Source organism: Lampetra fluviatilis, chromosome 18 (genome assembly GCF_964198595.1).
Source record: "Lampetra fluviatilis chromosome 18, kcLamFluv1.1, whole genome shotgun sequence".
NCBI lineage: Eukaryota > Metazoa > Chordata > Hyperoartia > Petromyzontiformes > Petromyzontidae > Lampetra > Lampetra fluviatilis.
The window spans coordinates 8,519,340-8,591,428 of record NC_136292.1 but is presented as its reverse complement, the minus strand read 5'-3'; the positions used below and the strand labels follow the sequence as shown (position 1 = coordinate 8,591,428).

The following is a 72,089-nucleotide window of genomic DNA, read 5'->3' as shown; positions in this document are numbered from 1 at the left end:
TACAAGAACAAAGCGAGGAAATTACTATGGCTCAAACGTAGCTATCCGATGTGTTTTTAGTTCGTACCACGTGCTCTTCACCACGATGTCTGACGTTCCACTCCACATGCTGGGAGCTTTTTTCAGAAACTTAATTAAGTCGCTGAACAACATTTTGCTCCGCGGGGGTTGGGAGCGAATCGTCGGACATCGTTAGGAAACACCGGCCCCAATGCGACTCCGCCAACGACGTTCCTTTTCCGCACCCTCCTCGCCCGCTTGCGCGCAGGAGCTGAGCAGCGGCCGCTCCGCCCTGCACCTGGCGGTGGAGGCGGGCGACGCGATGATGGCAGCCGCGCTGCTGCGGAGGGGCGCCGACCCCAACGTAAGGACACGCGCCGACTGCACCCCGCTGCACGTGGCGGCCGGTCGCGGGGACACCCGCCTCGCCGCCGTGTTGGTGCGGCACGGCGCCGACGTCGAACAGGAGAACTGGGAGCACGAGACGCCCGCCGAGCTCGCCCTCAACTGGCCCGAGGTGAGCACCGGGGTGGCGGCGGGGGGTGGGGGGGGGGAGACCCTGTAGCAGCAGGCAGGCGACTCGGGAGGACCCCGCGTGGTGCAAACATGGGGAATGTCTTGAAAGGGGAAAACGTCGTGGGACGTCTCGAGGACGCATTGTCCGCCGACGAACGTTCCTCGGAGAAGTTTTGAGATTCACCCCGTGACTTCCAAAGCTGTTGACCGGTTATCAAAACTTAACGTCGCGCTGGGAACCGTTGCTGTTCCTCCACACGACATCACCGATTGTTGCCTTGTGCAACAAATGGCACTTCTGGGGCTCCCTATGTCGGTTGGGACCGCTGTAGGGTTGTTATTTTTTTTATTCGACCATTAATGCATCATTACCGAGTATCGTCGCGTGATGTTAACAGTTCATACGTTACTCAATTGCCAGCTCCGTTCATGCCATAGTATCACACTGTACGCACCCACTGGCCATTCAAGTTGGGACCACGCGAGATATAAGAACAAGAGCCCATTTGTGTGGACACGAAGCGACGTCCGTGCCGACGTCACTCAAAACGGCCATGCAGCTGAGCACTTCTTTCCCTTCTCTTTCGCAGATGAAGTCCGTCTTGTGCTACGACCGGAGGTGAGAAGAGCCAACGCCTCACTGAAGTCGTGCGGACGTTTTGAAAACATGACGAATCGAGGCACCCTTGGTGCTCGGAGACCTGGGAAATCTCCGGGGTTTCCCGTCCCGGTTCTACGAGGCGAGGCGGCTACCCGAGGTGGAGCAGGGTGCATGAAAAACATTCGGCTAGAGTCACGTGTCAGCCCCGAGGCTTCCATGCGCGACAAGACCTCGTGTTTCTGTCTCAACCAAAGTCTGAAGGAGGGATTCTCGCGCTCGCGCACACGCCCGCGCAGTTCTGGTCCTGTGTAAGAAGAGCCGGTGGAATTCAGCCTCCTGTTTAACTCTTGTGGAGACGGGAGATGCTCACCACGATGGTGTTGCTGGTATCTCTCGGAGCCCATAGCACAGCTCACAGTCGCCACCATCAGAGCTCTGCGATTCGTTACATGGAGTAAATATGAGTAAAACATATTGCTGATATGATTGTAAGTTGTATTTTTGTTGTATACCAAAACATACTGAACAAGTGGGGTAGTCACAATGCCATGCATGCACAGTGAGCCATTGGCCACTCACCTTTGTCGATGTTGCATTAAACTAGGGCTGAACGATGTGGGGAAAATGTCGAATTGCGATTTTTCTGACAGATATTGGGATTTGATTTGCGATTACATTTCTTTAAGTCAAGCTTCAGTTCAATATTCACTGTGTAATAGATTTAAAACATGTGATGGAGCATTACCACATAATACCATAAAAATATGAACTGCTCTATATATTCTAATGCATGGATGAGAACTTAAAAGATATGAATTGCTTCCAACATGTATTTATTAAAATGTTTTAATTGAAATAGAACAATCAAACATAAAACAATTGTTAAGTTATATAAATAATATTATAATAAAACATAAAACAATTCCAATAACAAAGTAATACGACTTTTTAAATCGCAGCCTTTGCGATTTGCTAATCGCATTGTTTCAAATTGCGATTTGATTTGATTTGAAATCGATTAATAGTTCAGCCCTTCATTAAACCCGGGGAATGTACTCTGAACATTCTTGCAAAAAATGGTGAAAAAGGTAACAAAAAAATTCGTGGGATTCTTAAGGGAACCTAATTCCTCACTACTTAGAAATAACATTAAATCCTTAAATTGTGTATTATAGTTTGTATATATTACGTGTAAAAAGTTGCGTACAGTTTTAAGGCGTGTTGCACATTGTAAAGTTCAAAACAGAGTTACGCGAGTTAAACTGCATTGTGCAGTATTTTTACGGATTTCACATTTTTTTTAAATTCCGTACCATTTTATAACTGCGATGTAAGATATTGTAAATGTACTTTTCCCATTCAACCTAGAGGTTTTTTTTGTCTCATGTGCAAATAAATTTAGGACCTGTTAATTTACTTTTGTGAAAATGTTTTCTCATGGTCGCTTGTCCGTGTGAAAGTCACGGTGGTGTGTTAGTGCCCGAAGCTTGACAGCGCATCCCCATTGGCTGGCTTCTGCACTGCATGCTGGATGATGCCCTCAACTCGATTGGCTTTTGTGCAATCGGCGAATTAAAATTCTGCGTGATCTAACGTGGGAAAATACATCGTCCTCATTGAGAAAATCTGATGTAAGGGCCAAACATTTTTGTAAATGCGTGGGATTTTACCTGATGATGTCACTAGCACAAAAACGGGAAGAGAGTGGCCTGTATACGTAACTCCACGCAACTCTTAGAGAAATGCTCGGGGATTTTTCCCCCCCCCCAATGGTGGGCTATTTTTTTTTGTCAATGGAACATTTATGAATGGAAAAATTAACTCGGAGAACTTGTTCACACTTTATAGGGCCATGCATCACCGTTTCATGTCAACGGGAAGTAACATTTTAACACAAATTCTTATGGAAAAAATAATATTGCTGTAAAAAGTTCTGCAGTGCAACGATATAGTAGTGTTCGTCCGACGCATGGCAGTGGGGTCTCCAGTTCAATCCCACTTCCTGGCACTCCAGTTGAAACAATGAGATGGGTATCTTACATTCCCTCCACAGCCTCTATCCACCCTGCAGTGTACACGGGTATTATCGTCAATGTGGCGGGGTAAAGTGTGGTGACTGCCACCTCTTCCAAGATGTGTGTGGCCAGCGTGCAAGAGTAGGCCAAATACCCGGTAGATTGGCTCTAATGCTAGTCAATGTCCTGCGAGCACGAGCATGCAAATGCAGGGCTGCCACTTAACCCATGCCAGGAGTGTACTGAACATTCATACAGAATTGTCCCATGGGATGTTGGCTATCAACAACAAGGCAACACCTATGACTAATTGGGAATGGGACGCAAGCGTAGGATTGATCACCCTGTCGCTGGCCGCCTTTGGGGAGGGTGTATCGTGTGAAAGGCCGAAACACCCCAGGAACTAAAGGTACACTACTGGCGATGCGCTCCCCAAATTTCACCAGGCTCACTGTTCATGAACTCTTGGAAGTGCTTGCACAAAGGATAGTAACATCTCATCCTGTGTTCTTGGAATCAGGTGACAATGCCATCTCTCGTGGGCAGGAGTCGGCAACCTGCTGCTCCGGAGCCGCATGCTGCTCTTCAAAGACTGCCTCGTGACGTTTTTCATTATGTACCCACCGCCTCGTAGTCACGTGTATTGCGGCTCTGAAATTTTTTTTTTGCCGAATTCGAAAATAATGGCTCTTCTTGTTATTTTAACTGACGACCCCTGCACGTGATCCTACGAAGTAAGAATCCACCGCGTACCTGCACACAAACTGAATTTATCCATAAATCCATAGGTTAGATTGCGTAAATATAAATGTGTCGTTAAACCACCAATGACACAGCCAATAGTAAGGTTTGTCACGTGAACGAAACCTGCCACTTCGTTACTAGCTCAGCACACCAGTGTGTGGGAGAGTAAACCCACAACATTTACAATTCGAGTACGACGTTTTGCTGGTAATAAATGAAGCCTACTTATTAAACTGAACTGATTTGATCTCAATGCCACCCCGCGGTTTTCGCCAATTCAGGCACTTTCCTCTGTCCCTGGGCTGCTGCCATCTCCTCAGTGGGTCTCCTCTTGGATGCGCTCCGTTCCTCAGCTGCCACTTGGTCCTCAGTCTCGCCCACTGGTCACCATCACTTCCCTCCTGACCAGTGTCCACTGTTGTGGAGTCAGCAATGTCTGAAACAAAGTCCGTAGTATACTCTTTGGTTATTTCGGTAAAGTCACGTAGGTGAAAAAAAATAAGAATAAAAATAAAGAATAAAATAGAAATAACTCAATTAAATCACGACGCTTCGGAAGCAACACAAGCTTCCGTCATCAGGTGGGACAACCACAGCAAAAAACACTACAGTAATTTAGTTTTTTTGATGTGGTTGACCCACCTGATGACGGGAGCTTGCGTTGCTCCCGAAACGTCGTGATTTAATTGAGCTATTTCTATTGTATTCTTTATTTTTATTCTTATTTTTATATATATATTTTTTTTACCTATGTGACTTTACCGAAAGAACCAAAGAGTATGGATCCTTGCAGTCACGACAACTTCAAATCTAGAAAGTCTGTAGTAACCTGAGTGTTTTCTCTAATCCACGTGTTAATCTATCCCTCAATGGAAAGCCAAGAATGCACCTCTCCATGCGTATTGTGCAGATGCCCTGCTATGAACAGCGAAACAACGACAATGAAGATACAAATAAAAGTAATCTGAAAGATGCGAGTAGATGTTCTCTCGATTACGACTGAGCCTAATCATGATGAATTCATCCCAGTCACAGGCAGCCAATGTGGATTTTACATTTTTACTCGTAACCTGCACCCTATGGAATTGTTGGTAACCTTGGCCAATCCCGCGGTCCAAGTGCCACATTCCACCACGGTAACGTGGCATGTTTGCACTCATCATCAGGCGCCAGTCTGGCGATTTAACTACTCGATTGTCGCCCGCTGAGATTAGGGGCCGTCCATAAATGACGTCACGCGATTTTGGACGATTTTTGACCCCTCCCCCCCTCGTCACACGGCGTCACAAAAAGTCAGAACCCCCCCCCTCAAATATGACGTCACAACACTCTTGCCTCTCCCACCCCAAAAATAAGACATGCTTCAAATCGGTTTAAACTATTGTCATTGTAGTGCGTATTTAATGTGCCGCTGCACTCTTATGTTGTAGAAGAAAACATTTATTAAAACGTCTATTTAATTAAGTAGAACGTGTTGTCTATATTTAATTAGAGTTGCGCATTTTGATGTGACGTCACATTTCTCAAACTCCCCCCCCCCTCGTCACACATCGTCACATGTCTGACCGCCCCCCCCTAGGTGCGTGACGTCATTTATGGACGGCCCCTACGTACGTTTACGTTTAAACCGGCCGGGTGGCTCAACGGAGGAAGTTAAAAATCCTGGTTGGGGGTTGACTCGACCCATCATTCCTCAGGGGTCTAAAAAATTGGCTAACACCTTGTGAGGAAGTCAACAGCGCTTTGTCCTGCGGGAGATATGAGCACCGCCCCAATGCTCATTTAATGAGAACATCATGGACGTTTGTTTGAGTGGGCTGATGCTCTGAGCATACAGTGAAACTTTCGTCAAAGCAATGGGTCGCTTCCTTCTTTAACTCAAAAAAACGGGCCCTTACGGAGAGGGACGATGACCGCAGTTAATCATCAACTGTGACCAACGCCGGGTAAAGCGAGGGGTTGGAGACAGACGGACAAAAATACAAACACGGCATTAAACGGTAACATAGCAACGCAAAGATTACGCGAGCCCTAAAATAGCAATGGCTTTTTTGAAGACGCACTTTGGAACAGGGTGCAAGGATGTAAGACGTAAATCAATTGCGTTAGCCGTGTGGCTCAGCGGTCAGGGCGGTTGTCTGGCACGACAGAGGTAGTGGGTTTGTATCCAGTCAACTGTCTGTGATCAAACCAGGTTCTCCAGTGTAGTAATTTGACAGTCTTAGCCCAGTCACCTTCATATTACAGGTCGTATCTCTCCATGTACGAACGCTCGGTTCATGAAATTTCGCGTTAACGCAAGTGACAAATTATGGACACTTTTCGATGAATGAAATCGAATTTCCGCGTGAACGAAATGTCGCGCTGTATGCACCACGAGGTCATTAAACAAAAAATAAATCACACGGGAGGCTGTGTCGCCATCCATCCACGACAGTATCCCTGCAATGCAACAGTAACACCTTCACATCGCCTTTACAGCTCCCTGAAAAGGTTACTTTAGTTTTACATTAATTATTCAAACGTGTTCATGCTTATGTTCTTCATTATTATTATTATTGTATTGTCAAAGGTGATATCGGTGTATATGTTTAGGTTAGTGGAGTTGCAATACTGTCTGAAACACAGGCCTACAATTTTCGTCTTAAATTAATGGGAGAAGCCTTTCCGATTTACGAAGTTTCGTTTCACACGAGTTTGATTAAGGGACTTCATCCCTTTCGTATATCGAGGGATACCTGTACATTGTGTTCTCCACTTAATTTCAATTCTGAGAATTAAAAACATTAGTTTTACCTTTCATGGAATGAACATTGCTATTCATATGGTAGGGCAGGTGCGGAATATGCTTCCCCTGATTTGTGGACCAGAGATCACTGAACGGAAAGCTCAGAGGTACTTCTCTGATATCCTCTTCTGTGAGCTGTTCTGTAACATGTCCAGTTCCACTGCTCTGCAGGAATTCCGAGCGGATGATTCGTCTCAAGAGACAAAACCCAAAGCCAAATTTGAGACAGAGCCCAGGGGACAATAACAAAAGAGCATCTAAAGCTAACACAAACCTCAGCGTCTACAGCAGGATTTGCCGTGCAACGCGCACGAATATGCCACTCGATATTCAAAGCGTCCAGAAATATTTGATCTATATCAGAATGAGCAAAAAAGGTAAAAATGCGGTGCAACGCCTTAATCAGACATGACGAATTTTGACCCAAGCCCACGCAGTAAACGCACACACAAACACACGGTCTGTTGATGTTACACACACACCCAGCTCGTGAAACATTCCCACTCGCGCCCAAGTGGGCACGCGTCAAAGCGTGCACCGAGCCTGACGCACCGCGGCCACTACCATTTCAACATATTTACGCTGCTGTGGACGTAGGTGAATGTTTTTGGGTGCATCTTGCAAGTTTGTTAACGTGACACAACGCACTGATTCGTTAAATTCTGTCCATCTGGAGTCAGTCTCATAGCCGAGGGTCGATGCCCATGACATACTCATTTCACCTTTAGCGACCTATACTGCCCCTCATGGAGAACCCCGTGACACCGCTTCACATCGTCTCAACAATGATGACAAATAAAAATAGGTTTGACCCTTTCTGTAAATAAAACAGGTGGCATGTGTGGGACATATCCTAAGAGGGTCACAGCTGTGGATATGATGAAGATGACTTTGCAAGGAAAAAGGAAGGGAAGGGGGGGAAATATAATTTTGTGGGACAGTAGATGTCGTTGACAGTTGTTGAGACAAAATCAATATTATAATGATAATTGTTTTTTTACCTTTTTATCTGGCAACAAAACTGACACCTTTTTTTACAAGGAGTCATGTTTGCATAGACCACAATACCTGCAGTCGTAATGCAAACAAAAAACATAACTCTGATAATGTATGCACTGTCCTTAAAGTTGATTGGTCCACACAGATAAAAGGGAAAAAAAACAATCATCATATTTTTCTACTGGCAAATGGTGTAAAATCAATATTGTCAGAGCATGTTTGTTTGTTTGCATGCTCACCACAAGTGCGTGTGGTTAATGCAGACTTGATTCCTTGCAAACTGTTTCTATTCCGTGTTTGAACATCTAAACACCACCTGTTTTATTGCCAGAAAGGATAACACCTATTTTTATTTTCTCTACGGTAAAGTATATTTATTTATTTATTCGCGACGCAAAGTAGTTTGTGTACAGGGTAGGCAGTAGAGGGGAAGGATACGAGAAAGAACGGACGGTGCTGTCAGCGATGTAAGCGTGGGTTGAGGAGGCGACGCTAATCGGGTAGTGGTCACAGTATTACTAAAGTGACGTGTTTGTGAAACGACGTAGAAATTACTGTACCGCATGTAAAAACATAGACGGGAGTGTAAGCATCTTGGAACTTAAAGGTAACGCTTACAAATGTACGATGATCGTCTATAATCATGCTAGAAAAAACGTCAAAAGTGCTTAAATGTACTTTACAGGGTATGTGCGTAAGGCAACGTTTGTGCAAAATGAATCAGTTGCTGTATGCTCGGTTTAGCAAGGATCAGAATCAGGAGTGTATTTCCCACTGGGTGAAGTCCACGGAGCGAAGAAGTTTGTTTTTTATGGGCCAACATCAAAGCATTCCACAGTCACAGATTACCAGCCCCTCCCAGTCAGGCCCCCTATTAGCTCCTCATCATGGTCTCAATGTGGTCTGTCGGGTGCCACTGCAACTTTCCTCGTTGCAATCACGAGTAGATCCCTGGACCTTCTCTCACAGCGCCATCCTCAGTGTCACTAAAGGCCACAGCAGAGACTAACGCCCTTTCTCTCAGCTCTGGCGCGTGTTTAACTCGGGCGTAGTGACATCCAGATGACACCGTGGTCAAAGATATCGAGGCCACCCGGTGTTTGCTGGTCGGTGGCTGCAGCAATGACACCGCCACTCTGTAAGCCACTTGACTCCGAGAGGCTCCTCTTCCTGAAGGTGTAGTTACTCGAGTGCCGGGATGCTGCGAGGCCGGTTTGGAGATTATACACTTTGTAACAAAAAAATACAATTGTTCCTGGGTAGTAAGTCTTCATTCCTAATTGCTTACGCATCAAAAGTACAAAACATGGCTATTATTCCCCACAAACTTTGCTTTTGTGACCAGGACAGTGATATTTTGAAATGTACCTATTTTCAATGAGAAAACTTGTGCATTTGTGTCTTTCGTTCACATTAAATCCTGGTCACAAAAGCAAAGTTTGTGGGGATAGCCATTTTCTATATTTTTAGGCATAAGCAATCAAAAATATATAACACTTAGTACCCAGGAACAAATATTGTGTTAAATAGTGTCATCTGGCGTAAGGCACTGCCACAATAGCTCAAGGTACGCCTGTCCATATTAATCCCATGAACAGGTTGAGGACAAAATAAGGCGAGATGGATACGGCTTGTCAAGATGATTCCGGCATCAGTGTTCCGGACTGTCCTGGCTAAAATTCAGCACTGGTTCGCAAGCCATCAAGGAATCCCGGACCTGTAAAGCAGAGCTCAATTTGGCCCCTCCAGCCGTCACTTTCAGAAAGACCGACTACTCATGAAATCTCCCACCTCCCACTAACAGAACATGGGTTAGATCTTGGACGTCACTGTTTAGCACGGGTTGCCATGTACGGTGCAAATGAAGTTCCACATACATACGAACAATGGCTCGTGTACATAGTATAAGGAAACAGATGCTGAATGTTTATTTTGTTGCGTATACTTGTTTTGTATTTTTCCACAGTAATCGGTTGTTGTTGTTGTTGTTGTTTATAGACCTGCTGGTATTCGGTTAACATGTTGCACCATTTTAATGCGCTACTAAATATGAATGTGCATCGTGCATGAACAAATATTCAACGTAACACAGTGCTTAACATTAACCCTTTAGCTCATGATACAGGACATGCATTGAATGAGCGGCATACGAATCTATGTTGTTCTGGTGCGTACATACTGCACGTATTTCACCCCGGCAGCCACTGCACCAGTTTGTAGAATTTCTAACTTACTACTGTCGAGTCGAATTGAATCTCGACCCTGATTCGTGACAATTCACCGGATCACCCGAGTGGTGGTGGCGAGTCGTCCCACGATTCCCCGGTGTTGTCGAGTCCTGCACAGACACGTGGGTACGGTGACCTCGTGCGAATGGTGGCCTCCGTGTGTCACCCGCCCATGCTGCCGCGCCTGGCCCCGAACACGCGGCGTGTGTGGGTGGTAGCTAGCCCGCTTCTCGTTGCGGCCGCCGCGTAACGGAACTGCCTACGCTGCCCCACTGCCCAGCCTCGCTCTGCACGGAGTCCTCTGGGCGTTTGGCTCTGAACCGCGGGAGGATTCGAATTGTGGCAGGAATCGTATGATGGGAGGAGATAATATAAAAATGGAAACTATGTAATGCAAGAGTCTGGAAACGGGTCAGCTGTGATGTGTATGTACGAATGGTGAACTTCTTTCGCACCGTACGTAGCCAACCGTGCTGATTGGAGGTGTCACCGTCTCGAGCCAAGCCACGTTGTTTCGCATTGTGTATTATTGCATTGTCTTCACAACATGCAGCTGAGGTTCTAAATGTCTTCGAGAAGGCCCCATGCCACAGCTTGTGCCTCTCATGAAAGTCTGTTGAGGGGATGGGGGGGGAGATTCAAGGGTTGAAAGTAGGGCTAAACAATTTGTGGAAAATATTTTTTTTCTGACAGGTATTGCGATTTGATTTGCGATTACATTTTTTAAAGTCAAGCTTCAGTTCAATATTAATAGATTTAAAACATGTGATGGAGCATTACCACATGATACCATCAAAATATGAACTGCTCTATATATTATAATGCAATGATGAGAACTTAAAGTATATGAATTGCTTCCAACATGTATCTATTATTTTTTTGTATTTAAATCAAACAATCAAACATAGAATAATTGTTAAGTTAAATAAATAAAGTTATAATACTAAAAAACAATTACAATGAGAAATAGGACTTTTCAAATCGCTAAAAAATCGCATCCTTTGCGATTTCCTAATCGCATTGTTCCAAATTGCGGCATCGATTTGAAATCGATTAATCGTTCAGCCCCCCCCCCCCCCCCCCAGTTGAAAGGCCGCCGGCGTTCGCCGAGCGCCGCCACCGGTCGGAGCGAACATTTGTCAGCGAAGGGGGCATCCTCGTGACTCGTCGCGGGGCGGTTTCGCAGGGGCGATGGTGGACGCGATAGCACGCGCGCGCGCCCACAGCCACCCCCGGCTGTGGGCACGCGAATGAGAGGCGTCTCGTCACGCGGCCTCCTCATCGGAGAGCGCGGGGGGCAGCCGCTGGAGTTCGGGGGTCTGCGTGGGAGTAAATGTGTGGAAAGAAGTTTTTTTTAAATTATTATTATTACTAGGAATGTAGTAGCCGCAAAGTGCAAATGTCACGCAGAATTCATTATTTGGCTGGGGTTTTTTGTTGTTGTTTAAAGTGGCTTCCCACATGGCAGGGCTGGGTAAGATTAGATGTTTTCCATTATTTTTTAAAACGCAGACTTTAAAAAGCTACAAATGGAAAGGCTGCATAGCTGCACCCGCTTCAAGTAGGTAATAGGGCATTTTCCCGGATGATCTAAGCGTCTGGATTATTTCAGCGTCGGAAAGGCAACGGGTGGGTGGGAGTGCCCGAACTACAAGGCACTATGAGCTTTCCCCATTCGCCTGCAACCTGTCGGAATCCACTCACCACGAGACTGTCTCTACTTGCAAGCTGTATTTGTTTTCATTGTTGGTTTTACACTTCACCTAAACAAATGACGATGTTAATAAACTGAGAAGCCTTGCTGCTATTAACGCTCCGTATTTTCCCCGCACACGCTTCCTCAGTGATTGCACCCTTGTGTTTGTTGACTTTGTGCCCGTAACTCTGGCCAAGCCCTCAAAGGAGGAAAATACCCGCGGTGCGTATAAAGTTATGAGCAGCCGATACGATTCGATCTGCATGCAAACATTCGCGCGGGGCAAATCGAAGTCACGCGCGCGCCATAATAAACTCTTTCGGAGTTTTCTCGCATAACCCGAAATCGAACGCCGCCGGGCGTGGCACGCGGAAGGTCACTGTGGGTGTCGCACAGCCGTGCAAACACCGCGACCCCGAGGCCCACGCACGGCAGGGCAGGGCCGTTGCATCGGCCGACACTCGTGAGCTCGAGGACATTCTGGCTCCCGGCACGCGCCACTCCCACGCGCCATGTACGTGGGGATTGCGACGTGTAACGCGCGTGATCTGCACGCGAAGCTGTGCGATGTCACGAGCAAGGGGAGGTTATCGATGAACGGACAAAGTGGCCGGGGCTTGCAAGAAGTTGCCATAGGTGGCAAATGCCACAGCCCGAATGCCAAGCATGATTATTGTCTCCAGCCACTACAATTATATTCAAATACGAATACAGTACAAGCAACCCTGCGATGTGCTCTTCTGCTATATAAGCCGGCCAAGTTGCTCAATAGGGTACGGGTTCACATCTTGTTTGGGCGCTGACTTAGCCTATCATCCCTCATGGGGTCCATACCAGGATAACCTCTTTGTGGGGAATAAGGGATCGTCCTGTGGAGAGATTCGCCCCCATCATCATAGAGGAATGTTGCATTTTCACCACTCTCAGAGCTGTGAACGGACGAGCCCCGATGCTCGTTCGAACAGCGAGCACCGGCCCCGTGGTGCAGCCACCAACTCACCGAGTCTGCCTTGCATGGGACGAGGGCCACCCACAGGTCCCTGCAGGGCAGAATTCCATGTGCCTCCCCCCACACACACCAATTAATTCACACCAAAAAAAACCTCGGGTCTTGTGGGGCCCTCTTTTGTGAGGCCCGTGGCAAATCGTCCCACCCTTGGGGCTGCCAATTGTAGACAATCGGTTTATACAATGCATGAACAGTGCATATTCAGGATGGGTCTCTTCAACACGAGAGTGTTTGGACTCTTTTAAAAGATGAAGCTGTAAGATGCTCTCATTACGGACACCTCGTATTTGCCAGGAAGTCCAACACTCTCCTGCGTGATCCTTGTCCCTATTCTGTTAAATTCAAAGGTGGCAGCCCTGCCCATGGGACACTGAATGTCGAAACGAGTCCAGAGTTTGCTCGTGTTGAACCAATGCTGCTGACATTATCTACTCCCATCAGCCACACGGGTGGCTGATGGATTGTGTAAAACATACTTGAAATTTGTTTTGGTGGAAGGACAGATATGTGAAGGATGCGTATTGGCTGCTGATTTACTTCGCTACTAATACGCGCTAATGTTATCTCATTGACTTCTCACTTCACTGCAAGGAAAGGAACATTGCAGTGACCGGCAGATAACATTTGTACAGACGGGGGAGGGGGGCAGTGATATTTTTCCAAGGCTCAGGGGCTGCACTCATGGAGAGGAGCGAGTGAAGCTGCACAGCTCCAGGGGTTGCTGTGCTGTAGTTAAACGGCGAGCGCCATAATCGAAGCAGAGAGACAATCGCAAAAGTATTTTATCATGTTTTATTTTTATCATTGTATTATTTTCCTTCTACGTGACTTTACCGAAAGAACCAAGAAGATGAATCCCTGCAGTCACGAAAGCTTTAAATCGAAATTTAATTTCTCAAAGTCAGTCTCCCTGCTCAAGCGGGCTATCTGCAGTGCTCATCTCCATTGATGACCTTCAGTCGGTTATGGCAATTCTCCATTCCTATGACAGGGACCAGTAAACTAATGAAAACTGTTTTTACTTTTTAAAGCATTATTCATGCAATTTGCGGTGCAAAGTGCTGGAGATGTGTAAGGCGTAGTTTAGATTGTGTAAGGCGTAGTTTAGATTGTGTATGGAGTAGTTTAGATTGTGTATGGAGTAGTTTAGATTGTGTAAGGCATAGTTTAGATTGTGTAAGGCGTAGTTTAGATTGTGTAAGGCATATGTAGTGACTGTGAATGTCACTGTGTGGTGCCGGCCTTGCGAGGCCACGGCGGATAATGTGTTGGCATTATGTGCAGCCCCGCTTACTGGGCGTAGTACCAGCCCTAGCGGAGCTTGGGTGAGCGCTGGTCAGCGCATAGGCACCACGTACAGTGTGCGGTGCGGGCTCCAGGTGAGGGAGCGAGAGAGAGTGTCAGCCAGCCAGGGTTACGTTGGGGCATGATACGCTGGTTGACCTGCCGACACGTGACCGGATGAAATTGGAGGGGGGCCACCGGTGGACGGTGGCCGCTGGGTGGTCAAGTGGTATAGAGAAGCTCTCGGGAGCCTTCGGGAAAGAGCTCGAGAGATCTAGAAAATGGGCAGGGCGAGAGGCGGAGCCAGCCCCAGCCCAAGCCGATAACACATTCCTGCGGAGGGAGATGGTAGGAACGTTGGGTTGCTCAGTCAATGGCCAGGGTCAACGGCGGCGTGGTGTATTCTGCAAATATGCCCGACTGTGAGGGCGGGCACAAGCCGGCGTGAGTAGGTTAAACGTTGAGTTTTATAAGGGCACCACGGGGTGACCAGCCCCTCCCCACCCAGCCCCACCCCTCCCACCCCCCAACCAGCCCCACCCCCCAACCAGCCCCACCCTCCCCACCCAGCCCCTCCCCACCCAGCCCCTCCCCACCCTCCCTACCCAGCCCCTCCCCACCCTCCCCTCCCCACCCAGCCTCTCCCTGCACGACGGACACAATAATCCCCTGTGGGCTGGTGTAACCAGGAGGTTCCTCTACCAGTATAACGGGGCCCTGTGTGGGGCTCGGGGTTCTTGACTGTTGGTGAGTGAAGATCCACGTCGGGTTGAAGAAGCCTCTAGCCACGCGGTCCGGAACCCAGCTCGTGGTCTGGACTGGGATAGCGGGATCGTGTCTAGTTCTGCCGTAGTAGCGTGGTGAGATGGGCGTTCAACACCCGAGTGTAGGTTACGTTATGTTGTTTTGAGTTGATGTAATAAATAGTGTTGCTCCCAAGACAACGTCTGCGACTCGGTTTGACTCACTACACATAGTATAGATTGTGTAAGGCGTAGTTATGATTGTGGAAGGCGTAGTTTCCGCTCCCAGGTGCAGGAAGCCACAGACAAATGGAAGGCAACCAGGACGAGCACCAGGACAATGATTACTCCAACTCTGTGGTCCCATAATCGGATGTTTAGCAGTCTCCATTTATGAGTGTTTACATATAAATCAGCGTTGGCTTTCCACAAATTGGTCCCTATTTTTTACACGCTTTCTTTTAACTCACTCTGTTGTTGTTGTCGTTGTTGTATCCTCAAATCTTGTAACTCAATTTTAACCCACTTCCCAATGTGGTATCGACTGCAAACTTGGTATACTTATGTCATACTGATGACAATACTATATTCTATCTTAAAAAAAACAATCTATATTTTAAACATTCTCTTTTATATGTTATGTTTCGGCTTGGGTCTAATTGTACACGCTCAACTGACGTTGGCTGTAATTGGCCACGGTCCCTTACGTTATGGCAAGCTTCGGGGCCACTTCCTGGAGTCGTGGAGTTCTGCCATTACTAGTACATTTCATAAAAGCGTGTTTTTTTAAAGTTTTTTTTTAAATATTACTTATTATTTATGGACCACGTAGGGATGATGGGCCGAGTCAATCCCCAATCATGATTAGAACTCGCAACATTCCCACTGCGAGCTGTTCACTCTAGCGCTGAACCACCTGGTCGGTTTAAACGTAAACGCACTTTATCTCAACGAACGATAATAATCAGGCAGTTAAACCGACGGACGGCGCCTAAGATAAAGCCGCCGCAGTGGCGAGATGTTAACTACCTCGTCTGGTGTACAGGATGTTGTGGGTTCGATCTCGACCCTGACGATGCATGTATATTTGGAGTTTGCACGTTCTCCCCGTGGTCGCGTGGAGTTTTGTCCTGCTTCTCCGGCTTTTCCCTCCACGTTTAGAAACATGCGTTTCGAGTGTATGGCTGCTATACATTTCCACGCGATAATCCACCGCGTTGAGCAATCATTTGCAGTCAGGTCGCTTCTGAAAAAAGAGCTTCATATCTCCGTGGGCCTTACCTGGTAAAATAAAATATATAGGGATCTGGAATGTGACCGAGTGAGTGCCGGGAGGGAGCGGGGTAATTGGGTCCTTGCTCCGTGTGCCAGTCCCGAGAGAGACGAGGAAGCGTCGCGGGGTGCTGCCGCAGCGGCGGCGAGCACGGAATGGCAGCCGTGGCCAAAGCCGCCACCAGTCACCGCAGAGGCCACAATGAGCGCATGAGCGCGCGCGCAAGAGTAGGGAACCGTAAACTCACGTGATTACGATTTGCGAGTAATGATGAGAAACGCACGAGTCGTGGTGGCCATGTTGGCAGGGGGTATGCAAATCAACCCTCTTTAGGAGCGGGATTCACAGCGAAGATAATAAGACATACGTAGGAGCGCTGGATTGCATTGGGCGGCGAGAATTTGGGTACATTTGAATATTCTTGGTTCAGTCGGTAATGTCACGTAGATGGAAATACTAAATAAAATAAAAATAATGAAATAAACATCTTCTTGGTTCTTTCGGTAAAGTTACGTAGAAGGGAAGAACATACTAATTATACATTGAAAATAATAAAAGCAAAAAACTGCTTGTGTTGCGATCGAAACGTCGTGGGTTTTTTGCTTTTATTATTTTCAACGTATTCTTTTTATTTTAAAGTTTATTTTATTATTTGAATTGTAAAATTTATTTTATTATTTCTATTTTCTATCTACGTGACTTTACCGAAAGAACCAAGAATATGAATTCCTGCAGTCACGAAAGTTTTAAATCAACATTTACATTTTAATACTCTTCGTGATGTGTCTTGCGCAGGCACGCTTGCTTTTCTTAAGAGTCACAAAGCACATGAATCATAAACGGGTCCTGTGTATATTGTCTAACTTCTCCGATTCATGTGGTTCTATTTCTGTCTCAGCGTAATTCCAAGCTTGCTCCTTTTCATGCTTCTATGCACACTTCATCTTTTGTTAAAATGTCTTTGTCACTGTCCCATGCTCTGTAACACACGCTGATTAAACCCTTCTTTTTAAGACGCACTGGTATTTCGATTTAAAGCTTTCGTGACTGCAGGAATTCATCTTCTTGGTTCTTTCGGTAAAGTCGCGTAGAATGTTATACATTTTATTATATTTTATTTTTATTATTTTATTAAAACATGATAAAATACATTTTATTATGTTTTAATAATGAAATACATTTTATTATGTTTTCTTTTTTTTCTTTTATTATTTCCATTCTACGTGACTTTACCGAAATAATAAAAATAAAACATAATAAAATACATTTTATTATGTTTTATTTTTATTATTTTATTATTTCCATTCTACGTGACTTTACCGAAAGAACCAAGAATACGCACTGGTATGTTGTTTTGTATGATTACATCCAGCGTCCAAAAGCACTTCAACTGCTCTCGCTCTCCACTGTCTCGTCGTTTTGATCTCGGTCTTCTCTCAAGAACTGTCCCGAGCGTTAACGCCGATGCTATTCTGCAGTTGTGCCGCTGCGTCTCTCCACTAAACCTCGTCAGGTGTTGAGATAACTTTTAATTCATGAGTTTTGTTTCGCTCACATTTTTCAACTTTGCACCTTTATTAAGTTTATTCACTCATTCCCTGTAGATAATCGACATGATTTGTTATTATCATTCGTCATCAGCAAAACTGACGTAATATTTGCGTAGCTGTTCTACTTTTTCAAGATGGTTTTTATCTCCAATTTCAATAATCGAATGACTGAGACATCATTCCATGCGTGAGGTCTTCACGTTGTACTGACAGCCTTTGCTTTTTGTTCATGCTGTTAAGGGCAGTGTTTACTTCTCCAAATGTGACATCTGGGACTTCCTCCTCTTCATCTGAAAAAGAGTTTAATTCTTGAGATAGATTAAATTGTTTTATTCACTTATTGTATGACTCTTTCTCTACCGTCACTTAATAGTTACACTGCTTTCCCATGCAGTACATCTTGAAGCTGCATGTGGCAGCGGACCCCCAGTAGCAGCTGCCCCTGTGTTGTTCAAGGTGAACGCATGAGGATTGGCCTGCAAGCGGGCATTAGTCTCACTGAAGGGGTGGGGGGAGGCGATTTTGCATTCCAAGAAATTTGATCAACTTCTGCAAGTTTGGACCATGAGGCCAGCACACGTGGCCAAGTCCTTTTTAGACATTTTCGAAGAAACTCACGGGATGCTGCCCCGTCCATTGTGTTAGACGTCGCGTAGTATGTTACCGTTCATGCACACTCAGTATTAACCAGGGCAGCCGTTGATCTTGAACCGCAAACCTCTAGAACAAGCGGCGGTCACGTGTAATAGTTCCATCTTTCCCTCGGGTCTATACTTTGCGAAGATGGGGTGGTCACAATTGGCATAAAAATAAATATGAAAACGAATAACGCGCACTGGAAATCTGGCAGGGGAGATTTTAAAATATTCCGTACGATTTGATGTTTGAAAAGAATGTTTCCATTTCAGTGACCGAAGAAAACATTATTCACCTGAAGATCTTAAGAGGAGATATCCTGCCCAGCAATGTACAAAAGTACCTCTCGCCCCAGGGTCTAAGGGAATTCCCACAGAAGAATGAGAAACGTTTTTTTTTTAGCCTCCGTGTTTGCGCTCTGCCTATTTGTGCACGCACGCGCGCCAACATGTGTGCGAGTGCGTGTGTGCGTCCTTTGAGTATATCCCCTTGAGAACAATGCAGGGTAAAGTCAACGCGCGTTGTCGTCACAGCACTCTGCACACGCAAAGACTTGAACGCGTTGAGCTACAAAGAAAATGGAATGCTGAGTTGAAATATTAACCGAGAACCGGATGTGGTAGTGGTGGCTGTACTGTAATGCTGTAACTAAAAAAACAGTAGCATAGGTTTCAAGCAAGCCCGATCGCTAATGCCAACGAAAGTTGAAACGAGTACAGAGTTTGTGTTGCGTTAAACAAAAGCTGCTGAGATTATGCACTCCCAGAAGGTCGTGTGGCAAGATAGGATGTCTACAAAATAATTTTATGTTTTAATGTTCAGGGACAGATTTGTGTGAAGGATGCGGATTCTCTGCCGAGTTATTTTTCAACTCCTCACGCATGCCGTTGCTGGTGGACAGAACTCCACCAGAAGGAGCTCTAGAGACCATTGTGGAGGGTGTCTTTGGCCTACTCTTCCATACTGACTGGACGTTTAGGAATAGATGGTGGACAGAGGAGGGTAAATTTGAGAAATGTGCACCTTTGTGTCAACGGCTTGGGGCCGTCCATAAATGACGTTACGCGATTTTGGACGATTTTTGAACCCCACCCCCCCTCGTAACACGGCGTCACAAAGCTTTGCCCCCCCCCAAAAGAAATATGCTTCAAATCGCTTTAAACTATTGTCATTGTAGTGCATATGTAACGTGGCGCTGCACTCTGATGTTGTAGGAGACAACATTTATTAAAAAGTATATTTAATTAAATATTTATTTAAAGTTGCGCATTTTGATGTGACGTCACATTTCTCAAACCCCCCCCCCCTCGTCACACATCGTCACAAATATCTGACCCCCCCCCCCCTCCTAGGTGCGTGACGTCATTTATGGACGGCCCCCTACGCCGGGAGATAGAGTCGAAGCGACGACTCTGGATTGCAAGTCCAGAGTGACGTCGCCATCCCTCATGGTTCTGCGAAGCCAGAGTCCGTCTCACTCCTGCTCATACACCGCCGACCTCATCGCTCCATTTCCACAATGATTGTCCTCCGAGGCACAATCCCTCCTTTGGCTGCGATTCCATCCCGATTTTCGTCCATCAAAGAAAACATATCATGGATTAATGCTGGCGCACCTTCGGGGTAGTTCAGTAGCGCAACAGTAATGCTATACTTGGAACTCGGGACCTGGTCTGAAATGTTGGCACGTTCTGTTATAGGGCAGCGTCAGTGACGCACATCGGGAGTTTTGTTTTGATTGAAGATTTGATATTGAGCCACCGAATAAACAAATGATCTAAATCGGCACAACCATTGACGACCACGCTGAGCAACACCATTTTGGTACTTTTCTGAACATTTCTGTGGGAGGAAAACACCTTCTTACAGAATTTCTTGGCGGTGGTCACCGTTGAGCTAAGACGAGGCACTCGTGAACCCGGAAAGTACCTCGCACGTCAAAGGCAGTCAACAGTCTCCGCTGCACACAGAAAGCCCTTAAATGCCCCGTGCTCACTTCCTGGCGTGACTAAATAGGCCACAGAGTTTATGCAAACGTGACTCTGCATATTGCCAGATGCCGGCAAATCCTCGAATTGTCAAAACCGCTGTATTGATTGGGGCCACATTTGCGAGTCTATAAATGCACTGTGTGTGGGTAGGGAATGAGGGCGCTGAAGGAAGATGGATCGGGGTCAATGGATTGGACTCAAACCAGGCTCATCAAGGGCTGTTGCTGATGTCTTCGCCACTGAAGCTTGCAATGAAAGTCATCACGATATGACGTCATGATACAATGCATTTGTTTTTACTATATGACGAATAAGACAAAATCAGTTTCTGATAACTTTATACGGTTATTGCGTTTCAGAATGTCATTGTATTGTTTTGTGCTCAGCTGCACTTGCAGTACAAATTAATATTGTAAAGTTGTATCGCTGCAGTTCACGCAACACGTGCCTGCCACGAGTGCAGTCCAAATATTCTAATAATTATTGCATCTTTGCAACTATTAGAATACAACGCGTATGTATACTCTGCATGGAGAACTATGGTGAGAGGAATATTTGTAATATGCAGATATACTTTGCTTGAAACTATAGTACTGTATGAGATTTTTTATAAATATTATTATTGTGAACCAAATCTCCATTTTTACTCCGATTGCACTTTTAGCGCCGTGTGACGAAGTTACCACTGGGATCTCTTGCTCAGCAGTGCTTCAAGCCTTCACGTTCGGGAACGACCCACGGAAGGGAATGCCATAGAACTATTTCTGGGATCCCTTCAAGTGACTTTTGTTCCACTCGCCCACCTGCTCTGCACACAAGAGTAATGTTTGTTGAAAAACAGTCAAACTAATATTTTTTATTTCTCAGAGCTGTAACTAGTGCCACATTAAGTGCAGAACCAAATTTAACGTGATGTTTTTTTGTACAGTCACTGGTGACCAGGCTGAGACCTTCAACTTATTACATTTGATAACCCAGATTAATGACAGGCAGTGGCTTGGATTCACACCCAGGATCTCTGCGATGCCAGCTCAGCGCTCATTAACCTCAATATTGATACACTCCCTGTGGAAATGCAGGATAATGTCATCTGACAAGATGCTGTCATGACCGCTTTGAGACGCCCCATGGATTAGCAGCGTTGGTCGATGCAGAGGAAAATATCGAACTTGCATCGTGACTCACTGTGAACCCCTCTTTGGAAACAGGAACCATTACTGCCTCTTCCAGAGTCCATGAGATTATACGTCACTTTCAATAACTTTACACGACATGAATTTTCAGGTACGGTCAGAGACACGGCTCACCATTCTGCATAGAATTTGGCAAAAAAAACTGCAAAATGTTTCATCTAAAACTAGACACTGGAACGCAGATATTTCGGCCCACGTGCTCATCCTCATGCACGCGCTTCTCAACAAAAGTGAGTCACTGATTCTTTGCTGATTAAAGTGTTTTTTTTTGCGGCACAGCTGAGCGACTCCCGAAAATAACAACACCAGAAGAACAACCACCACACCCATCCCTCTCCTCACGCCTACCTCTGCAGAAGCAGCATCAGGGCCGGCTTCCTCTCGGATGAAGGGGTCTAGTCGTGTTGTCGTGTGGGGAGCCACAACGAGAGTGATTCACCGCTAAGGAGCTTGAACTTTGGTGGTGCCAAAGGGACATCTGGTGGTGTATGGCCCAGGGCCCATCGTGAGCCCTGCTCTGCAGATACACATGGAATGCATCGTGTCTGTGTTGTATGCATCGTAGCCCTATACTAAATGGTGTTTACAAACATACACACGCTTTGCACACTCTTGTGATGGGGCTATATTGTAGGCGTGCTCGCAAAATCCATTGTAGTATTGTACTTCTATGCCCCCAAGTCTAGTCTCCCCATCTTTATCAACCCACACTACTCAGAGTGGTGAAGTATGGTCCAATAACTCATAACCCACACAGCATTGGGAAGGCCCTCATCCATATTGTACTTTAAAAACATAAACTGGTCTGTGAATTATGTTTATATACCGGTGGTTAAAATGCTAAAATGTGACACCGAAACAAACGTTCGGTAATTCCACATTCTCTTATTAAACCGCGTGCAAGCGTTTTAATGTTCACATACGCCATGTACAGTGAAAATGTGTTCTAAATGTAACAGCTCAAGGGAGGCACTTGCACAACTTGACATTTAATTTTAACATTCAGTTGTGCTAAATGTGCTTTCTGTGGCTGCCCACAAACCACACACATGCGAAAGAACTGCAAACACTTCCTAACCTTTTCTAAAGTCCCCGTGCTTACTATCAATCAAGATTAAATTAAAAATAAAATTTCACGGAGTGGAAAAACAGGCGTGCACGGTTTGTTTGTTGCCATCGTGCTCTGTGTGTAGAGCTGTGCGGAGGTACAGACCGAAGCTGGGGGATTCCCTCCACCAGCAATGACCGTGAGTTATTGTCGAGCAGACATATGTTGAGGGCCCACCCACCCAGTGGAATGTGCAGAATGAAGGGCTGCAGGTTTGTCTGGCTTGTCAATTGCTTGCCCGCCTCCGGGCCTATGCAACAGATTGGTGGGAAATTCAGAAGTGCATTGTATTGTATATTCATAGCACACACACACAGAGAGGGCACTTTTTTTTCTCCAAAAGCACCATCCAAATTTAAATTGATTACGCACTTAATTTGTATTTCATCGGCTACGATTGGCAGACTTGTACACCCACTTGTTGGCCGGTGCTGACCCACCTTGTGGCACACAGGGACAGGTGCCACTGGGAGTCCCCTTCGAATGATTGAGATGATATATGTGATATAAAGGGCTTTGAGATGCTGCGGCATTTAAGCAAGGACCACTATAAATGCAAATAATTATAGTAATTATAAAAAGCTGAAAAGTGCACAGAGAAGTATGGAGGTGCATGCTAGGAATTACACCGAGGAACAGTAGGAGGAGAACACGTGTGTTGGATAATGCATTGTATTGTGATTGTAACGTCAGACACTCAGGTCACAGACATCGTCTTGACTGTCGAGACAAGAGGGCCATGAGATCTTGGGCAGGACGCGTCACGAGAAGCGATGACGGCCGGCAGAGCCATCCCTCGGGTACGGCGAATCGGGGTGACCACCCCGGGCCCCACACTCCCCCGCCCCCGCAAGGACTGCCCTGATGGCGGGTGGTCGAGACTGATGAAAGTGGCAGTCAAAGGAGGGAGCGCGTCTGAAAGGATATCCACTGGGGAGATGGAGCGATGAAAGCACGATGAAAGCAGGTTGTGTGCGGGTTGTTGCATCGCGAGACTGTAATAGCGACGGTTTACCCTCAATCCAGCAATGTATTGTTAGTTTGGATTGAGAAAATATTTAACATTATGGTTGCTGTAATGAATTTGGGATTTTTAACCAATTGCATGAGTGTTTAACATTGATGGAAGTGAGCCAGCGGTTTACACTCCGTATTTAGTTTTTGTCTATCCATCGAAAATTGATGACTTACCGTAATTTTTATCAACCACAAAATGATGATGATGGTGGACAGCCGATTCTCGTTCAACTGGAGCTCACGCCGGATTGTCGAGTTGACGCAACCACAGCGCCACCCAGCGGAGCGTTATGAGATCACGTTACGTAACGAAACAGACACCCCACCAAGATTCAGTCAATACACGTTGCAAACCGTTTAATCCTCTCCTGATACACTTTGCCCAACATAGCCGGTGTGATTTGCTTGAACATTAAATTGAAAACAGGGCCATTAGAATCAGTGGGTATTGATAAACGGATGAACGTGTGTACTAAACATAATGATTACGATGCTTGTTTACCCAGGAAGGCCTCACTGAGTCTCAAGACTATTTTTTTCAGGAGGGCCCTGCCAAGTTTTCAGTAGGGGCGATGTTGTTTAGTAAATGCAGATGGCACGGTGTGTTTTTAGCTATGGTAGAACACCGGACAAGCTGGATGAAACCCATGCGGAGGAGTCAAAGCACATACAAACGCTTGACTTAAAGCTTTCGTGACTGCAGGAATTAATATTCTTTGGGTCTTTGGGTAAAGTCATGTAGATAGAAAAAATAATATCAATAAAATAATAAAAATGAAAATTAAGTGAATAATTTTTTTTTTCACTTACTTAAATTTTGTATTATTTTATTGTCATTTTTTTACCGAAAGACCCAAAGAATACACATACAAACTCCAGAGAGAAGAAAGGAGTTCGAGTCAGGAATCGAACCCAGGTTTTTGTTGTCGTGAGGCAGGACAGTCAACAATGGGCCACCCGTTGCGCTCTAATACCCATTATGGCGAGTCTCAGTCGGCGAAGCTGACCTGTCGAAAAAACGCACGGCGAAAATTTGCCTCGCCACTTCCATCAAAGGTCAAGTGCCACAGCAACTTGGCCAAGTCACGATCCCACAGGACCCACGCAGCGCTTCGTCGCCACCTGTAGGACAAATCGAAGCACCGAGTTGTCGTCCTTGGGCCAGACCAGATATCGGTACCAGCCAAGGTGGCAAAACTTCAATGGTGACATTTTATTTGTGACACCAACAGAAGTAATAAAATACGTGATAACCTTTCCAAGTGAGCAGCTGTTTAATTGTTCTCGCAGGAAACCTGTTTTTGCACCTATCACAATCACGCCTATTTGCCCGGACGTTACAAATAAAATATTCCAACGCCTCTGCTGTGAATGAAGACAATAAATAATTAATAAAATGGATGTTTGTCCCCAAGGCATGTATTTCATACATATTCCTGCATTTTTTCGCGCTTGTTCTTCAATTTCAGTGACTTAGTGACGTCTGGGATAGATTGGCGCTCTCTGTTTCCCTTCTGTTTCTAGCAGCTTGTTGCCTCATGATCATTTACTGGCAGGTGAGGCAAGTACTGGTGGTTCTGTATTATTTCTGTTCAGTAAAGATATCTAAAGTGCTAACTGTTAATGTACCCGTTAAGATTTATTAGTTAAGGCCATGTACTACAGGGAAAAATAAAAAAAAAATTTGTTCATTTTGTAAATTTGTATATATATTTTTTAAATATTGCTTCTATAAATTGTAAACTTTCATAACATGCACACAATTATTATCAATAACTTTGTTATTGGTAATAATTCATGATTAAAATCATAAAAACTAACTATTACGATTTTATACAAACTTCGCCAAAGCCTTAAATTAGCGTTTTTTAGCATTTTTCATCGCAATTTGTCTCCTCATTTTAAGAACTGAGGACCATTGACAACCTTGGGAAAGAAGTCTCACAAGCCGCTTTGAAGGAAGTCCTCGAGAACAGCTCATGCACACGCATCATGGAACTGTTTGAAGTCTACCGCGAGTTCCTCAGAGGTGGAAACGGCAGCCTCTCGACCTTCTGGATGTCCTATTTGGACATGGTTGAAATCTTGTTGGGGCTCATCCGAGCATCCAGGGAGGGAGACTGGATGCTGCACTTGGCAAGAATTCGAGCAATGATCCCATGGTGCTTCGCTTATGATATGATTAATTATGCATGCTACCTTCCCTACTACTACGCCCAGATATCTCAGCTGCCCATCACACACCCAGATGTGTACACGGAATTCATGGAAGGAGGCTTCTCAGTTCAACTGGGCTCCACCAATCCCTTTGGCCGAATCCCTGTTGACCAATCTATAAAAGAAACGGTGAACAAAGACACCCATACAGCTGGAGGGACAAATGGATTCAGCTTGAAGCCAGGAGCCGTGACCAAATATTACCTAACAGCTGAGTACAGCAGCATGTACCTCAGACAGCTGAGAGACCTGATAGGTCAAGGCAGGTCCAAACAGTCCCATCCAGATCTACAGGGTCCAAGGATCAAGAGAGATGAAGCAGATGTGCAGGCTCTCATTGACCATATGGGGAATAACTGGATCAATCCTATGCCCCCTGATGAGACAGATCTGGTCAGCCTCTCCACTGGCACCATGGCTCCACCTGATGTAACCAGGGATCTCTTGAGAGCTCTTGAGATAGGAGAAGAGGCCTACCAGGTATTCAAGCAAACAAGGGGACCCACCATCTGTGAAATTCCACGACAAGATGCCCAAGAAAAGTCTGAAGACATTCTACAATATCAGCACAAAAAACAGCACATGGAAAGAAAGCACAGGATGTGGTTCTGAAGGCAGATAGAAACCTGTTCAGCCACATGATCCTGGTAGCTGAAAGCAAGAAGGTGAATAATAAGGATGTCCTTGCCCACCCACTGGGCAGACTGCCATGGGCACTGGCAAATGCTAATGGGTCCCTACCAAAAACAAACACGGCTGCACTTGCCAGAGAGCTTGAAAAGAATGTGTCTCCTGCAGAAGACATCCAAACCCCATCTACTTCCATCATTGATGGGATGAGCCTGCTCCAAACAATGAACGGCAACAACAAAACGTTTGCACAGGTGGCAGAGTCAGCCTTGACCCAGGTCCTCCACGAGGGGGCACAGAATGAGAGGATTGATGTTGTTTATGATGTCTACGGACAAACTTCGCTCAAAGAAGCTGAACGACTGAACCGGGGTGCAGACACCACTCTCCAGGACAAGAACCTTGCAGGAGGACACCACGTCCAGCAGCGGAGAAAATTCCTGTAGCAATCCCTTCAACAAGACCAGTCTCATCAAGTTTCTGGTGGAAGAGTGGAAACTCCTACGATACAGAGATATGCTGCATGGCAAGGTGTTGTACATGACCTGTGAGGAAACCTGCTACAAGTTGACAGAAGATGAGTGTGAGGAAGTAGCAGAGCTGCACTCCACGCATGAATAATCTGACACCCGTCTGCTCCTGCATGCATTGCATGCAGCAGACGTGGGCTCAAAGGCAGTTATCATCACAGCTGAGGACACTGATGTCATGGTGCTTTGTCTTGGCTTCCAGAAGGACATCACCTGTCCCATCAACTAGAAGTGTGGGACACAGAACCGCACACGGTTCGTCGATATCAGCAAACTGGCAAGGTCACTTGGAGACAGCATCTGTGACAGTCTAATTAGCTTGCACGCCGTCACAGGCTGCGACATTGTCAGTGCATTCGCCGGTCGAGGGAAGCTGATCGCCCTGAAGATGGTGAGAAAGGACACTTCCTGCCAAGAGACTTTCAGTCGACTGGGGCAGTCATGGAATGTGAGTGATGAGCTGTTCCAGAAAATTGAGCAGTTCACCTGGTCGCATGAATGTTGCTGATAGCAGCACAGGTGAGGTGAACCAACTGCGCAACCAGCTCTTCTGCACCAAAAGGCGAGTCCAGCCAGCTCCCACCATGTAGAGACTAGAGACTGTCTCTTCACGCATGTTCAACGAGCCAACTATCAGGCAGCAATCTGGAAGTGCTGTCTGCAGGCTAACCCTGTGGTGCCAAGCCCTGCTGAGTATGGATGGACAGACGATGATGGCAAGCTGGCCATTCACTGGATGCGCTCCCCACCCACACCAGATGTGGTCTTGGAACTGCTAGCATGCCAGTGTGTGCGTTCATGCAAAATGCCAAGCTGCACGTGCCTGTCAAATGGACTGACATGCACAGACATGTGCAGGTTACAGACCTGCAGTAACCAAAAACTGCAGGATGATCCAGAACCTGACTTTGAACTCAGGGAGTCAGATGACGAGATTGACGAATAGTTTGATGAGACACAGGGTAGTGATTCTGATGGTATTACTGTGGTAGTTGTAGTATACATTGATGCTGTCTTGCCTCACGGCAGATGGGGAGCGTACGTTCACAGGAAGTTCCTGTTTTTTGATGCTAATGTTGGTCACGTGACCAGGAAGTGACGATGTTAGATTTCCACTGTACCACGCGGGCGTCAGCCATTACACAGATAAGTCAAGATGGCGGCACGCATCACATCTCAGTGAGAACACAGCCGCACTTGTCCATTGTGGGAGCTTAAGAAGCATTATCTGTAAGTTGTTTATATTCCTATAATATTGGAAATGCTGTTGTAATGTTGGAATGACCGTTATAGCAATGTAAATGCCTTTATGGTGCCGTTAAGTTGTTGTAGTAAATACGAGGCCTAGTTAGTAACGAAGCCTGTGACTTTCCTTATTGTGGATGTTACTTGTGATTTAGTAGGTCGAGTCAGACTTGTGCCTATGTTGCGATCCTGAGAGTGATGACGAAGTATCTCATCCACAGTTTAGTGTTAAGTGTAATGCTGTACATTTGGGGTGCAGTGGGATGAATACACTATGTGCCTGTATGCAACGCACCAGCTTGTGCCTTTGTCTAGTTGTTCAGGGGTAATGTGGTGGCCTGGTCCTTCCAGGATCTATTGTTATCTGAGACAATGTTCTGATGCTGTGGTGTTCATTGTGTGGGTGTTTCCGAATTATAACAGATGCTGTATCTGTGTTTTCTCACCAGTTTTACCTGTTACAATCAATAAATGACGATCGGAGTTGGACGGTCATCCTGGCTCCGAGGGTTTATTGAACACATGGTTATCTACTCGACTAGCGGTGCAACGCAGCGCACGGCGAGGCCGAGATAGTAAAAAGATATTATTCTTGAAGCTCCCAACCAGTGCTGCAGCCAACTCTCTGCAGCCAAGTAAAAAGATACTCTTCTTAAAGCTCCCAAGAAGTCCTGCAGCCAGCTCTGCAGCCAGCCCTGCAGCCAGCTCTGCAGCCAGCTCTGCAGTCAGCCCTGCAGTCAGCTCTGCAGTCAGCTCTGCAGCCAGCCCTGCAGCCAGCCCTGCAGCCAGCTCTGCAGCCAGCTCTGCAGCCAGCCCTGCAGCCAGCCCTGCAGCCAGCTCTGCAGCCAGCTCTGCAGCCAGCCCTGCAGTCAGCCTGCAACAAGCAAGGAGCTCTGCAACGAGTCTACATTAAAATCGCGCTGCAAGCATCGCAGCATGGAAAGCCACAGTTCAGCAGGGAGAGATGCTGAAGAAGGTGAACCAAGCAATCCAGGATCTCCCATCCTGCCTCAAGAGGACCAAGGGAGTTCAAGGCCTCAGAGGGAGGTCAGGTTGACGCAACGGGCCTTGGAAAGCTATGAGGCTGAGAAACAGGACCTGGATGCCAGGATACAACGGGCATGGAACCGGGTTGAAGCAGATTTATCTGAAGCTTCAAATGCCTCAGACACAGTGGCCTCAATTCAGCGGGCCATCCAGCGAGTGAATGTGAGCAGCTCAAGCTACAAGCTCCTGGCAAATAGATACATCTCCCTCCTGATGAAGGTGAAAACAGATGAGGGCATTGAGGGAGTGCGCAGACAAGAGCACTTCCTCGAACTGCTCGATGATAATGTGCAGGCAGTGATACAAGATGCAATGGACCGCGTGGAGGGCTTAAGAGAGACACGATCTCAGCACTCTGTCTCATCTAGGTCCACCACAAGATCTAAAGCCTCAGCGCACTCACAGACATCATCTACTAGTATGGCAGCAGCTCAGGCACGCGCAGCAGCAGAAGCAGCAAGCGCCCGTATTGCCTACATGGCTGAAGAGGAAGCCATGCTAATTGAAAAGGCTCGCATACAAGAAGAAGCAAGCATAGCAGAGAGTACATTAGTGGGTACAGTGGCTACTGCCACACGGAAGAAAATTGAGCTGGATGCTAAGTTAAGCACCCTACAACTCAAAAGGGAAGCAGCTGCTGCAATGGCCCAGGCAGAGGTGCTCGAGGCAGCAGCCAACCTGGATAAGGAAGAGAATTGGAGTGAGTTTGGCAATCAGAAACCTGTCAAGGACCGTGATCAACTCACCAGAAAAAATATTTTGGACTGGTCTGAACAATGCATCAATGCTCCTCCACCAAACCATACTGAACAAAGGGTGGACGTTCAGGCATTGCCATCTCCACTCCGAATGAACATGAATGCTGTCTACAGGAATGGTGGAAATGCATATCCCGCTCTGGCAGTTAGTCGCCAACTCAGCGTCACGCACGTGGGGTCAGACGTGGATGCACCAAGTCAGACCCACATTCCAGACAGTCACATAAGGGGATCCAACCAACGTGATCGATACCCTTTGGGCCCACAGTCCAACGCCATTGCAAATGACGGCATGCTAGGCAATACAGCCAATAATGCCGCCTCACAAGCACCAGTATGGACACACCCTGGATCAGCAGGACTAGGAGACTTTGCTAGGTACCTGGCTCACCGCGAACTAATCAACACCGGACTCGTTAAGTTTGATGACCACTCTGAGAACTATCGAGCCTGGAGATCTACCTTCAGGAATGCAATCCGAAATGCAGACATCTCTGCAAGTGAAGAACTCGACCTGTTGGTGAAATGGTTAGGAAATGAATCTGCAGAGTACGCAAAGAGGATCCGGTCAGCAAACATTGACGACCCCGCCTCAAGCCTGCATGCGGTGTGGGAGAGGCTCGAGGAGTGCTATGGTAGCCCAGAAACCATTGAGAAGGCTCTCTTCAAGAAGTTGCAGAACTTTCCAAAAATCTGGTCGAGACAATAAAAGGTTACGGGAGCTTGGAGATCTTTTGATGGAGCTTGAATCAGCCCAGGCTGATCCCTACTTACCAGGTCTCATTTTCTTGAATACCTACCATGGCGTGAACCCCATCGTAGAGAAATTGCCATTTGACGTGCAGGAAAAATGGAGAACAGCGGGTTCAAGATACAAGTCAGAGCATCAGGTTGCATTCCCCCCATTCTCTTTTTTCTCAAAGTTTATCCGCAACCTGGCTAAGACTAGAAATGACCCGAGTTTCATGTTTGGCACCACGGGGATTTCCAGTCCAGATCTCGCAAAAATGGAAAGGACAACGGCGAAACGAGGAACAGCGAGAGGGCCAATTTCCGTACACAAGACTGAGGTCTCTCCTGCGACATTCGCAAACTCCGTCCAGGCAACCACCACAAAGAAAAAGATAGAGGATCCAGAGAAGCAATGCCCATTGCATGATAAACCTCACTCCCTCCAGAAATGCCGTGAGTTCAGAAGGAAGCCATTGGAAGAGCGGAAGAACATGCTGAAAGAATTTGGAGTGTGCTTCAAATGCTGTGCTTCTACTAACCACCTTGCAAGGAATTGCAAGGCAGATATCAAGTGCGAGGAATGTGGCAGCGACAAACACGCAACTGCTCTGCACACATTTTACTCGAAACCCAGTAGCACTAAGGCTTCCGATCCCGAAGCAGAGCACGGCGGGGAGCAAGGCGAGACTGCCGCACTCACTTCGTCAATCACAACCAAATGCACAGAAGTCTGTGGAGAAGGCTTCAAAGGAAGATCTTGCTCAAAGATATGCCTCGTCCGAGTCTATCCCAAAGGACATCCTGAAAGGGCAGTAAGGATGTACGCCATAATGGACGACCAGAGCAACAGGTCTTTGGCAAGGTCAGAGTTCTTTGATCAGCTAAGTGTAGGTGGGAATTCCTTTCCATACATGCTCAGAACATGCTCAGGACTGATGGAGACAGCGGGAAGAAGAGCGAGCCGCCTCATGGTGGAAACCATAGATAGCACCATGAAGCTAGCCCTTCCTACGGTGACAGAGTGCAACGAGATACCAGACGACAGGAGTGAGATTCCCACGCCCGAAGTTGCACGTCACCACCCACACCTGAAACCCATAGCAGAGTTCATCCCGCCATTGGATCACGCGGCACAGATTTTACTTCTGCTCGGCAGGGACATGCTGAGAGTCCACAAGGTTCGTAACCAACGCAATGGACCTCACGACGCTCCCTATGCCCAGAGACTCGACCTAGGATGGGTCATCGTAGGTGACGTTTGTCTGAAGGGAATACACAAACCAGACCACATTAGCACATTCAGAACGAGTGTGCTCACGAATGGACGCACGTCGCTCTTCAAACCGTGCCCCAATCACTTCACGCTGAAAGAGGAACTCGGCGAGAGAAGTCAAGGCTGTACCGTGCAGACTTACGAAGAAACCACCATGACTTCGCTTGTGCATCCACCGTCTTCGTTGGAGTTTGTTCCTCCACGTTTCTCCAAGCCAGTCCTGACTGACGGGAAGAAGACTAAGGTGAAGCCGCTGCTCGTCGCTCTGCTGGTGGTCGTGGCGGTGGTCGCTGTGACCGTGGCCTCTCCGTTCCTCGACTCGGAGCTATCGTCCGAGTGGGAATTCTGGAAGGAGTTCCACGGCAAGGCCCCACAACCGGAACATACCATCTCAAGGCTCGAGCTGTGTGGAGCGGTTCTTGCTACAGAGGTGGCGGAACTGATCTTAGACGAATTTGACGTCAAACTGGACGCGGTCAAGTTCTACACGGACAGTAAGGTCGTACTAGGCTACATAAACAACCAAACCAGAAGGTTCTACACCTACATCAGCAACCGGGTGGAGCGCATCAGGAGATCGACGCAGCCGGAGCAATGGAATTACGTTCCAACTGACCAGAATCCAGCAGATCTCGCAACTAGGTCCGTCCCTGCATCTCTGCTGAATCAAACCATCTGGCTGACGGGTCCAGCGTTCCTGTTACGACTTGACGTTGGCCCATGTACGACCAAGGAGACCTTTGGACTCTTAGAGCCCGAGTCCGACAAGGAGATTCGTCCTCTAGTGACAACTTTCGTAACAAATGTGCGACCAAGAAGTCCACTGAGTCCACACCATTTTGAACATTTCTCGAAATGGACGACGCTCGTGCGAGCGATAGCACATTTAACGCATATCGCAGACTGCTTCCATCGCCTGATGAGAGGCACCACTGGTAGCTGCAATGGATGGCATCACTGCACAGTGCCACGCACTGAAGACGAGCTTTCCAGAGCAAGGAAATCAATCTTCCGCTGTGTGCAACAGGCAGCTTATGCAAGTGAGATCAAGGCCATCAACAAGGGAGAAGACCTTCCTAGGGTCAGCACCCTCAGGAAGCTAAACCCCGGGATGGACAAAGACGACTTGCTCAGGATCGGTGGTCGGCTAGGGAATGCAAAATTAGATGAGAATGAACGAAACCCCCTCATAATCCCAAGCCAGAGCCACATCGCAATCTTACTCGTGCGCCACTACCACGAGAAGGTCAAGCACCAAGGTCGGCACTTCACAGAAGGAGCAATCCGATCTGCAGGGCTGTGGATCGTTGGAGCAAAGAGGTGCATCGCCAGCACAATCCACAAGTGTATCCGGTGTCGCAAGCTACGTGGAAAACAGGAAGAACAGAAAATGGCAGACCTCCCAGCTGATCGACTCAGTGTGGAACCTCCCTTCACCTCTGTAGGGATTGACGTGTTCGGACAGTGGACAGTCATCTCCCACACAGTCATCTCCCGCCGCACCAGAGGAGGGCTCGCGAACAGCAAACGTTGGGCAGTGCTGTTCACCTGTATGAGTACACGAGCAGTGCACATAGAAGTCATCGAGTCCATGGACTCTTCGAGCTTTATAAATGCACTCCGGAGGTTCTTCGCCATCAGAGGGCCAGCCAAGCAACTTCGTTCTGATTGTGGAACCAATTTCATAGGAGCATGTAAAGAGCTTAAGATCAATACGGAGAATGTCGAAGATTATTCTGTCAGGAAATACCTTGGTGACCAAGGCTGCACATGGATATTCAATCCTCCCCACTCTTTGCACATGGGTGGAGCCTGGGAACGCATGATCGGGATTGCTCGACGCATTCTCGACTCCATGCTATGTGATGTCGGGTCCACACGGCTCTCTCACGAGGTCTTGACCACTCTCATGGCCGAGGTCTCAGCCATTATTAACTCAAGACCCCTGATCCCCGTCTCAACCGACCCGGAGTCACCATTCATCTTGACTCCTGCTACACTTCTTACCCAGAAGACAGATGTGCTCACAGCACCTACCGAGGAGGCCAGCACTGCAGACCTCTACAGACGTCAATGGAGACAAGTGCAGAGCTTCGCGAACACATTCTGGCGTCGCTGGAAAAACGAGTACCTTACGACACTCCAAGTGCGCAACAAGTGGCAGTCTAATAGACCAGACATCCAAGAAGGCGACCTCGTCCTACTGAAGGACAACCAAGCCAAACGGAATGAGTGGCCAATGGGCCGCATCCTCAAGTCGATTCCAAGTGCCGATGGAAAAGTTCGAAAGGTCGAGGTTATGATTGCGAAGCAAGGAGTCGCAAGAACTTTCATCAGGCCCATAGTCGAGATAGTACTACTTCTCTCTCGCAAAGATATGGACAAATAAGTCGACCCGTTGAAGTTGTTATACACTTGTTTATGAGATAGGAAATAAATGGTGGTATCTCGTAGATACCAGACGGGGAGTGTCTTGCCTCACGGCAGATGGGGAGCGTACGTTCACAGGAAGTTCCTGTTTTTTGATGCTAATGTTGGTCACGTGACCAGGAAGTGACGATGTTAGATTTCCACTGTACCACGCGGGCGTCAGCCATTACACAGATAAGTCAAGATGGCGGCATGCATCACATCTCAGTGAGAACACAGCCGCACTTGTCCATTGTGGGAGCTTAAGAAGCATTATCTGTAAGTTGTTTATATTCCTATAATATTGGAAATGCTGTTGTAATGTTGGAATGACCGTTATAGCAATGTAAATGCCTTTATGGTGCCGTTAAGTTGTTGTAGTAAATACGAGGCCTAGTTAGTAACGAAGCCTGTGACTTTCCTTATTGTGGATGTTACTTGTGATTTAGTAGGTCGAGTCAGACTTGTGCCTATGTTGCGATCCTGAGAGTGATGACGAAGTATCTCATCCACAGTTTAGTGTTAAGTGTAATGCTGTACATTTGGGGTGCAGTGGGATGAATACACTATGTGCCTGTATGCAACGCACCAGCTTGTGTCTTTGTCTAGTTGTTCAGGGGTAATGTGGTGGCCTGGTCCTTCCAGGATCTATTGTTATCTGAGACAATGTTCTGATGCTGTGGTGTTCATTGTGTGGGTGTTTCCGAATTATAACAGATGCTGTATCTGTGTTTTCTCACCAGTTTTACCTGTTACAATCAATAAATGACGATCGGAGTTGGACGGTCATCCTGGCTCCGAGGGTTTATTGAACACATGGTTATCTACTCGACTAGCGGTGCAACGCAGCGCACGGCGAGGCCGAGATAGATGCAGTGTGGTAATTCTGGACTTGGTTACCCTTGCTAACACCATCTAAGTACACACAGTGCTTGATAACAATAATATAACCTTTTTCACATATACCAATCACAAACGATATATATATCGGATTACTTGTATCATTGACTAAGTATATGCGAATGTCAATGTTTATAAAATTCAAGTAGTTAAATTTCGATTTAAAGCTTTCGTGACTGCAGGGATTCTTCTTCTTGGTTCATTCGGTAAAGTCACGTAGAAGGGAAATAATAAAATAATAAAAATAAAACATAATAAAATAATTCTCACGTTTCGGCCACAACGCAAGCAGCCGTCCTCAGGTGAAGAGCAGGTCTTTCCTGCTCTTCACCTTATTTTATTGTTTTATTTTTATTATTTTATTATTTCCCTTCTACGTGACTTTACCGAAAGAACCAAGAAGATTCAAGTAGTTCCTTACCTGACTATGGTGTTCCTTATTATCCTGTGTTTTCATTGTGTATTTAAACCAATCAAGACCAGTTTGTGACCTAACTGGCTTTTGTCCAGGTAGTTTTTCAGTAATAATGCCCATTTCATCGTTCCGGACGCCTGTCACAGGGTCTGGGTATAAAAGTCATGGTAACTACAACTAAGCTGCCACTCCGCAAAGGTTATCATATCAGAATATGTCCCACACACGTGGAGGATTGTAAAAATCGAGACTTTGCCATCTCAGGTGGTACCAATAAGTGATTGTTCTGGTCTGGGCCCATGGACGATTGTCCACAGACAAGACGGGAAATCGAGTGCAGTTGTCCGTACGGGACGTAGAAAATTTGAAGGTTTCCCAGTTACATTGCGGATGTGCTTATAGGCATCATGGCACGACGCAATGGTTATTTCGAACTCTCTAGGACAGCAGTGCAATGTGGCCCGGTGTTGTTATTCAACAACCTCGGGAAAATAACATCACATAACTTTTGAGCTACAAGCCTGCGAGTAGCGCGTTATTTAGCACACGACAACACCACATGTGTGGTCCTCAAGAGCTGCACATGTTCTACGTACAAAACTCGTCGCCACTCCACTAAGTGAAGCCCTCCCCATGACTGGCACGGCGTGTAGATCGTTTGAGAAGGCGTTACTACGATAGCCAGTGGAGATTGTTGGAGGACGAACCCAGGACTGCTTCAGATATATCACTCAGCTGAGTCAACGCCAGGATTCCAACTCGGGACACCGGATTCACAAAGCAGCGTGCAAACCACTGCACCACCACTTCATCGTAGAGCTGTCAAACAGTATTTCGTGAGAACTTAATGTCACTATTTTTGCATGATTATGGTGAGACAACTCGCATGTGATGTAATAACCGGGTTTAATTACAGGAAGCTGACATTCAGTTCGAAAATTGTCTTCAGCGGTTTTGGCCGGGTGCCTTGCCATGTATGGCATCAACCAGAGCCACGCAGCCAACTCTATTGAAAGGGCAGGTAGAATCAGTGGCTACAAGTTGAAAATATTTTGGTTAACAAACCATAAGTGCCTCGGTGGCGAGATGTGAACGACCTCGCCTGGTATGCAGGTTCGATCCCCGACCCTGACGCCTGTATATTTGGAGTCTGCATGCTCTCCCCGGTCATCCGGACTTTCCCCTCCACATTTTGCAACATCGCGCGTTTAATTTGGCTGCTACTAATTTCCACAAGCCACTTCGTTATTTGTGGCCAGGTCGTTTCCGAAAGAGCTATGTAGCTCCAGTTACGTTTGAGTTTAGTATTTTGGATTCCCCAGCATGAGACTACTGCGTCACCAGATTAATAAACCTTTTGCTTTCTGTCATGTTATACACTTTTTTTTTAATTAGGGCATATAAAGTAGGAGAAAGGCACATACACATACAGTACAAATTGGCAGGTGTGAGCATGCGGTGAGAGCAGAGAGTAAGACATACCCCAAGTGATCTTGTTCCAAAACCTGTGTTTAAGTGTAAAAGATTAAATGTGTCTGGAGGTGCTCTTCGAGGAATGTTAGGGCGCCAAGGGAGCAGAAAACCAGGTGTCCAAACACAGTACTCAAGTCTTCCAAAGACACAAAGAATATCTACGCTGCTTATGAGATGCTTTATTAATGACCAAACAAGAGCAAAGCATGAATCCTAACAGCTTCACCGACATGAAGCAACACTTTGTACACAAACGCTGGGAACAAAACATAGAAAACAACACAGACCAACACTACACAAGTCGACCGGACCTCTTTGTCTCTTGGGTGAAAGGTTGAGTGGAGCAGTGATTCACGGTGATCCAGACTAACCTACTGCCCGCAGACTTCAGAAAAAAAACACCCGGTCACATTGGGCTTAAAAGTTTGACTAAACCATCGCTTGACCTATTCTCGTTGCATTGCAAGTTACCCCCTTGAGCTTCACTATATACAAAATTGTCCGATGTCGGGACTACGCATATATTCATGAGTGCTGTAATCATTTTTTGTTACATTCATGGGCCGTAAAACATAGGCCAGTATTACCTGCATTTATCCACCAGTGACATCGCGTCTGTCCTGCTCCATCAATGTATTTGGGAGCCATTCGAGTCCTATGATTATCTGCCTAAGAGCTCGGCGTGCACACCTCGACGGATGCGGCACCAGCATTGGTTATTTTCCGTGAAGATTGTTTACGTAGAAACAAACGCTACGGCGCAAAATGCCGGTCGTATCATCGCGCACGCCATATCCGCATTAAAATCACACACTTTTGTCGGGGTTTCTCATCGCAACCGTAGTCAAACCCACATTACCCATGCGCTACTTGTTAAGGTCACACATCATACAATCATTTTCTGCAATGGAAGAGAAACCGCTTGCACGTGAAGATAGCGTCTCGGCGATGGATCCACACGAACACATGGGGTGGTATTTTTTTTTCTTTCCCACATTTCATTTTTAAATCAAGCTGGAGAAAATAAAGAGATTTCCAGCAACAATCACCGAGCAAACAAGGTCACAGGTCACTCTCTACCCACATTAAGGTGCATTATATTGCAAAGGTGTGCAGTAACAAATGCAGGAATGGTGTACAGTAGGCGTGGTGTTTGTAAAACATCGGGGCCTTTGCCTCCCACCTCCCAGCCGGGCTCGGCACACGAGCGCTCCCGGGGTAGAACACAGAGCCGTGGCCGCTGCCACCATCGCGTACAAATCGCGTGATTGACAACACTGCTGTAACATGCTTAGGAGTTTTTTTTCTTCTTTAAAAAAAAGCAGCCCACGGACCCCTGCGCACTTTTAAAGGGAAAAATAAATACAAGTAAATGATCATAAATAAATATAAGTCTGGTGTCTGGCACTGGCTTCGCATGACATCGTTGGAATACCAAGTACATAAAACAAAGAGCAAACCTTACCCGGGTGTTTGAAGTAAAACACTATTCGCGTTACGCTCGAAACTCGGTAAAAACGTATTCAGTGGTGGTCTCACAGAGACACAGCCGTGCACACCCGTAACGACAGCTTCCTCGTGTTAAAAGCAACAAGTCTGGAATGTTTGCGTGTGGCAGCGCCAGTCACTAGTTTAGCAGGATGCTCACAGGTCTTGGATGGTGCACAAAGCAAGCGGTGTGATACGTTGCCGACTTGCTCATGCCTGCAAAGTGCTACGGAGAGACCGCCAACTTCAGTCGAGTCATGAGGAAGGAGGATTACATTCAAACAGAAGTGTATTATAATATATTTTCTCTGTTCTAATATTGTTAAAAAAATTATCCTGAATGACGACAATTCATCAGTGGTGTGAGAAATTTCACTCGGGCTCCCATTTAATGGATTGAAACTGCCTACGCTTCACACACTGGAAACACCATGACGTTTACAAACTGATGAATTTTCTATCATACAAAAAATCATTCATTTGGATAAAATTTAAGTGCATTATTACCTTCTCCTTCCCAAACATGAAACGTCCTGCCCAGGCTTATACAACCGAGGGCAAACAGATAAACTGCACCATGGCGCTATTTGTGAAAATCCAACAAGCGCCCATCGCACAGCAGCCAAGGCAAGCCAAGCCCAAGGTGGCAGTCTGTTTTGAGGCTCCGCAGCCTTCCCAAACTAAGACCTGCACATCCTTGCCAGCGCGTGCGTGCGTGCCAGCGTGTCGCTTGCTGTCCCGTAAGTTACTGCGCGTTGACAAGATGTCGTTTAGCAGCATCGGCAGATAGCCACAGCACAGCTGTGTGCCTTTCATCCGTAAGGTAGAACTCGCTTCAAATAAGGCTGGTTTAACAGTACTGTACAGTTGTTAATGACCTTTCTCTTTGCCAGTGTGTGTGGGAGGTTGTTTTTTTTTTTGCAAACTGCCCCACTGGACCTGATGCAAGGTCTTAACGCATTTACATTCCCATCTGGTCTTCAACTCTTAAGAGGATGCCCATGAGGTCCTAGCAGCAGAACTAAACGAAATATTGAGAGGAAAAAAAAAAAAACTTTACTTTAAATGCTTTCAAAATAACACAACATTCTCTCTAGCCTAATAACCAAACCCTTTTAGAAGTGAAAACCAATGGGATGTATATAACTCTAACACTACATTAATATGCATTAATTACTTGTTTGGCGTATATTGCCCTACACTAGTCATAAAAGCAGCATTTGTACTAAATGATCAATCTTCACCTCCATCAACTAGAAGCCCAACACAAGTCCAATTAAGGGGTTGCCACAGATGCTCTAGTTCTACTTTGCATAACTGCTGTTCGCCTTCCGCTGCTCTCAAAATGTGCTTCTAAACACAACACGTGCAGCAGGATTTAATTGGGCTGCAACTATTAACACAACGAACATTCATTCCGCACTCTGCAGTTGCCCAATTTACGCATCTACAAAGTTACACTCACCTCCGCACAGTTTTAATTTATTTTATCAGTCAATTTTTTTTTTCTCCCAGAACTGCCACAACTGTTGAGTAATTAATTAGCGCTTGAGCAAAACCCAAAAAAAAGCTAATGCCAAGGGCAAAAATGTGTGTATATAACCATTAAGCACGGCATGCTAATATACTTTAGCAAAAGCTAAACATTTAAATCTGATAGGAAAAAAAATCTATTGATCTCGCACCTTCACTAAACGTATTGTGTAAAAGGCAATATGATTCTACAACTTTGAAACTGACCGATAAAGTAAATTCTGAGCAAATCAGCTGCAATTATGAACATTTCTAACTCCTTATGTAACCTGCTGAACTGGGCTAGTCCATGCTAAAGCTCTGCATACGTAGCACAAATCGAAAAACGTAATATTATGTTTAACACTTTGTCCACCGACGGTAAAGCTCACAGACCGTTTAAAACTCTTACACGTTATCTGAATTTAAGTGATCATGCTTGACATGGCTAAAATGGTGTATATTTTAGGCCACGGAGGTAAACAGCATGTCTGAACCACGATTACACTTTCCACCTTACAGTTACAAAAAACAGCAACATTTGCCATTGGATTACGAGTTATTCTTCTAACATTTCAAAATATGTAATACGTACTTAGTAACCCTTCATATATCCATCACAGGAAAGCCACAGCTGAACAAAAAAAATGGTAAACACTGCGTCTGCTTGAACTGCAGGCAACTGAAATTTTCTCACACAAACACATCGTCATCGTGGTCTGTGAGCTCTAACGGAGGGTGGACAGGGCGCTAAACGAGCCACCTGCACTTACCGACCCGGTGGCTCTACAGAGTCTAGATCCCCTCCCTACTCTCCAAAGCTCTCCACCTCCCTGCAGAAGGTCCAGGTGGGTTGGTTGAAGACGTCGAGACGCTGCTCCGGCGGCGTGGGGGACCAGGGCCTGCCAAGAGCCATGGAGACCTCGTCCACCAGCGCCCCCATCACGTCGAGACTGCAGCCCGCGGTGGCGGGCGTGGTGGTGGTGAGCACCGGGGGGTCCCCGATCACCATCTGCACGTGCAGGAACGCCTCGGGGTCAAAGTCCAGGCTCTCCTCCGTCACTTCGAGCACGCGCAGGCAAGCGCCGCGCAGTCGCGCAATGGCCACCAGGTTGTCGGCCCACATCACGTAGCCTGCAATTGCAACGCAAGGTGCGCCAAGGGCGTCAGTTACGGCCACAGAAAATGCAGGGAAATCCACGTCAGTAGGCAGGCAATAAGATACGCGGTGGGGAGGGAAATAACTTATATTTGCATTGTTTATGATGTTGAAACTTGGAGGAATATTGCTCTGCAGCAAAACATTCATTGATCCTCTTGTGCATTTCTAATTATCCTACAATCAGTTTATAATTAGCTTGAAGACAGAAAATAAAAATTCAATGAGCTAATGCGTGATCATTTCAAACTACACACAAAAACACGTGCAAAACGCACTTAGCCTTTGTGCATCATGCAAAAACCACCAGCAGTTCCTGAAGAACTGCATTGTGGTCCTCTTGCCTTGAGTCAAATACAAATACATTTGAGTGAATGAGACCAACTGACAGACAGCAGTGAGACAGACAACTGTGGAGCAATTTCAGTCTTATTAGGACTCATCATTAGAGTACAGTCACCAGTGCTCACTGCAGCTAAGTCTCTGCCTCTGAAAACCCAAGATTTAGAATCCTCACTTTCACACTGTGAAGCCTATTAGCTTGGCTTATGCCAACAAAAATCAAATCCATAAATGATTAAAAACCCTAGAACACAAAAATAGCCCAGGCTGGAAAACCATAATGTGGAAATGGGGACTCCACATATGTGTTTTCTCAGGAGGCAGACTATGCAGTAGTGAGCAATGGTTACTATACTGTTCTGATGAGTGCTAATAAATATGAAACCAGTCTAAATTGTCTATCTCGGTCTCCATGCTACCTGTCAGTCGGTCACATTTATTTTGATGGAATTCTGCAGGAACTGCTGATGGTTTTTGTATAATGCAAAAAGGCCGAGTGCTTGTGTACACATTTTTGTGTTTTTTTACACTTATGGTGTTTCGGCCTACACTACGTTTCTGTTATGAGTTTTGCCTAATTTACAGATTGGATCGTATGCTTGTGCTGCACTGCCAATGCAGTGCTTTAAAGTTTGTCAATAAAAAAAAATACCTATTGCATATGATAAGTTTATTTCCTATAATCTCCCCATGGTTTCCACAATTCAGTGCAATAAGAGTTTCTTTTCACATCTCCTAACTCTCCAAGACCTCATGCCTCCATCTGCGCAGCATCTCCCAAATCCGGCATCTCCTCGCCCCAGCCGCTGCCGAAACCCTCATCCTCACAGGCATCGCATCCCCACTCAAAGATTGCAAGGCCCTCCAATATGGCCTCACCCACATCCCTTATCCCCAAACTCCACGTGATCCGAAATGTCACTTTCAGATTTCTCACCATCATCCTTAGATGAAAACATATTATCCAAATACTCAAATCCCTCCACTTGCCCCCAAACCAGTACCAAGCACTACGTAAGCACTACCAAATCCATTCCAAGACCAAAATAACTGTTTTCAACATCTTCCAAGCCTATCTCTAATCTCCCATCTCACCTCAACACACTCTATGCTTCAGCAACCAAAGGTTCTCTCAAAGCCTCCAGTAAAAATTTTTCTTAGTTGCAAATCACTCACACTTGCCTTTTTCCCTCTGCCTATGGCTGACTGACCCCCTATAAAATTAGATGATTACTGCTTCCTGAGATGTACAAAGTCTTGAGATGCAGTCGCATTTATGGTAATTGTTTTTATAGACTTGCAGAGATCGACATTGACACCCACTACTCAGAGACATGTATACATAGACTCACGTAGAGACCTATATCACTCCCTATTCCTCTTCAAAATAAATACCTCAACTGCTTCTTGAGATGTACGGCATCTTAAAATGTAGTCGCAGTTAGACGCTCCATAAATCAAATTATTATCATTATTACGGCTATGCTTGTTTATCTAGGAAAGCCTCATTGAGTCTCAAGACTTTTTCAGGAGGATCCTGCCAAGTTTTTGTGGAGGAAATGTTGCTAACCGTAATGAAAATTGAGTAGTTTGCAGGTAGATTTTCAGAATTTGGATATTTGGCCAATACCAGTTACATTGTTATTTTTAGCAATGGGGAAAAAAAACTTCAGAATACGGAGGAATAGGGGGGAGAACATACGTCACAAAGAAAGGCGCCCGAGTCGGGAACCGAACCCAGGCCTTTCTTGCTGCGAGGCTCGAGCGCTAAGACTGCGCCACCACCCTGCCGCCCCCATTGAACTGCGAGGACGCTCATCGCCGAGACGGCGTTGCCCACTCACCGTGAATAGTGAGCCTTGACAGGCGGTTGCACTTCCAGGCGAGGAGCACGAGCGGGTCCTCATGCTGGCCCTCGCTCAGGTCCGGAAAGAGCTGCGTGATGGAAGAGGCGGACGCCGGCTCGCACGCCTCCCGCACCAGCACGGCCTGCGCCAGCGTGCGGCCGTACTGGCGGGACACGAGGTCGAGCACGGCGGCCGAGAGGCCGGGGCAGCCGTCCAGGTGCAGGCGCTCGAGGGGCAGCGCGGGGCGAAGCACTCGCAGCAGCAGGTCGCTGCCTACGCCCACCGCCAGGAGGTAGACGCGCAGAGCCGTGTTTCCGGCTGTCAGCAGAGACCAGTCGCTGTCCTAGAGGGAGACGTTAAAAAGACAATTTGGCATCGAGAGGACGACAGGTGGTTCGGAGGTCACGGCGCTGAGCTGTCACGGCCAAGATCCTGGGTTCGAACCTAGACGGATTCGTGTGGTATATCTGGGTTCTCGAGTAGAGCGTGGGTTGATGGTCTCAGCTGGGTAACCAATGACTGCACATAGAAAACAAAACATCACAATCAGGGCATATAAACCTACGCTTGTGAGGGGGCAACAGTCTATCCCATGCAAATGGGAAAGATGTCCACATTTTGCTCTATTGCTGGCAAGCCAGGGTTTGGCACCTCAATGTCCATGGGAGGGTGTTTCACATAATGCGTGTGATCCACCAACCTTCGCTGCCTCCAGTCCTGAATTACAGGTGTGCGCCACAATTGCCTGGCTAAAAGAACATAAGTTTTAAGCCACCCTTAGAACAGTTTATGCTGCCCATCATCAGAATACAAATATGGAATTTCTACAACGGATTTAGAGCCACCAAAAAAGATCAGTGCCACTTGAGACTCGTCAGGGTATGTGAATAATTCAACGTTTACAATTGGAAGCTAAAGTTTACATTCTTGCAAGACCTTGCCTGCTTGGATTTTATTTTAAGACTTTTAAAGAAAAATGGCTTTGCATAGTTACCCGATGTTTGTGGATTGTTCTGGGTTGTACCAAGTTTAGCTCTACGTGGAAAAATGCCATTTGTCACTTGTACAAACGAATTCTGAAACTTTCAGTACAAAACTGTGTGCATTAAACTAATGAAACGTCAAAACACCGGGCCAAAAATTACACAGCATGAACTGAAAATACATGGGATTGCTGTACAGCACAACCACAGAACTCTATTCAGCAAATCACTTTATTATTTTCCACAAACCCACCTGGGGCATGCTCTCGAGCGACTTCCCAGCTCGTGGATGCTGATTATGCAAGAGGAGCGAGATCCTGACCAGAGGAACGGCGCCAGGGCTCTCCGCCCTTCGCGCCAGGGCCTGCGCGAGCTCCGCCGTGAAGTCGGCCAGGTCGAGCGCCAGGCAACGCAGGTTGCGCATGCGGCCGGCTTCCGGCGGTCGGAGGAGCGGTATGGCGGACGTGTCCGCGTCGGGGCCCGGCGTGAGACGGCCGCCGTGGAGACGGAGCAGTGCGAGGTGACGCAGGGACGCGAGGCTCGTTTCTGGCAGCGAGGGCAGCAACTCCGGCGTGGCCACCTCCAGCATGAAGGCCAGCGACAACGAGCGCAGGCGCTTGCAGTTTCGCAGGATCTCACGCACCAGAGACTGTAGTCTGTGGGTGGGGAAAAACATGCTCAAATGTGGCCCTTTGTCAGACCACTGTTGGATGAGGGCCTCCCAACACTGTGCAAGTCACAACAGATATTTTAGCATCCTGCACCACGCTGGTCATTGTGGGTTGAAGGCGAAGGGCAGAGTAGTAAAGTATAACAATGTATTGTGCTTCACTGGGTATCAACATTTGTTTTTGCCAACCACGCAGTCCTGTTGCCCCATGACACCCAGGTGGTTCATGTTGGATACCCACAAAGCACTACTTAAGATCAACACAGCTTCGTTTCCAAAATGGAACAGATTCCGGGAGATTTGGCCATAGACTACATCATGTTCAAAACAAAACTATTCCATGTCCACTAAAAAATAAACTTTGCATATGGTAAATGAGCAGATCAGGGCCAGTGCCAAGGTTATATTTGAGTAGAATAGTTTGGCATGGTGAAACCATCGGATATCGTTTTATATTCACTATAAAACTTTAATTTTAGCACTAGTAATCGATGCAGAAATGGGCTTGGGCAGGACATCACCAGTAGAGATGATGGCTAGTGGTCAAGACTAATATCGGCGTGGCAATCAAATGGTAAATACGCCTGAGAGCACATCCACTGTGGATCTTAAACTAGCTTGTGTGCAGGAGCTAGATGGATAACATCGCAGTACTGAGTGGCAAAGGCTTGAGACCTTCATCCAGCAGTGGATAGATGATTTCCGATGGATTGACGAACAGCCAGCTCAAAGTGAGCAAGAGAAAATTATTCCGGGGCTTATTTGTAGCGATGTGTGGGGCAATGCCGATTGACCACGACACGCATGATGAGTTTCCCCGCAGAAAATACAGCACGGGAATAGTTAAAGGCCAAACATCTCAAGAGGGACCCACCTAAAAATGAGTAATGACACCCAGTGGCGTTTTTCAAAGTAAACAAATAATTTTAACAGATGGTAATGACGGTAATGATGGGGGAGGTAGTGGTGGAGTTTATTGTACTTGTGGTGATTGTGGTAGTAATGTAGTGCAGCCGTGCTGCTGGTGGTTGTGATTAGCGGTGGTAGTGGTATTGTTAGAATACGAATAATTGTGGTTGCAGTGATGGTGGTTTATTAAAGTTGTGGCTGTGCGGTTGATGTTAGTAGTGATTGGCAGGGTTGGTAGTGAAAGTGGCGTTCGTGCTCGTGGTGGCGACTGCAGTGGTAGTGAATGCAGTTGTGATAGGAGCAAAAAGGGTATTATTGATTGTGGCTGTAGTGTTGCTGGTGATAGCGGTAGTGACGGTGTTTGGGGGGGGGGGGCCCACACTCAAACCACATCACTCACTCCTCGGTACGTTCCCCGTCTGGGTCGATGGCGGCCGATGGTCCCGTGCCGCCGGCTATGGGCTGCAGAGAGCCGGCCACGTCGATCACGCTGTCCCCGAGCAAGGCCAAGCGCTCGAGGTTACGGTTGTTCCTCAATGAGCGCAGCACCTCGGCAGCCCCATCCACATGCGATTGCAGAAGCGCGGTCACGGAACAGCACCCACCAGCACCACCACCACCAACGGTGCTGCTGCTGTTGTTGTTGTTGTTTGTGTTGTTGCTGATGGTGTTGGCCCCAGCATTGCCTCCGATACTTCCACCGTCACCATCGCCGCCGCCGCCGCCGCCACCGCCACCACCACCATCCCAGTCCCATGATGAGCTCTCTAAGCCACCGCGGGCCAAGTGCTCAAAGGAGAGCGAGAATTCGCGGACGAACGACCCGCAGCGCCCCGACAAGAATGTGGCGCCGCTAAGCGCATCATCACCACCACCACCACCGCCGATAGCACCACCACTAACAACACTTGTAGCACCACCACCGCCACTACCACCACCACCAGCAGTAGCTGCCCCAACCCGCAGCCTCAGCGCGGGCCACAGCGACGGCTGGAAGAGGCAGGCCCGCCAGCGGGAGCACACGGAGGAGGCGGCGAGACGGTCCCGAGGCGGCAGGAAGGAGAGGACGTGCACGATAATCTCGCAGGGGAGCGCGGAGGCGTCCACCCGATGGCCGCACGGAGCCAGCGCCATCGCCATGGGCGGCCCCGCGCCCCCGTAAACAAGCGGCACGGCCACCACGGAGCGCCCTTTGACCCCGGCCGACAGGGACAAACCATCGCGACGCGACGCGCGGGGGGTGGTGCGATAGTGGTGGTGGTGATGGGAAACTGTCGAGATTGGCGAATTATTCGGTGAATCTGCTGTTTGCTGCTGCTGTTTGCTGCTGGCAGTGGCGTGAAAGCGCAAATAGGCATACAGTCAAGACGGTCCGTGTTTCAGAATTTGTTTGGCGTTAAAAGGAACACTGATTTTTGCACACAGCGTTGGTGTGCGGTGTTTTTTCTGCAATATTTTGCAGTTTATTCTTGGATTTTCTGTTTGTACTTAGTCACATAGTCACTTTAAGATGTTTTCTTGTTCATGTTTTTGTTTTGTTGCGGTTGCACCCGATTCAAGAGCCAAATGGCTCACAGGACTCTACCTAATAAATGAACTTGAACTTGTATTATCGGCGACATTTTGGACAAATGGTCATTATTCGGGCAATGGATGTGTTGTTATCAAAGGCCGTTGCCCAAGATAAATAGATATTTTCATTTCAAGGCCACACTTATTTGTTTTTTGCTTGTTAAAAAATTCGACAATATCTCCTTTAACAAAAAAAAAGTGAAAATGTCACTAAAAGTCTGAATTAAACAACCGATCGGGGCCCAAGGCCCCCTGCTGGGGGTCAGGTTGACTTCACCGCGAAATCGTTCGTAGCGGGGATTGTCATTGTACTCTTAGTTCTTTCGGTAAAGTCACGTAGGTAAACAATGAAATAAAAATTAATATAAAAAAAATAATTAATTGAAACAATTTTCTTTTTCTTTCATTTTTTACCTACGTGACTTTACCGAAAGAACTAAGAGTATGAATCATTGCAGTCACGAAAGCTTCAAATCTGGGATTGTCATTGTATAGCAACGGGCTGTACACCCCCCCCCCTACCGTGTGGAGCGAGGTGGTATCGCCCGTCAGGGTCACACGAGGACGCGCGCCCCGGAACGCGAATTCGGGCCCCGAGTGTGGCGCTGTGGCGCAGCACGAATTGCGATGAAACGACAACATCCACCTCAACAACAACAATAACCTCGGCAACAGCGACCATCGCAACCACAACAGTGGCACGTTAATGCAGGAGTTACATTTATTGACAACTCGTCAATCCACTGCTGGATGAAGGCCTCCCGAATCAATATTGGTCATGATTATTGTTTGACCATACTTCACCACGATGGTCACTGCGGGTTTGTTCATTTCAAGTTGGTGAAGCGGTGCACAGTACCGGTTGTGATGTCGCTCGCCACTTATGTTATCCAGGAGCGGGACTCGATCTCTGATGGGCCTTTAGCGCAGTGGGCTAATCGCTTCCGCTCCCCCATCAATAAGCACAGTGTTGAACCATTAGTGTTGGTGTGTGCGCCCAGTCAGACCCCTGCATTGAATACAGTACTTCAAATTTAGCCGATTAATGTGACTGGTCCGTACTGGACCACGCCATGAGAATGTGGAATTCCCAACAGCCACAATGGGAATGAGCGTTGCCCCATTGCTCATTAGAGCCAAGAGATGCTTCCTAGTCGAGGTTTGTCTACCGAAATATGCAGATTAGTGGGACATATCTTGGCTCGCTATGGCGTGGACTCCGACCCATGAGTATGATTCCTGGTCAACATCGGTGGCTAAGTGTGACATCTGAACCGGTCCCTGGGCTTGCTCACCAACCCGCACCGACCATTGTGCAGGAGAAGTGGGTAAACAAACCCCGTGACCGACAGGGCATGGAGCAGGCTTCCATCCAGCGGTGGATTGAAAATGGTCACTCATGAAAATAAATAATTCTCACATTCCCAGAAAAATGCACAAAACCTTCCAGCCATACAGACACGGAACCGCGGGGAACAAATAGGCAGCGATTGATAATAATTTGGTGCACACTTGCAGTACTACAGACGGTCTGTACCTACAGTCTATAATGAGTACTGCAGCCACGACGTTTCCGCTGGCTTCCGTGACGAAGCGCTGCCCAGCGGTCGTCCAATCGGATACAAGAATCGAGTGCACGCGCCGCGCTGGCAGCCAATGAGGAGGCGAGCCGAGGGCGGCTCGTGTTAAGGAGGACTCGGCCCCACGTGTCCCTTGCAGGGAGATCAGAAGTCCACGTGTTTGTTTTGCCCATGAGATAGATTTCTCACCATGAACATGTCATGATAGCTTTGTAAAAGAGGCTGGGATGTGCTTTGTTCATGTTACGTTTTAAACATTTTAAACCCAATTCAAATACATGGCCAGTTTTTTTGTTCAATGAAAACACAAATTAAACTGATATTGGGTGTGCTTATGTTGTATTGATATGACAATTTATGTCATTCTATTAGATAACTGTCAATTGTGTACTTTGTCTAATACATTATCGCCAAAACACTGCATTTAAACACTAGCGAGGACAAATTTATTGTTGAGTTGTACACCGACTTGCTGTAGTTATAAACATTGCATAGGCACTGTTTGCTCTTAAGTTAGGAAGCATTGCCTTGAGTCCAAGACTACTTTGCGACTCATCCGCTTCAAAAAATGCTGATGCAGTGGGAATTCAGCTCACTTTTCTTAATGACTGCACAGCATATGCAAGAGTGAACCACTGCACTGTTTACGGTGTGATAATTGAGCACGCAGGTATTGCAATATTATACGGTATCATGATCCAGACGTATAATTTCAAAGCTGTGGTTGTAAATCCCACACATCTTTGGCATCGTGAGGCCAGCCACGACGCTACCTAGAGTAATCAAAGAAGTGCACAGTAATTTACACCGGAAAGCTTTAATTCCCAGGCTCTTAAGCTGCTAAGAAATGCCACTGCTACACGATGAGCTGTTAATTGACCGTTAAACAAACATCTGCCATGCATTGAACCATCGTGTCCGTGGTCGTGGTATTGCTTGGGTGGTGCCAAGAGCCGCAATGTAAACTCAAGTCTTTCATCGTGGTCCCAGTCTTTAAACTCAACCCCTCTCTAATAAAGACATCCGTTAAAATATATATGCACAAAATATGTTGGAATCCATTAAACCAATGGATATTCCAGACCAATGCTATCCAGAATGTGTTCACACAAGCAAACTCTGGACCGGTTTCGACCTTTAGGATCTCATCAGCATAGGCTTATTAGTCCATGATTCCATCTCAGCCTCCACGGACTCCCCTCCTAACCTGCACTTAAACTAATTTTACCACAAAGCAGTGGGCACTGTCATTAGCCCCGGCGATCTTGCTCATGAATGCAAACGAATTCCCAGTATCACTGTTGACAGAGGACGGCTTAGCTTGGCTGTGTGCGGAGGAATAATTACCATGAACACATTCACATCTCAGTGGGGTTTAAACCCAGCCCCTGGGATCAGGGGTAATTAAGAGATGGAAAGATCAATGGGGTTTCCAAATTAGCAAATTTAGAAACGATACCACAACAAAGCCAACAGCGGCGTGAGAAAGTAATCGTAGGTTGAAACGTCCAAGTTCAATAATTATCGGACGTGGGTTGGCTCAGCATATCATCTCTTCAGGGCCGATACAACAGTCACCACATTGTGAACAATCAACATGGGCCAGCCTATGGAAATAGCTCAGTACATGGTCTCGTCATGCAAAAGTAGAATTTTCCAGTGTCTGAACCGGCAACAGAATGAACAACGCTGATTTCATTATTCATGCGTTAGTATTATTATAATGGTGGAGAGGTGGCGCAGGGGTTAGCGCGCTGCCCTATGAACAATGCCATCAGAGTTCGATTCCCGATCACGGCTAACATCAGTTGGGAGTGACATCAAAACCGATCCTTGCACCCCCCCCCACTTCACCATCCAGAGTGGTGAAGTATGGTCAACTCCATGAGCGACGTGGCGTGGGGGAGTCTTTAATTCAGCAGTGGATTGACAAAGTTCTGTAATATTAATATTTTAAAATATATATAACATTTATCAAACGCTATGGTACCTATTAATTTCGATTTAAAGCTTTAGTGACTGCAGGGATTCATCTTCTTGGTTCTTTCGGTAAAGTCACGTAGAAGGGTAGTAATAAAATAATAAAAATAAAACATAACAAAATAATTCTCACGACGTTTCGGCCACAACGCAAGCAGCCGTCCTCAGGTGAAGACCAGGTCTGTCGGGGAGACAGCGTCTGGTGCCTATCCATGTGTGTGCGAGGATTCAAATCCTCCTTAAGACGCAAGCAGTGCTCGGAGTAACTCCGCCCGATGCAATCCGCTCTGCTCCACTCCGCACTGCTCTCCTCGGCCGAGCAGGCGTGGAACTCCACTCAGCCGGGCTCCTCCATCCATCCTCCTCGTTCTCCCCCATCCTCCTTGCTCCCACATCCCAGACCTCTTCGCTCGACCGAGGTCCTCCCGTCGCCCGATTCTCCTGTGCGCATCTCTGCAGCCCCCGTGGTGTCAAGTCAGGATGGGCGACATCGGAAAGCTGGTGTTGAAGTGGCATGGCAGCTTTGGAAAAGCAACGGATTTCGACTCGTGGGGCCAGCTGGTGGAGGCGGTGGACGAGTACATGATGTGAGTGCGGTGATGCTGTGCAGGTTGTGTGGATCTCGCTGGGGTCTGATGCCTATACACACACACACTGGGATGAGGTGTAGATGGATGTAGCCGTGTATGAGTGTGAGATGGGGGCATTGGTGTGTGTGAGTTATAGGGTGGGGAGTTCATTCATTTCTCGTTATCACAATGATGGCAGTGGTACGAAGTCAACATCGTTATCATCATCTCCAGTACTACATATATTTATGAAAATGCTTTGCTTGTATAATCGCCTCTGATGGAACATCTCGTATGCAGGGGTCCTTTGAGTCCAGTACAAGGAGCATAAATAGCCACGAAACTTAACATATTTGTCATGATAGGAAAATGATATAACAGGCGACGTCTTAAGGAATGGCCCTTCTTCATAGGACACGCATAGAGAGGTCAAGGAGATAGAGTGGAGAAGATTTCGAGTCTGCACTTTACATCAGAGTGCCCGATAAGAATAAAACATTTAAATTATTCCTGATCAACACTTGTAAGTTTCTATTGGAATAGTTACCTATTAAATTACAAGGTGACACTGCGTTTGTAGCGGTGCACAAGCACGAATAACACAAGTAATAATAACACCAAGAACACAATTAACTCCACACATTCAACATAAAAACTCAACACATACGTAGCATAGGTAATTGACTTTAAGTGCAGTTACTAGGGATTGTCTGTAGCAGTCATGTCAACAACAGTTAAAAGTAATTTACAGAAATACTTTGCATCCATCATCAGATGTAATCAGTCTGTTGACTATATGTATGATACATTTTGATTTAAAGCTTTCGTGACTGCAGGGATTCATATTCTTGGTTCTTACCAAGAATATATATGTATGATAATACATATAGTCAACATCATCATCATGGTCACAATCAAGTCATCCACAGCCATCAATGTCATAATCACACTTTGAAATCAACAGCAATGTGAATCAATATTAACAGCAATCATCATAGTTACAAAAAAATAGGCAATAATCACGAGCCAAAATCATCAGCAGAAATCTTCAACATCATCAACAATCAGTAATCCACCTGAAGACGGAAGCTTGTGTTGCCTCCAAAAAGTCGTGATTTTTATTTTACTTTTATTAATTTTAATTTAATTTTTTACCTACGTGACTTTACCAAAAAAACCTAAGAGTATGAATTCTCGCAGTCACGAAAGCTTCAAATCTAGAAGTAATAAGAAATCAAGCAGTCATCGACCTCATCATTATCATCAAAAGTTCAGCAATAGCAATCATCAACAGCATCATTGTGTCGATCATATTCACCATCCACTAGAATACATCGTGAACAGAAGTGTTTGTTTCTTAATAAAGGAACTGACCAAATACTGTGCCGCAATGCATGACCCCCCCCCCCTAGATTCGTGTCTTGAGACTCGTTGAGACTCTCCATAGAAAAATACAGAGATACAGAATTATCCTGGCCACCAGGAGTCACAATCACAAAGTACAGACTCATCCTGTTCACTATTAATCACTATCACAAAATACAAAATCATCCTGTCCACTAGTAATCACCATCACAAAGTACAGCATCATCCTGTCCACTAGTAATCACCATCACAAAGTACAGAATCATCCTGTCCACTAGTAATCACCATCACAACGTACAGAATCATCCTGTCCACTAGTAATCACCATCACAACGTACAGCATCATCCTGTCCACTAGTAATCACCATCACAAAGTACAGCATCATCCTGTCCACTAGTAATCACCATCACAAAGTACAGAATCATCCTGTCCACAAGTAATCACCATCACATCGTACAGAATCATCCTGTCCACTAGTAATCACCATCACAAAGTACAGAATCTTCCTGTCCACTGGTAATCACCATCACAAAGTACAGAATCTTCCTGTCCACTGGTAATCACCATCACATCGTACAGAATCATCCTGTCCACTAGTAATCACCATCACATCGTACAGAATCATCCTGTCCACTAGTAATCACCATCACATCGTACAGAATCTTCCTGTCCACTAGTAATCACCATCACAAAGTACAGAATCTTCCTGTCCACTAGTAATCACCATCACAAAGTACAGAATCATCCTGTCCACTAGTAATCACCATCACAAAGTACAGAATCATCCTGTCCACTAGTAATCACCATCACAAAGTACAGAATCATCCTGTCCACTAGTAATCACCATCACAAAGTACAGAATCATTCTGTCCACTAGTAATCACCATCACAAAGTACAGAATCATCCTGTCCACTAGTAATCACCATCACAAAGTACAGAATCATCCTGTCCACTAGTAATCACCATCACAAAGTACAGAATCATCCTGTCCACTAGTAATCACCATCACATAGTACAGCATCATCCTGTCCACTAGTAATCACCATCACAAAGTACAGAATCATCCTGTCCACTAGTAATCACCATCACATAGTACAGAATCATCCTGTCCACTAGTAATCACCATCACAAAGTACAGAATCATCCTGTCCACTAGTAATCACCATCACATAGTACAGCATCATCCTGTCCACTAGTAATCACCATCACAAAGTACAGAATCATCCTGTCCACTAGTAATCACCATCACATAGTACAGAATCATCCTGTCCACTAGTAATCACCATCACAAAGTACAGAATCATCCTGTCCACTAGTAATCACCATCACATAGTACAGCATCATCCTGTCCACTAGTAATCACCATCACAAAGTACAGAATCATCCTGTCCACTAGTAATCACCATCACATAGTACAGCATCATCCTGTCCACTAGTAATCACCATCACATAGTACAGAATCATCCTGTCCACTAGTAATCACCATCACAAAGTACAGAATCATCCTGTCCACTAGTAATCACCATCACATAGTACAGAATCATCCTGTCCACTAGTAATCACCATCACATAGTACAGAATCATCCTGTCCACTAGTAATCACCATCACATAGTACAGCATCATCCTGTCCACTAGTAATCACCATCACAACGTACAGAATCATCCTGTCCACAAGTAAGCACCATCACAAAGTACAGAATCATCCTGTCCACTAGTAATCACCGTCACAAAGTACAGAATCATCCTGTCCACTAGTAATCACCATCACAACGTACAAAATCATCCTGTTCACGAGTAATCACCATCACAACGTACAAAATCATCCTGTTCACGAGTAATCACCATCACAACGTACAAAATCATCCTGTCCACTAGTAATCACCATCACAACGTACAGAATCATCATGTCCACTAGTAATCACCATCACAACGTACAGAATCATCCCTGTCCACTAGTAATCACCATCACAAAGTACAGAATCGTCCTGTCCACTAGTAATCACCATCACAACGTACAGAATCATCCTGTCCACTAGTAATCACCATCACAAAGTACAGAATCATCCTGTCCACTAGTAATCACCATCACAAAGTACAGAATCATCCTGTCCACTAGTAATCACCACCACAAAGTACAGAATCATCCTGTCCACGAGTAATCACCATCACAACGTACAGAATCATCCTGTCCACAAGTAATCACCATCACAAAGTACAGAATCATCTTGTCCACGAGTAATCACCATCACAAAGTACAGAATCTTCCTGTCCACAAGTAATCACCATCACAAAGTACAGAATCATCCTGTCCACGAGTAATCACCATCACAAAGTACAGAATCTTCCTGTCCACAAGTAATCATCCATCACTAAATAACTCAAACATCAGTAATCATTCGCACGTGAAAAATATTCCTACAGCACAACCCACTTTTCAAGTTGAGTGATAAACCGTGATTTGCATATACAAATATAACTTCCTGGATAACCACAATTTGATTGAACATAACTCATTTCAAATAACTCCCAACCTGTTTCATTAAAAATCGATTTCCATTCCCATCATCGTCGTCATTATCATCATCAGTGGTGATGTGTTGTGCATTGTGTTGTTGATCCTCTACTCGATAGGAGGTTTGTGATGCAGCGACTGCAGGGACTGATGCCATTGCTTCCCGTGTTGACTATCTGGTGCTTGCAGCCTTGCCAGGCAGCTTCTCAAAGAGGCACAGTCACCGCCAAACTGCTCGGGATTCACTGAAGACCAGAAGGTATGCGGATTCTCAACTGCAGGATGGGTTTTCAGCATCTGGATTCCTACGTTCCGTCTCATTTGTATTGATTGGTCACACGTTCTTCGCGAGGTGTTTTGTCCGTCTTGCATATTGTCTCATTTCTATTGTGCGTTTCATTTTGTATAAATCAAGCTGTCTCCACAAGTTTGAAGGCCTACTGCATGAGCACGTAATGTGTGTGCGTGTGATCGATCATACTTTACCACACAGATCATGGGGGGGGGGGGGTGGTGAAGGCAGGGAATATAGACGTGGGAACTTAGAAGAACCATATAACAAATTTATTTAGCTGCACTGCCCTCTGCTGACCAGCACGCAGTGCAACTCTGCAACCGCCTATCACATCCTGTTCATGCACGGCGGTCACTCAGTCAAGAGCTCTCCAAGCTCAAGCCTGCTGAGCTTAAGATCGGGTGCATTCTGGGCAATTTGGTCACTGGCTGTAGTTGGAAGCTTTCTGTGGATACAATTTACTAAACACAGATGCCTGTGTAGGGCGCTGCCCTTTCATTGGTTTCAGAACAGTTGCCGATTGCTGTAAGATGCCCCTGATCGGAGCCGTCCCTAGGGTACGGCGAATCTAGGCGACCGCCCCGGTGTAACAGGCCGGAGTATACCCACAGGCCGTAGTATACCCGGGGTTAAAACGGCCCTGGCTAGATTATACCCGGGTATATTATTGCCTAGGCCAATTTATACTCTGGGGTATATTATGGCCTAGGCCAAATTATGCCCCTCTAGGCCAAATCATATCCCCATGATAGTAATAGTGTTGAGCGATATACACGTGAATTACTAAATTTTTCCAACATTTTATTTAAAACTGTAAACACATAGACTTTGATTGCTTCAACCATAAAAACTTTAATATTACCCCTACCCCATTAAAATGCTTCAATTGATCAAATTGAGATTCTTGCTTCCATTTATATGCTTTTTAGATATCGATTGAAGTTCTTTGTCGGCTGTTCTCTGTATGGATAATTGCCTTTGAACTTTCACATGGGGCATGTTCTGGCCTGGAGGGGTATGGTCTGGCCCAGTCTAGTTTAAACCCCCGGGGGGTATAGTTTAGCCGAGGATACTTTATCCCCCCGGGTATACTCTGGCCTGGGCCAAACTATACCCGGGTTTAATCGGGGCAGGGGTTATTTTAGCCTGTTACACCGGGCTCCGTGATTTGGGGGACCCCGCGTTTCGACGTTACGGTGCCAGAAGTAATACTTCAGCTTTTGTTTGAAGGCGTCGGGGGGCCCACACGGTGGGATTTGCTCCGGGCCCCGCTCCCCCCTCTAGATGGCCCTGCCCCCGAGGAAAGGGTAGATTTATTTATTAATCACTCGAGTCACACAGACCTTTGTGGGCAGTGTACTTTTATGCCCCCACGTTTATGCTTCCCACTTTCACCAACCTGCACTGACCAGCGTCAGTGCAAGTTGATCAAATAGCCCCTACGACGGCATAAGGAGGCCCTCATCCAGCAGTGGATTGACCAAAGGCTGATCTGTATGTGACAGACCAAACCGCCGGGTTCGCAACACCAAAAGGCCGAGGTCCCTGCGGCAAAGCGTAAAGCCAACGAAGGGGGCTTAAAACTGAATTATTTCCTGGACAGACCACCGACAGAGCTCAGCAGGCCTCCAAAACAAGCTTGGCAGAGGCACCGCTCGTTAATAAACATGGGTGTGCACCAAGCGGAGTTGGCCGCTCTGCAAGGGGCACTTGTGGGCCAGTGACTGATTGCATAAAACACCTGGAGTGACGTTGTTTGTGCTTAAAGCGTACTGCTTTACATGAGAAACGAAGGGAACAATTGGCTTGAGGTTTCTATGACACTGTTAACTGTTTATATTCTCTGTGCCAATGGTGATATATTGTTTAACAGGGCATCTAGTCTGTTGTAGTCTTTGTATGAAGTTGTTTTTTCGGGGGACTTGCATCACAAGGCTTGCATTGTATGTTGGGTGGTATCCACTCTTATGTGTATTTTCTCCTGGTGCTCTGGTTTTGTCCCACTAAATGAACACTCATTCATACTATTAAATTGGTTCTCAAGGTTAAAACAAGACCCTCTTGCAAAAGAGCCTTGAGACTCGACGAAACTTTCCTAGGTAAGTATTTGACAATTATTATGATTCCTGTTCATCTGGAATCGTGTTTTTAATTTTCTTCAGAAAATCCTGGGGAAGATTGCCGCCTGCCTGGAGGTGCGGAGTCAGTCTCTGCAGGTACTGTACCCTACCCCGTACTTCTCATACTCTACCCTGTACTTCTTATACCCTACCCTGTACTTCTCATACTCTACCCTGTACTTCTGTACTCTACCCTGTACTTCTGTACCCTACCCTGTACTTCTGTACCCTACCCTGTACTTCTGTACCCTACCCTGTACTTCTGTACCCTACCCTGTACTTCTGTACCCTACCCTGTACTTCTGTACCCTACCCTGTACTTCTGTACCCTACCCTGTACTTCTGTACCCTACCCTGTACTTCTGTACCCTACCCTGTACTTCTGTACCCGACCCTGTACTACTCTACCCTACCCTGTACTTCTGTACCCTACCCTGTACTTCTGTACCCTACCCTGTACTTCTGTACCGTACCCTGTACTTCTTTACCATACCCTGTACTTCTCATACTCTACCCTGTACTTTTGTACCCTACCCTGTACTTCTTATACTTTACCCTGTACTTCTGTGCTCTGCCCTGTACTTCTTATACCCTACCCTGTACTTCTTATATTCTACCTTGTACTTCTGTGCCCTACCCTGTACTTCTATACCCTACCCTGTACTTTTATACTCTACCCTGTACTTCTATACCCTACCCTGTACTTCTGTACTAGACCCTGTACTTCTATACTCTACGCTGTACTCTATACGAGTCCATAATCCTGCAGTAAGTTTATGACGACACAAACCATTCTGTTTCTACTTAAAGTGTCTCACTGCATTGTATTGTTTGCGCTGAAAATGTAAACCGTGAAAAAGAATATATGTACAATGTGTAAACGACTATGATTTAATGTAAAATACATGTATTATTATTGTTATTTATTATGCCAAGATACTTTTCTTTGGTATACAAATAACTTTATATATATTGTTGTACTCTTTTAGACCACACAATCAAATGAAGAATTTCCACTCGAAGATTTGAAGCAACTGGAACCAGGCGAGTGCTGTTTATTCCCCTTTTGGCCACGGTGCATTTTATTCTCACAGGATACTACATTAATGATATTTATCCAGCAATGGATTGGTCATCGCTGATAATCATATATGGAACTGTGCCAGATGGGGGTTGTTTGCCATACTTCACCACACTGGGTAGTGCGGGTAGTGAATGGGGAGACCAGGACCAGTTCAGATATCACTAACAGCTGGCGTTATCCCTGGCTGGGAAGCAGACTCAGATCTCCGGGTTCATAGTGCAATGCACTCGTCACTGTTTCCCTGTATCTAAGTCATAACTTGAAATGACAGTGTTCATAGCAACACAGTCACGCCACTGTGATATGAATGAACCCTCCTTTTCAAGTTACATTCATTACTTTTTTTTATCTCTTTTCACAGTAATAAAGAACATTCTCACGTACAACAAAGAATTCCCATTTGATGTTCAGCCCCTGCCCCAAAGGTAACGAGCCGTGCCGTTCTGGGCGCGTCGACGTCCCACACCTGTTTTTTCGATTTAAAGCTTTCGTGACTGCAGGGATTCATCTTCTTGGTTCTTTCGGTAAAGTCACGTAGAAGGGAAATAATAAAATAATACAAATAAAACTGAATAAAATACAATTCTCACGACGTTTCGGCCACAACGCAAGCAGCCGTCCTCAGGTGAAGAACAGGTCTGTCGGAAAGTGGTGAAGTATGGTCTGAATGACGCTGTCTTTCCGACAGACCTGTTCTTCACCTGAGGACGGCTGCTTGCGTTGTGGCCAAAACGTCGTGAGAATTATTTAATGATGTACATTTTTTATTATTTAATTATTTCCCTTCTACCAAGAAGATGAGTCCCACACCTGCTGAGGATGCGTCACAATTTCACGGCTCGACAGAAATTATTTGCGGGGACACGCTCGCTAGACGACCGAGCGACTGAACGGAGGGGGGGCCACGAGCCGGCCGGCCGGCCTACGGACTGGCTGGCATGCCCTGCGCCGCATCCGTGTTGTGACGGTGCCCCGTCGCCGGCGTGCTCCGGATGGTCGCTGCCTTTTGTGTGCGAGGGGACCCCGGGGAGCACGGTGCCCACACCCAATCCTGCGCGGGCCGGGCGAGGCCGTCTGGCCACCGTTTTTGTTTGTAGCACTTCCTGTTTTCAGCCTGCTCCTTTCCTGTGATGTTTTTCCCTCTGTGTCTGGCTCGTAATTTTATGCGGGTGCCCTGCAGTGGGCTGCGAAGCCACGCTGGTGAGCGAGAGTAAGTTGTGGTGAAACGCAACCTTCCGGCAGTGTGGCAGCAGTTGTCCCTGCAGTGGGGCCATTTGCTCGATACGGCCTATAACACTTTTATTACTATTATAATTTTTTCCCACTGCTGAATGAAGGCCTCTACACAATGTCAGTGGTTGGGGTTTAGTATGATAATACTACACCATGCTGGTCAGTGCGGGTCGTTTAAAGTGCACAGGGCCCAAGTCCGGTTCAGAAATCATTTGCTACTGGCATCAGCCTTGGCCAGAAATTTAACTTAGGTCGATGGGTTCATAGCGCATTGACCAAATGAGCTCGATATATAATGCTTTTTTGATTCATATGCTGTCCAAACAAACAGTGGGGGTGGCGGTGCGCGCATTGCGGAGATATGCAGTGGGGGACTGCTGTGCAGAGGTACGAACTAGACAACGGTGACGATACGATGCAAATTAACACGCTTCGTAGAGAAGGGAGAGTCAAACGAGTCATCTCTGTTCATGACGGAGATGTAGAGCCATTCGTCTTTGTTCGTGGTTGTACAACACTGCCAATACAATCACAATTTTTTTTTTATTCAGATTTACGTAAGAGTTTGAAATAGTTTTATGGGTGTGTTTGACGCAGATTTGAAAAAATAAACTGCGCGTATGTATGTTGAACTTCTTTCACATCGTACGTAGCCAATCGTCATAATCGGAGGTGCGGATGCAAGCTCATGAAGAAAATCAATTTCTCATGCAATGCAGCAACTCGCTGATTTGAATTTGTTCACCATGTGGAGTGGCCTAGCACGATTGGCATCGGCCCTGCTGCAAGGAATTAAATTGGGCCCCTTGCATAATTTATAATTCCCCTACCTTCCCTATTAGTAGCCCGGTAACCGGGGCCTTCTTCTGGTAACCGGGCCTTCTTCTGCTACCTGGGCCTTCTTCTGGTATCGGGGCCCTCTTGCGGTACCTGGGCCTTCTTCTAGTATCCTGGGCCCTCTTGCGGTACCTGGGCCTTCTTCTAGTATCCTGGGCCCTCTTGTGGTACCTGAGCCTTCTTCTAGTATCCTGGGCCCTCTTGTGGTACCTGGGCCTTCTTCTAGTATCCTGGGCCCTCTTGCGGTACCTGAGCCTTCTTCTAGTATCCTGGGCCCTCTTGTGGTACGTGGGCCTTCTTCTAGTATCCTGGGCCCTCTTGCGGTACCTGAGCCTTCTTCTAGTATCCTGGGCCCTCTTGCGGTACCTGAGCCTTCTTCTAGTATCCTGGGCCCTCTTGTGGTACCTGGGCCTTCTTCTAGTATCCTGGGCCCTCTTGCGGTACCTGGGCCTTCTTCTAGTATCCTGGGCCCTCTTGCGGTACCTGGGCCTTCTTCTAGTATCCTGTGCCCTCTTGTGGTACCTGAGCCTTCTTCTAGTATCCTGGGCCCTCTTGTGGTACCTGGGCCTTATTCTAGTATCCTGGGCCCTCTTGCAGTACCTGAGCCTTCTTCTAGTATCCTGTGCCCTCTTGCGGTACCTGAGCCTTCTTCTAGTATCCTGGGCCCTCTTGCGGTACCTGAGCCTTCTTCTAGTATCCTGGGCCCTCTTGCGGTACCTGGGCCTTCTTCTAGTATCCTGGGCCCTCTTGCGGTACCTGGGCCTTCTTCTAGTATCCTGGGCCCTCTTGCGGTACCTGGGCCTTCTTCTAGTATCCTGGGCCCTCTTGTGGTACCTGGGCCTTCTTCTAGTATCCTGGGCCCTCTTGCGGTACCTGAGCCTTCTTCTAGTATCCTGGGCCCTCTTGCGGTACCTGGGCCTTCTTCTAGTATCCTGGGCCCTCTTGCGGTACCTGAGCCTTCTTCTAGTATCCTGGGCCCTCTTGTGGTACCTGGGCCTTCTTCTAGTATCCTGGGCCTTCTTGCGGTACCTGAGCCTTCTTCTAGTATCCTGGGCCCTCTTGTGGTACCTGGGCCTTCTTCTAGTATCCTGGGCCCTCTTGTGGTACCTGAGCCTTCTTCTAGTATCCTGGGCCCTCTTGTGGTACCTGGGCCTTCTTCTAGTATCCTGGGCCCTCTTGCGGTACCTGAGCCTTCTTCTAGTATCCTGGGCCCTCTTGCGGTACCTGAGCCTTCTTCTAGTATCCTGGGCCCTCTTGCGGTACCTGAGCCTTCTTCTAGTATCCTGGGCCCTCTTGCGGCACCTGGGCCTTCTTCTAGTATCCTGGGCCCTCTTGCGGTACCTGGGCCTTCTTCTAGTATCCTGGGCCCTCTTGTGGTACCTGAGCCTTCTTCTAGTATCCTGGGCCCTCTTGCGGTACCTGGACCTTCTTCTAGTATCCTGGGCCCTCTTGCGGTACCTGAGCCTTCTTCTAGTATCCTGGGCCCTCTTGCGGTACCTGGGCCTTCTTCTAGTATCCTGGGCCCTCTTGCGGTACCTGGGCCTTCTTCTAGTATACTGGGCCCTCTTGCGGTACCTGGGACTTCTTCTGGCCTGTCGTGGGCCCTCTTGTGGTACCTGGGCCTTCTTCTGGCCTGTCGTGGGCCCCGGTGCAATTGCACCACCTGCGCATCCGATATCTGCGCCATCGGTCTTGTGCACACGCCCATCACCACTGAGTTATGGGGTGGGCTCCAGCAGGTGTAGCGAATGCGATGTCTCTCACTCCACCCTGCAGGAGGCTCCTGGCTCCTGGTGAGGAACAGAGTCTCGATGTGGGCGAGGAGGAGGAGGAGGACGGCGCGGTGGGGGCAGCTGGCGGCGTCACCTCCCACGTCTTCAACGCCCGTCCGTCCGGTAATGGCACGTGCGACGACGGGCTTGTTGAGGCATAGCAAGCGCGCTTTCGCATCATCATCATCATCATTGTCTTTGTCATCATCATTATCGCCGTTAAACCCGTCTTCTGTTGCTCATCATTGATAGTAGATCAGGAGTATAGAATCTTTTCCTCACCGAGGATCGAGTCGAACGTTGGCATGTCGTTGGCGGCCCACGCTTTACGACACCACTCTACCGATTATCGGTTCCATTACTCGACGAATTAGATAATGCGAAAACGGTTATAATAAAAACCATGACCTCTTTTTGCGACCTGTGCTGCTAGATGGGAGGTGATGGGCCAGACTTGGTGACGTCATCGGCACCGTCAGCCGCGTCACGCTGGACATGCGGGGGGGGGGGCAGGATGCGGGGTCTGCTGCTGTTTTGAAAGCATCCTGAAGAATTGAGCACGGAAAATCTTTGGATTGCTCTGGAGAGCACCCCTAACACTGATGCCCTCCGCTCCACAGGCACGCTGCTGCCCCGCCTGCCCTCTGAGCCCGGCATGACCCTGCTGACGATCCGCATCGACAAGATCGGCCTGAAGGACGCAGGCCAGTGCATCGACCCGTACATCACCGTGAGCGTCAAAGGTACCAGCGTCCCACACGGTAGCTCCCTCACTTCACTTTGGCCGTACCGGTTGGCATGGGTTGGTGAAGGGGAAAATAAAGAAACGGTTCGGATATCACTGGCCACTCATGTTCGCCATGATGAGGAATTAAACTCGGGTTACAGGGTTTATCCTGCAGTGCGCCAACTACTGCGCCACCGCTCCTCACACGTAAACTATATTACAAAATGCAAAGTCATTTCCTCGTCAAATGAGCATCAAAAGGGGTGCTCATCGCCTGTTGACGGGGCCAGTGATGGAAATGTTTCATTCATAAAACAGGGGAGAATCTACCTGTAGAATAACCACTGTTGATTGCTCAACAAAGTGGTAAATATTTTAATGACCTCAGAGTGATGATGGGCCCGAGTCAATCCCCAAACATTTTTTCAACTCGCAACTTTCCGAATGCGAGCCGCTCGCTCTACCACTGAGCCACCTTGGCGGGGTTTAGATGCAATCCACATTCACCTAATATACGTGAATTATTACCCATGCAATTATATGCGAGCATCTTCCTCTTGAGTTCAAGAACTGATATTAATGTGTCGTTGCACTCCGAATGTATACTTGTTTAAGGCATTAGCAGAGGAAGGCTTCACTCGGCAGCAAGTATAAACTGTTTGGCTATGACATCACACATTCTTCAACGCGGCCACAAATGTGTGAAGGGGCGTTCTACATTCCTTGTTGCATTTGTATATTTTGCTTGGAAAAGCGAAGCTTCGTCTGAAGGAAGCCTGCGTACTTTAATACGTTTTCTTATTCCGCCCGCCGTTGCCCGCGCATTGTTTATTTCTCTAAAATCTTCCAGTACGATGTCACGCCGCATGTAAGAAGTGTGCGCTGCACGACAGTTGAACGTCTTATCATATCCGCAAGCTCTCCATGCGAACACCTCGCAGATTCATCCGCCTGTGCGTGCGTGCAAGCCCTGTAGCGTCGGGGAGCTGAAGGGGGCAGAGTCCACCTCTGTTGAGGGCTGAGCCCCCCTTATAAATGATCAAGTCAAGAAATATAATCCACTGCTGGATTCTATTTTTTCCGCCTAAGGACGACCGCTGGTGTTGCGATCGAAACGTCGTGATCTATTTTATTTGATACCTACGTGACTTGACTGAAAGAACCAAACAGTATGGATTCCTGCAGTCACGAAAGCTTCAAATCAAGAAAGAAATAGAATGTTTAACACAGGTGGCGTTTTTTTCCTTTAAAGTTCTCCAGTTCGGCGGGCACCCAGAGTCACGAATAAAACGTTGCCGTGGCCGTCCACGTCGGCTCCAACCATTGTGATGATGGCTCACACAACAACAATAAAGTTCCCCCATATAGCCTTCAGCAGACTTTTGGGGCAAGTGCTGTTAGCAAGCACCTATGAAGGCCAGCACGGCACACACTGACTCATCTGCCATGGTGTCCTGTTCATGATCAAGCTTCGCGAGATGATAGACAAATTGCCTGCGATAGTTGGTGGAGGCCGGACAAAACGTTTGTCGTACATACATGGGGTGAGGGCTACGGCAGAACGCCAGGCAGGCACAACCATGTCGTACCGTTACGCGTTCCGTTTTAAGTGTTTCACGAAGTTTGTTTAACGTTGGCCGTGTCGTGCTCCCTCCTGAGTTATGTATGCCTCCTCCTTTTAAGGGTAAGTATCTTTTAGCTCGTCGACCGATTGCTTTTCAGCGCAATGTTATCCTTTAGTACAGTGGTTCTCAACCTTTTATGGCTACTGTAGTTTTTTTTAGCTACTGCACGGTTGAATTTTATTTCAACTGAGCAGCCGCTTGCCTGAGCCAACATGGTTCTGAGAAATGAATGTACGAATAATGAACATCAACATTGTAACCGATTGTCCATTTTGTGAGGTATTCTAACTAAATTTCGATTTAAAGCTTTCGTGACTGCAGGGATTCATCCTCTTGGTTCTTTCGGTAAAGTCACGTATAAGGGAAATAATAAAAGAATACAAATTTAAATAATGGAATAATTATTTCATTATTTCCCTTCTACGTGACTTTACCGAAAGAACCAAGAAGGGATATTCTAACTAGCTGCTAGTAACTGCAAGCGAATAAAAAATGTCAGCGGACACTCTGCACGCGTGACGTCATTTGTTTACGTGCGTGACGTCATTTGTTTACGCTAGCTGGTTACTCTTGGAAACCCCATTGTTTACGATCAATGAGTTGAGAAAGGTCTTTTACATAGTTCTGGGGTTACCATACGGATTAGAATGTTATCGTAGCCATTTTATATTCGCAGATTTGTACACGATTATTCCCCAATGACTCACGGATGATATAGTTTTACACATTTATAAATCACCTCACATGCCCCCTGGTACATTGCCACACACCCCCAGGGGTCCGCATACCCCCGGTTGAGAACCACTGCTTGAGAAGGTCACGCCGCGGGCCCGGGACATGCTCGCCGACCGTGCCCGGCCTCTCTCGCCCGCAGACGCGAGCGCCGTGGAGCTGAGCCCCGTGCAGGACACGCCGGTGGCCTCCAGGAAGGAGGACACCTTCGTCCACTTTGGCACGGACGTCGAGATTCAGAAGCACGTGGAGCAGCTGCCCAAGGGTGACGCTCGCACCGCTCCGCAAGCGGTTCAACGTCAAACGACCAGCGGGGTGTAAATTCCACATTCCTATGGTGGTGGGGGCGAGTCTCTCCATTGAGCAACCACTGTTGACTTTCCCACAAAGTGGTACGAATTTTATCGACCTCGGAGGGATGATGAGTCAACCCCCAGCCAGGATTTGAACTTGTATCTTTCAAATTGCGAACCGCTCACTCTACCAATGAGGCACCCGGCTGGTTAAGGTGCAATAATTAATAATTTAGCATATTTGGTATTCCCACCATTCTTATAGTGCAAGGCCATTACCAAGGCGCTGCTGGGGTCATAGACACAGTTTGGAGTAGTCTGGCAATAGGAGCCATGTTGCTTTGTGTAAAGCCCAGAGGACGTACAAACGGAGACAGAGTGATGGAGTCGGCACCTCGTGTGCACGCGCTGGGTGGATTGTCACATCACATGACAGCGAGATAGCGACGGCTTGGGCAGGCCTTCATCCAGCAGTGGACTGACCATGGCTGATGATTATAGATCCTTAAACAACACACAACTAAGTTGGTGTTGTGATCAGCAAAGAAGATGCTCGTAATGTCGTTACCTGCGATAACGTGACCACAGCAAATGAAACGTAAACAAAGAGCTGAACATTGGGCGGTGGCGAGATGTTATCTCCATTGCCTGGCAAACAGGAAGGTTGTGGGTTCGATCCCGGACCCTGGCGATGCCTGTTTTTTTATTGGGAATTTGTGTTCTCCCATCCCCGTAGTGGTCGCGTTGCTTTTTCTCCGGAACCTCCGGGTTTGCCCTCCCCATTTATAAATACGCGTTTAGATCATTTGGCTGCTGCTATAAATGCCCACGTGTGATGATGATATCAGCCACTTGGATGAGCTATCATCAAATGTGGATAGGTCACCTCTCAATAAGAGCCCATAGCTCAGTGGGCATTGCCTGGTTGTAAAAACTAAATAAAAAGTTTCGTCTTTACCAGTTCCTATCAACCTCCCCACCGACATTCTTCTGCGTGACAGGCGCTGCCATCTTCTTTGAGTTCAAGCACTACAAGCCGAAGAAGCACTTCACCAGCACCAAGTGCTTCGCCTTCATGGAAATGGACGAGATCAAGCCGGGCCCTGTCGTCATCGAGCTGTGAGTGCCGGGCTCGCCGTCCACGCAAACCGCTCAGGCGTTAAGAGAGGCCTTTGCGTTCCATGTTGTGCGTCAGTGTGTTGTGTGCTATTTATGTCGTGTTGTGTATTCGTGTGTTGTGTGTATGTAAGGTATGTTTTATGTTGTGTATGAACCACTCTGCACAGGAACAGGCTGCGTATTAATCCATCAGTGATAGGCAGAGGAACAAAGGAAGGCATTGAACCTCGACTTGAACATGGGTAGGTAGTCGACGGCACAGATGGCTGGGGGAAGGGAGTTCCTGAGTGTAGGGGCAGCAGTAGAGGGCGCACATCGTAATGTTGTTTGCGATGTTTGTCTCCAGGTACAAAAAACCAACGGACTTCAAGAGGAGGAAGCTCACCCTTCTGACCAAGAAGCCTCTCTACCTTCACCTGCACCAAACGCTGCACAAGGACTGACGCGCCACGGCCTTGCCCCTCGCTGCCGCAACCCTGAACGCAGAGTGCCGGTATCCTTGGCCCTCCGGGTCTTGGCGAGCGATCTGCTTCCCGGTGCCGCGTGCGTGCCGGCGCGGTGGCGAGGCGTTGGGGCCCCGAGCCCGACACCGTCCCCTTCTGAGAACGCCGGCCGCTGATTTTTAACTTGGCACTGAAAAAAACTAAAAAGTCTGCCTTTGACGGTGGCAGCGGCAGCAGCACAAAGTGACAGTGCCAGATGGCGCCATAAAACAAGCACCAGTACTGAGTTCATACCTATGTTTCCACTGCATAACCGAGCGGCGCTGGGGCCGTGCCGAACCGGCCGGGCGCCAGGGGCTCAGGAGGCGTGAGGATGTTGCTCACCGCAGATCCCGCGGTGTGCTGCCGCTCGCGTCGTCGCATCACGCGATGGACGAGGATGAGGGAAACGATTAACCCCGCCCCTGGCCCTGTTCGGCCCCCAGCAGGATTCAAATGTCCTGCGAGGCCGGCGAATCGCAGTTTGGTTCCAGCTCGGCTCGGCAAATAGCCAGTGAAAAACCACCCACACCGTGGCAGCCCCACGCTGGCACGGCTAGGATTGTGCCGGTGGCAGGGCAGGTTTGGGCCCTGGCGCTAGATTCAAGAACTTAAGTCATTCCGCAGCAAAGCCTTTTGCCACAGCACTGAGTCGCTATTTATGTACAGTTGCATTGCAGCTAAGTGAGTAATACTGTGACGGAAGAGTGTGTTTCTTACCTTTTATACATTCTGTGTTATTAACAATGCAAATGCACAATAGCCAATCACTAAATGCACTCTGGCGTAGCACGAGAGTGTCCGCGTGTGAGCGACTGTAACTATAGTGGCTTGTAGTTACGGAGTGCCATTTACCGTTTATATTCCCGCCCCGTGTGTCCGAGTTGTGAACTTCTCACGTGGAGGTGGGAGAAAGTTAGGCAACGTGGTATTTATCCAAGTCGCTATTTATTATTTGCAAAACAAATCGTTTAACAAATAATATTGAATGTCAAGCTAATTTAAGTCGCCTAATAATTTCGCTTTCCCCTTTCGGCGTCTCGCGAGACGGCAGTAGCAATCCTCCGCCAGGTACTGCGCAAGGATGCAGCGCTCGCACGCCTGCACGGTGGCGGGGTGTGCGTGCACGCCAGGGTGTGCGTATGCCAGGGTGTGCTTGCGCCAGGGTGTGCGTATGCCAGGGTGTGTGTACGCCAAGTAGGGGGTACAGCTGGTGCATCTGCCAGTCATCTCAATCAGCCAACCCATGGCACCGAGGCCTATCCCGAGACCTTCTGTCAGCGAGCCTTCGACACTTCACGTGGCCTCAAAGTGGTGACGTCACCGTCACTTAGTGACGAATGGCGGGTTTTGGTGTGGGTGTGTGTGCACACGGGCTATGTGTGTGTGCGTGCGGGGCACGTGTGTACACACAGGCTATGTGTGTGCACGACAGAACACCCAGTGAGACGGCCAGGAGAGCGCTCACTGCCTGCGGCTCCTGCTTGCGTAGTTGTCACGCCGTCTCAGGTCGGCGTTGTGCGCTCCTCTGGCTGGTTTGCTGTTCTCTGTGCGCTGCAGACAGCCCGGGAGTTTCCGTACCGCGCCGTGTAGGGTGAGAGCTGCGTGGCACGGCTCCCTCGGCCATTCAAGGCGGCAGTAGGCGACGATGGCTATTCCGTACTGACGAGTCCTCGCAAGGACGGAAACGGTACGGAGCTGCTTCGTTGTCATGTTTCCGCCTAAAACGAAGCCCGAAACTTTCAGCTCTTTTGAGCACGTGGCTGCCGCAACTTGCGTGCAGAATATTTGGACAGCATCTTGCCATGCAAAGCATGTTGGGACTTCTCGTCGTGCTTATGGTGTCTCAAACACCTTTTTATGTTTATTATTATACCATCATCATCATCACCACCACTTGCAAGATGTCCAGCCAGCGTGGAAGAGTAGGCCAAACACCCTCCTGGATGGGGCTCTCCAGAGCTCCCTCCAGTGGAGGCCCCTCCGCCAGTAGTTGCGTGAGCGCTCCTGCAGGGCTGTCCCCGTTATACTGGTAGGAACCTCCTGGTTACACCAGCCCACAGGGGATTATTGTGTCCGTCCGTCGTGCATCCAAAAATGGGAGGGGTGGGGCTGGGTGGAGAGGGGAGGGGCTGGGTGGGGAGGGTGGGGAGAGGCTGGGTGGGGAGGGTGGGGAGTGGTTGGGTGGGGAGGGTGGGGCTGGGTGGGGGGCGGGAGGGGTGGGGCTGGGTGGGGAGGGGCTGGTCACCCCGTGGTGCCCTTATAAAACTCAACGTTTAACCTACTCACGCCGGCTTGTGCCCGCCCTCACAGTCGGGCATATTTGCGGAATACACCACGCCGCCGTTGACCCTGGCCATTGACCGAGCAACCCAACGTTCCTACCAGCACCCTCCGCAGGAATGTGTTCTCTGATCTACTACTACTGCTGTTGTTATGAGGAGCGTGGTGTTCACGCTTGTGCTAGAACCTCGTTGCGTGGCCTGGGGCTGCCTGCAGGCGCCGTTCCTCTATCCAGGTGCTCCGTGCTCTGTGCGTGGGCTCCGGGCTCCGTGTGTGGGCTCGCCCCTAGCAAGGAGAGACGCTCTCGGCGTCTTAACGTCACCAACGGAGACGAGTAAACATTTGCACATTTTATTGCCACTAAAATAGTGTTGCCACTAACCGTAACTGTTTTAACTGTTCTTGTGCAAGTAAAACCTTCCTTTCCAGGGCGTGCCATTATAACTTTATTGTGTTATTTTACTCCTTTTTATGGGTGCGTATGGATGTGTAACATTTTTTTACCTGGAGAGAAAACGAACGCATCCCAGGGGCCAGGTTCCGCGCTTGTGTACGATGGTAGCTCTCCGCTTCCGACGCAAATCGGTGGTTTGTAAAGATTCAGGATCGCGATTCCATTCTACGATGAGTTGTCCGCACGGCCGTGGCGAGTGGCCCGCGGGAGGATTTGAGCGCCGTGTTCGTTGAGTCAGCGATGTTATTGGTGGACCCTGGCCCACGACGGCCAACAGCCGCTGCTCTTAGGCCTGGAGGCACCACATGAAACTCCGTCAACACATGCAACGGCTGCAGACACACGCCTTTCGACTGCACGCGTTAGTAGCTGGAAGAATCGATATCAAATATTGACTTAAAGCTTTCGTGACTGCAGGAATTCATATTCTTTGGTTCTTTCGGTAAAGTCACGTAGAAAGGTTCAACGAAAATAACAAAAAACTACGACGTTTCGATCGCAACACAAGCCGAACGCTTGTAATCTTGCTTTGAAGCTTTCGTGACTGCAGGAATCCATACCCTTTGGTTCTTTCAGTAAAGTCACGTAGGTAGAAAAAATAATAGAGCACGACGTTTCGATCGCCACGCAAGCAATCGTCTTCAGGTGGGAGACGACTCTGATGACGAACGCTTTCGTTGCGATCGAAACGTCGTAGTTTTTTGTTAATTTCTTTGAACCTATCTACGTGACTTTACCGAAAAACCCAACGAACAATCCATATCAAAATTGATTAATCCGGTGCGTCGCTGCACCCCTCCGTATCGCGCAAGCCTCCGTGCGGGCACGTGTATTTGTGAAGCGTGCGCGCTTGCAGGCTGTTGGACAATTGCAGTCCGCGTCCACACGGGGGCAGCCTGGCTCAAAGCACGGCAGCGCCGCTCGCGAACCGCGCGTTGTTCACACACTCGCGCCGTGTGCCCAGCGAGCAGCAACAAACAGCACGCCGACAGCTGCAGGAGACAAGAGTGTACAACGCGTTTTTAATTGAGCAACGTTATTACAATTAGGAGCTTGTGAACAGAGATGATGGTGGGAGGGGTTTCCAAAGTGGAGCAGTGCGAGGGAAGAAGCAGAGAGAGATAAGTGAGGTGACCGGCAGTGGAGTGAGGGGGTGAGTGGGTGGATGGGTGAGTGGGTGGATGGGTGAGTGGGTGGGTGGATGGGTGAGTGGGTGGATGGGTGAGTGGGTGGGTGAGTGCGGTGTTTTGACCTGCACTGTGGTGAGTGGGTGGGTGAGTGAGTAGGTTGGTTAGTGAGTAGGTGAGTGGCTTGGTTAGTGGGTGAGTGAGTGCATTGGTTAGTGAGGGGGTTGGTTAGTAGGTCGGTTAGTGAATAAGTGAGTGGGTTGGCGAGTGGGTTGGTTAGTGGGTAAGTGAGTGGGTGTGTGAGTGCGGTATCGTGACCTGCACTGTGATGGTGGAACAGTGTGGGTGAGACAGAACAGTCTGAGAGATGGAGCCCTGAACATGGGAGGTGTTCC

At 47.4% G+C, this 72,089-nt stretch overlaps 3 protein-coding genes across 3 annotated transcripts in view; 2 read left to right on the top strand and 1 right to left on the bottom strand.

Moving 5' to 3' along the window:
* The window catches only part of LOC144937195 (NF-kappa-B inhibitor alpha-like), a 7,407-nt gene extending 4,856 nt beyond the window's left edge, over window positions 1–2,551 (top strand). Inside the window, exons 5-6 of the mRNA XM_078864531.1 lie at window positions 269–517; window positions 1,107–2,551. Coding sequence (XP_078720657.1) covers window positions 269–517; window positions 1,107–1,139 — 282 coding nt within the window. The 3' untranslated portion in view covers window positions 1,140–2,551. The remainder of the gene's footprint in view (window positions 1–268; window positions 518–1,106) is intronic.
* Window positions 2,552–37,184: 34,633 nt separating this feature from the next.
* FBXO33 (F-box protein 33) lies at window positions 37,185–47,140 on the bottom strand. The gene is made up of 4 exons (XM_078864530.1): window positions 46,331–47,140; window positions 44,605–45,007; window positions 43,366–43,711; window positions 37,185–41,154 (listed from the first exon to the last, which is right to left on the bottom strand). The coding sequence occupies exons 1-4, from the start codon at window positions 47,068–47,070 to the stop codon at window positions 40,829–40,831; spliced, it is 1,815 nt and encodes a 604-aa protein (XP_078720656.1). The 5' UTR covers window positions 47,071–47,140; the 3' UTR covers window positions 37,185–40,828.
* A 4,225-nt stretch (window positions 47,141–51,365) lies between these two features.
* Window positions 51,366–69,957, top strand: AIDA (axin interactor, dorsalization associated). The gene is made up of 10 exons (XM_078864529.1): window positions 51,366–51,649; window positions 55,701–55,770; window positions 57,969–58,022; window positions 58,916–58,970; window positions 59,372–59,435; window positions 62,857–62,975; window positions 63,473–63,595; window positions 66,079–66,201; window positions 67,231–67,348; window positions 67,695–69,957. The coding sequence occupies exons 1-10, from the start codon at window positions 51,543–51,545 to the stop codon at window positions 67,789–67,791; spliced, it is 930 nt and encodes a 309-aa protein (XP_078720655.1). The 5' UTR covers window positions 51,366–51,542; the 3' UTR covers window positions 67,792–69,957.
* The last annotated feature ends 2,132 nt before the right edge of the window (window positions 69,958–72,089 follow it).

Coding starts and splice junctions, on each gene's coding strand:
- FBXO33 (XM_078864530.1), bottom strand. CDS start 47,070: ATGGCGATGGCGCTGGCTCCGTGCGGCCATCGGGTGGACGCCTCCGCG. Junction 45,008..46,330: donor GACGGGGAACGTACCGAGGA/GTGAGTGATGTG, acceptor CCCCACCCACAG/ACTACAGTCTCTGGTGCGTG. Junction 41,155..43,365: donor GTCAAGGCTCACTATTCACG/GTGAGTGGGCAA, acceptor TTGCAATTGCAG/GCTACGTGATGTGGGCCGAC.
- AIDA (XM_078864529.1), top strand. CDS start 51,543: ATGGGCGACATCGGAAAGCTGGTGTTGAAGTGGCATGGCAGCTTTGGA. Junction 51,650..55,700: donor GCGGTGGACGAGTACATGAT/GTGAGTGCGGTG, acceptor TGGTGCTTGCAG/CCTTGCCAGGCAGCTTCTCA. Junction 66,202..67,230: donor CGTGGAGCAGCTGCCCAAGG/GTGACGCTCGCA, acceptor TCTGCGTGACAG/GCGCTGCCATCTTCTTTGAG.